This window comes from Schistocerca serialis, chromosome 2, assembly GCF_023864345.2.
Source record: "Schistocerca serialis cubense isolate TAMUIC-IGC-003099 chromosome 2, iqSchSeri2.2, whole genome shotgun sequence".
NCBI lineage: Eukaryota > Metazoa > Arthropoda > Insecta > Orthoptera > Acrididae > Schistocerca > Schistocerca serialis.
This window is the reverse complement of record NC_064639.1, coordinates 143,140,464-143,212,552: the sequence shown is the minus strand read 5'-3', so window position 1 is coordinate 143,212,552 and position 72,089 is coordinate 143,140,464. Positions and strand designations below refer to the sequence as shown.

The 72,089-nt window shown below is 41.8% G+C and overlaps 1 protein-coding gene across 1 annotated transcript; it reads right to left on the bottom strand.

The window, feature by feature from the left end:
• Positions 1-19,512: 19,512 nt before the first annotated feature.
• On the bottom strand, positions 19,513-49,326 carry LOC126455792 (trypsin-1-like). The gene is made up of 7 exons (XM_050091553.1): positions 49,278-49,326; positions 36,977-37,075; positions 32,769-32,902; positions 28,376-28,467; positions 27,204-27,316; positions 24,414-24,613; positions 19,513-19,656 (listed from the first exon to the last, which is right to left on the bottom strand). Exons 1-7 carry the CDS (start codon positions 49,324-49,326, stop codon positions 19,513-19,515), a joined length of 831 nt encoding a protein of 276 aa, XP_049947510.1.
• Positions 49,327-72,089: the final 22,763 nt, after the last annotated feature.

The window sequence follows — 72,089 nt, the reverse complement described above, 5'->3', positions numbered from 1 at the left end:
GGTTCTTTCAGTTTATCCAGGTCCCATCTCCTTAAATTCCCACCTTTTTGCAGTTTCTTCAGTTTTAATCTACAGTTCATAACCAATAGATTGTGGTCAGAGTCCATCTGCCCCTGGAAATGTCTTACAATTTAAAACCTGGTTCCTAAATCTCTGTCTTACCATTATATAATCTATCTGAAACCTTTTAGTATCTCCAGGGTTCTTCCAAGTATACAACCTTCTTTCATGATTCTTGAACCAATTGTTAGCTATGATTAAGTTATGCTATGTGCAAAATTCTACCAGGCGGCTTCCTCTTTCATTTCTTAGCACCAATCCATATTCACCTACTACGTTTCCTTCTCTCCATTTTCCTACTACCAAATTCCAGTCACCCATGACTATTAAATTTTCGTCTCCCTTCACTATCTGAATAATTAGCTTTATTTCACCATACGTTTCTTCAATTTCTTCGTCATCTGCAGAGCTAGTTGGCATATAAAGTTGTACTATTGTAGTAGGCGTCGACTTCTTGTCTATCTTGGCCACAATAATGCGTTCACTATGGTGTTTGTGGTAACTTACCCGCACTCCTATTTTTTTATTCATTATTAAACCTACTCCTGCATTACCCCTGTTTGATTTTGTATTTATAATCCTGTATTCACCTGACCAAAAGTCTTATTCCTCCTGCCACCGAACTTCACTAATTCCCACTATATACAGGGTGTTACAGAAAGGTACGGCCAAACTTTCAGGAAACATTCCTCACACACAAAGAAAGAAAAATGTTATGTGGACATGTGTCCGGAAACGCTAACTTTCCACGTTAGAGCTCATTTTATTACATCTCTTCAAATCATATTAATCGTGGAATGGAAGCACACAGCAACAAAACGTACCAGCGTGACTTCAGACACTTTGTTGCAGGAATTGTTCAAAATGTCCTCCGTTAGTGAGGATACATGCATCCACCCTCTGTCGCATATAATCCCTGATGCGCTGATGCAGACCTGGAGAATGGCGTATTGTATCACGGCCGTCCACAATACGAGCACGAAGAGTCTTTAGATTTGCTACCGGCGTTGCGTAGACAAGAGCTTTCAAATGCCCCAATAAATGAAAGTCAAGGGGGTTGAGGTCAGGAGATCGTGGAGGCCATGGGATTGGTCCGTCTCTACCAATCCATCGGTCACCTAATCTGTTGTTGAGAAGCGTACGAACACTTCGACTGAAATGTGCAGGAGCTCCATCGTGCATGAACCACATGTTGTGTCGTACTTGTAAAGGCACATGTTCTAGCAGCACAGGTAGAGTATCCCGCATGAAATCATGATAACGTGCTCCATTGAGCGTATGTGGAAGAACATGGGGCCCAATCAAGACATCACCAACAATGTCTGCCCAATCGTTCACAGAAAATCTGTGTTGATGACGTGATTGCACAATTGCGTGCGGATTCTCGTCAGCCCACACATGTTGGTTGCGAAAATTTGCAATATGATCGCGTTGGAGTACATACTGACGAAACTAAAATGAGCTCTAACATGGAAATTAAGCGTTTCCCGACACATGTCCACATAACATTTTTTCTTTATTTGTGTTTGAGGAATGTTTCCTGAAAGTTTGGCCGTACCTTTTTGTAACAGCCTGTATAACATTAACCTATCCATTTCCCTTTTTAAATTTTCTAACCTACCTGCCCGGTTAAGGGATCTGACATTCCACGCTCCGATCCGTAGAACGCCAGTTTTCTTTCTATATATATATATAGGCTATAAATATCTTGGCCACAAGGCAAGCAGCGGGGATCTCGACAGAGTCTCGTATCTCGTTTCGCCACAGTGGGCCAATGGCGTGTTCACTGTCCCAGGTGTCCTAAAGGAGAGGCGACTGTGCAGTTCATACTAATAGGATAGGCTGCATTTTCGGAGGCGCAGAAAGATATACGTAGTTAAAACAGCATGCGGCACTTGCGTGAATAAGGCGTGATATGTATATACGTATACAATTACAAATAAGGACATCGGCCTGTCGTGGACCGCTCTCTCATAGGTGGAATAGTCTGAAAATTTAGAGGCAATGGAGATTGCACCCTGTACATCATTTATTTGTGGAGGTGGATTAATGAAAGTAACGTTTTCAGAGTGGGAGAAATAGTTCCTGTACATAGCAGATTGGCTGGAAGATTCCAATTTTAGAGGGAAGCAATGTTCTTGACAGAGAGAGGAGAGGTACCTTGATATATCAATTTGCAGGCAAGAAAGAGATCTCTCTCTCTCTCTCTCTCTATCTCTCTCTCTATCTCTCTCTCCAAAACGTTGCGTTGAAACACAAGGTGATTAACGCTCCATGGAGCATAGGGAGAGATTTATTCTGTGATAACTTAGATCACAAAGAACTCTAAATAAATCAGCGTCAAATAAGCTGAGACTGTAGTATATTCTCCAAGTGGAGAGATCGAGAAATCGTCTTAGTCAATACGTTCTTGCGAGGAATGCAAGACCGTCATTGTGCATGTCACCTCGCCAAGGGGGGGGGGGGGGGGTGCTGTACACAGCCATTATATGCAGACTAGGGACAAACAGCCTTCCGCTTCACAGAAGAACTCGGTAAGAGTGTTTGACTGACTCTTTAGTCAAAGCTAAGCAGTTTTAAAGGTTGTCGGGCATCGTGAGGCAGATGGAATCGTCTGGCGCCCCACATATTCAACGATACACCGTGATGTAAAGGCAAATGACGCATCGCAATTGTACAGGGAGTACGTTACGTATGATGCTGTTACTAGCTTGCCTCTTCGTCCAGTTGAGAGTTTTGTTTGCAGTAGTAAACTACACCTTCCTTCGTGTAGCGTTCAGCCAAGCAAGATCGTAATGTTAAACGTCATTAGGAATGGCTGTCAAATTGCGTTAATTATCGTTGTTTAAGTGTAGTATACTGCAGAATCCATTTCTGCAGAGTTCATTTCTGTCCTTGCCTTTTTTTTGTTCTTACTTGTCTCTTTTAACTTGTCAGGTGACAAAGCATTGTCATCATTAACTATCTGATGCTTGTATCAAAATTCATATATCCTTGTTTAAATGTAATTATTAATAACCGTTTCTATCCTGAATCACTTCGTAAAAAAAAGAAAAAAACATTACAGTAACATGTATAACAGCAAAGGGAATGGGTTGCCTCTCCTGTAAGTAGGCTACCTACTCTCATTCAATTAAATTACTTCTTAGAGAAACTGTCTCAGGAATCCACAAATAATCGTTCTCCTCATGTTTAACCAATTCCACGATTCATGCTCCCTACATGGCAGGGCCGGAACATACACGATTCTACAGACACTCAGAGCGATCCTTGTGTACCACGTGGTCGTGTGCAGTCTGTAAGAAGCGCCGGTACGTTGGATAATGACCGCCGTGATAGAAATCTTTTTCACTCCAAGAAAAACACTTGATCTGACCCAGGAGAATAAAGTCAATGTGCGACACATCTAGATTGGATAGGAACTTTAAGTTTATAATACTCTAGTGTACTTGCTGCTTGTGTATTTCAGGTTGATTTTTAATATAATTAAAAAATTATAATTATTTATTTGGATTCTGTTCCACAAGGAGAACAACGTTGCGTAGTTACGGAAGGAGTAGTGCAATTTCTTGTAAAACTAATGTCCTCTCAAAAACGTTCCTAGATCACAGATGTCAGATGGGATCATGAATGATTCTCCTGAAAAGAGCAAAATAATATAATCACATGTTGACTAGGAGCAAAGCACATAAACATTTAAAAGGAGAAAGATCGTCAGGCCAGTTCGACATGACGAATAGTCGTAGATCTCAACAGAGTCGTGAGTTCTGTGGTTGGCCCAGATCGAGCTGGATGAGTAGGACGTTATAGGACAGGAGACTATAAACGAAATGGAGATACTAAGTAAACAAGTGTCACATCCTGAAAATGACAAACGTGGGGAAGCAGAAGTAATCAATGATGAGTCAAGTGGGGAAGAAGTGGAAATCATGAATGATGATGAGCAGGACAAGTTAGTTTACGTGGAACTGCACACAATCACGGAGGACGGAAGGTCACAAAATCGTAACGAATGTAATATCGCATGGTTGTATGTTAGTGTACTAGTGCTACGTACAGGGGGCAGAGAATCCACAATTGACAAACGCAACAGGAAAAGATTTCATATTGGTAACAGTCGTAAAATTACAGAAAGTAAAAAAAAACTCATCAAGAAATGTCAATAACCTGTCGAGAAATATCAGATAGTCAAAAACAAACCCGATAGGAGATTCATCCGAATCCAACAAGTGACTCGAATGACAAAAGAGGCGTTAAATGAACAGTTACAGCATATAAGAGACGACGCGAAGGCAGGCAGCGACGCTGCTGAAAAACTGACATCACAACAAGAACACATGAAGAAAATATCCGTGATGTACATTAAAAAAAAAACGACGAAAATTCAAGGCGTATTAAACACCTGAAGCGGCAAGACTAAAAAGAGTGTCGAGAGCGCAAACAATGACCTACATAACGCGAAAATAATCGCAACTAGGGTTTCGCCCGGGACGGGAGAAGCAGTAAAAGAAACGGTTGCACGAGACAAAGCAACATGCACCACGTTGCGGAAATTCCGAAATATAATTCTCACAACTGAATCCGAAAACAAAGAAAAATTATAACGGTTGAAATCGAAAATTTTGCAGCCGGTCGCTGTCGCCGAGCGGTTCTAGGCGCTACAGTCTGAAACCGCATGACCGCTACGGTCGCAGGTTCGAATCCTGCCACGGGCATGGATGTGTGTGCTGTCCTTAGGTTGGTTAGGTTTAAGTAGTTCTAAGTTCTAGGGGACTGATGACCTCAGATGTTAAATCCCATAGTGCTCAGAGCCATTTGAACCATTTGAATTTGAAAATATTGCAAGGTGTGGACGAACGCAGTGACAGCTGCATCGTGAGTTGAGAGTCCATAAACCCGTCTGTAACCTCATCTGATTTGACGAAAGGTCTTCTTGAAGTAAATACGAGTAAGGCGTGTAATGTCTTTACTATGGACAGTGATCAAAGACCACCACACAATACTATTGGAAAACGTGATACACGGAGTGAGCGAGAACGCGAAAACACATCTAAGGCCGAAATTGAGTGTAATGTAGGACGTTTACAATCCCCCGTTGGTATATTATACGAAAGAACCAATGATGGAACAGGAAAGAGGAAAGAGGAACAGACGATCTGCAGTCAAAATTATGTGAACTTCGAGACGTAGCATCAGGTTAAGAACAAACAGAAATGATAATGCCACAACAAAATCAGATGGGACACGCGCACGCGGTAACTCATGCATGCAGGTGACAAGCTCGATCAGTCACAGGTAAATGGAAATGAGCGTTTGGCGTCACTGGGCGTTTGACGTCACTGACCGGTAGCCCCTTTCGGGGCAGATCCATGGTATTTGACGGGTAATGAGATTCAAGGATCTGGCAGACATTTTAGACTGATTCATTGGCTGATATGTTATTGTAATTTGCTTTGTATGTTAACCTTATGTATCTGTGGTGCCTGTGAACCTTCAGCCAGTGTAAAGTGCTGTGCTCCAGAAGCAAGCTTATTTGGAAGGTTGGCGATGTCCATTAGTGTTTACATTACCTGTTCATGTCCACGTGCCTCTAATTCTTCGCATTTGTAAAGTAAATAATTGGTCCTGTAGTTTTCAGTTGGAGGTGCGGTGAAATATTTAGTATAACCAGTTACTACGGATGTTTATTAGTTCGTGTCAGAGTGTATCGACTTGCTAATTTACTGACCTGCTTATAATTTAATTTGGTTCATCTGGTTTCTTTGAAGTTAATGCCGAAGGCTTACGTTGTCAAAGAAATTGTATAGTGCGTCTGTTCTATTTAAGTGGCTCAGAAAAATTTTAGTCTGTTCCAGGATGCATTTGTTCTCTCTGAACTGCTGTGGACTAATTTGCGTCCAGAAGAGCTTTGAACGTCATGGTATGGCTGCTCAAATAGTTCGCTAAGAAAAAATTTCTGATATTGCTATCATACTACCGAAATTATTATTTTTACATATTTTAACTCATTTCTTAAACATTTTGGTTTACTTATTAAAAAGCAGTGAAGTTGTCATGGTTTTTGCTAAGAGCCCAGATTAATTAATTCCACCCTAAGAGTTATTTATTTGATGCACAACCTTGTGTTGGAATTCTGTTAACTAAAATTATTTGTGCTGCAGGGATCTGTCGTTAATAACCTCTTGTACTCAATTGCCGGTACATGTTACTTAGGAATGGGCCCCATTTACTCATGCCTCGTCAGGTTGCTTAGCCAGCTATTTGCGTTATTTGAAGTGCATCCGCTCGGCAACTCTCGCCGCTGTCAGTTTTTCGCGCTGTTTCCTCCAACCACAGCGGCATTACTTAATGTTTCTTTTCAACTTATGTTTATAGTTTGAATAATTCTGAATTTGTGTCCTTCACCTCAATCTGTTTAACTTAATTATTATTATTTTATTGGGAATTCTGTGAAACCTTCAATTGTTGTGTGTTTAGGGGCTTAAAATTAACATGCCTAGATATCGGCGTTAAATTTTTTTCATGGTTTTAAGTATGGTTTTAGTTTTCCTCATCAGTCAAGTTTAAATCTAGTTTTATTCTTACCATTTGATAACTAAGGCCCTTCTGATCTTTTCTGGTAGTGTTGTTTAGAATTACATCTGCCTTTATTACCACTTTACCCTTATCTCTTTCCGTGACTTATATAGGACTTGTCTTGTGTTAAAGAATATTAAATCATCTTGGGCCGGCCGGGGTGGCCGAGCGGTTCTAGGCGCTACAGTCTGAAACCGCGCGACCGCTACGGTCGCATGTTCGAATCCTGCCACGGGCATGGATGTGTGTGCTGTCCTTAGGTTAGTTAGGTTTAAGTACTTCTCAGTTCTAGGGAACTGATGACCTCAGAAGTTAAGTCCCATAGTGCTCAGAGCCATTTGAACCATTTTTGAATTATCTTGGGTTAAAGTTAACTTTAAATTTTCTGTTAAGTATTTAAATTGCCATTGAATTTAAATGAGTCTCATTACTTCGGCCTTTAATTAATTAAAAACGTTTAATTGGCTGCTATTTCACTGAAACCGTTTAAAATAAATTTATGTTCTACCAGTGAATGAAGTGTGTAAAATCCCCACTGATCCATTCCCAGTTTTCCTACCTGGCTGAATTAAGAGACTGTAATTATTATATTTAAGTGCTCCATATTTTTTCGAGACAACAGAATCAGTGTTATTAAAGGAATGATGACACTAATGGGATACAACAGCAGGTGGAGATAAGACCACCAAATCCGAATTGATTACACTTGGAAGTGAAAAACGAAGATGACAGTTGGTTAACCTCACCCAAAGTCAGAACCGAAAGTTGGAGAATCTTTGCACTTACTTATAGTACACAGACTGAACAAAGAAATAAACAAGAAAAACAGGTGGGCAAAAAGGTAAAATCTCGTTTTGGAACACAATACACTGGGAAACTGTTTATGAGAAGGATGAGCTCCCTCTACTGATAATAGAGCAAACTGAGGATGATGCAGGCTTAGATTGCCGAATACACATGTTTAAATTGGATGGTGAAGACAGTGTAATCCCTCAAGAGAGCACAGGCCCGTTTGAACACAGGTGGGAGAACAAGATGAACAGAACCCACAGTGTTCAGTTCAATGAGAGCGTGTTACCTGACAATAGAGAACACACGCGATTTTATACGAGACAGACAAGAGAAAAATACAGATCCATCTGACAGTGAACAAGAGATACAAATTGGCTCATGTATGAACCACAGGAATAAGTTTTAGTGAAAGAGGAGGAACCAGAGATGTCAATAGATATACATCGAATCGTTAAAATATCGATAGGTAACAAAGGCCAAACTGATTCAGATATTAGCAGTGAGCTAGCTGCCACTTCGGAATATTTACTTAATCGTTGTACTGCCGAGCAAAAACTGTCAATTTTGAAAACCTGGAAAACAAAAGTCAAGAGATGTTCAACTGAAATCACAACTCAAACTAGAATTACAGTCTCGTGTCAGGAACACTATTAGAAACCAATTTCGTGTTCATTACAAAATTCTCCATCATGATGATTATAGAAGCTGATTATGTTAATGAGCAGAGGGCAATATTAGACACAGGAAATGGATGTGTGATGTTTGCGGACATCATGATTCGCTTTGAAGACAAAATTACCAACAAATTCACTTCTGGGGAATACTGGAGTTGCAAATCGTGATACATCATCGGAAAACTGACAGAAAACATCCACACTGTATATGGTCAGAGGGACCAGTCTCTAAGGTAATGAACTTATTGAGGAAATCCATGCCAATATTGACAATAAAACAAATAACCTAGATGATCTCTCTGGTCAAGAAAGAGGAGACTTAGAACACGCTTTGCATAGCAAAGCAGAGGTATTCCTCCAAAAGACAGGTGTGATTAACAACTATCAATACAGATTCAGAGTCGAAGAACATAAACACTACATGGTACCACCCTACACCATTCCAATATGTTACAGAAAACAAGTATTTCTCAAGTTACATGAAATGATGGGGAGATACAATTAGCACAGTCTATATACAGTAGTCTGCTTTAAATTGTCGACAGTAAAGATGGAAGTACCAGCTTTCTGCTTGAATCTAGGAAGATAAATACAGTAATTATGACTGAAACGTACAGACCAGAAATGATATAAGAGTTAATACAAAAATTTGATGGCTCAAAAAGTTTACATCATTAGATTTGAGGTTCAGTTCTGGCAAACTAAGTTGGCACCAGAGTGTAGACGGTGCACAGCCTTCATTGCATTTGGTAGATGCTACCAATTTAAAAGACTTCCATTTGGACCCAGTATCTGCACAGTGGAGTTTATAAGTGGCTTGGGAACAATTCAAGATGATGCAAGGACATTAATTATTATTAATATGTTGAGGGGGATGGACCGCAACTGAAATGCTGTGCTTAGGGCAAAATAAAATAGGATTAATACTATCTTACATTATGGAAAATGGAGATTAAGAAGGAGTAGGTGAGAAACATGTTATATAATTGTGAGAAGAAGGTAACTAAATAGCAAAAAAATGCAGTGATTAGAAACACAGATATGGGAATCAGTTGAATGACTAGACCTAAGGAAGGAAAAAACATTCGGTTCTACTAAAATGAGAGGAAGAGGCGATAGTAAACAACCCTTCTAAAACAAAAATCGGACAGGTGGAGAGCTGATGGACGACAGTCAGGGCAGATGGAGAGGAATCAGTGTCATAGAGTAACTAAGAAAATATGGAGCACACATAGCTAAAAATTAAGTACAGGTAGGAAACAAATACCAACAGCATGCAAATTATAAACGTGAAATCATGCACCATGAAATCGTTTCAGTCATAAAGTATGAATTAGGAAGATAAGGAAACCTGATAGCATTAACTGCTATGCAAAATTTGAAGAATCAACCAGCCTATGTATAAAGTCTTAAGTGAAAGGCAACAGCTGTTATAGAGTTAATTTGTTTTAACAATTTTACATATAACCTGATATGAAAGTCTCTGTTTTTCAGAGAGACATGTAACTTAAAGTGAGATCATCACATAGATTAAGTATACACTTAGCACACAACATTGTAAGAAATCAGATGCAGACATAGGCAAGAGGACAACACAGCTGGAATGTCGAGCCAAGAGGGCAATGGCCGTGGGACAAGAGAGCAGAACATTGAGGAAACACTAAAGGTAAAAAGTGGAGACATCGATGACTCATAATGGGTATCAATGACATGACAGTTTATTAGCAGCAAAATACAAGCAGTGAAAGACAAAGGGGCAGCATGAAAGCAAATTAAGGCAAGAACGAGCGGCATGGAACCTTATTTCAAATAGGAATCACACTGGAGGACAACATCCTTAGGCAACTGTTGAAAAACGATACAACCATATAACAGTAGATATAGGAAGAGGAGCGACACATGATGGCATGATGTTGAGATAAGAGATAACAAGGTCACCGTGAACCCCACATAAAAAATGGCAATTTTATCCAACATTGACAAGCCACATATTATTCTAGCCCAAGAAGAATGAAAATACAAGTAAGATTGAGCAAAAGTAGCTGCAAGAAAAGAAACGAAGACCATGAGGGAAAAGAAAGACGACCTGGGCTAGAAGACTGAAGAGTCATCATCCACAATCCTCTCCTGAGATTTCAAAAGTCAAATACATCAAAATATCATGTAGAAACTCCATAACAATTCAGCCTTGTACTCAGCCAATAATATGAAGACATTGTACTTTTACTGTCTAACAGTAAAGGTCAACATAGAACTGCCGTTGATCTTCATACAATGGAATGGTGGGAAACACACCAAGAACAGGTAAGCGCCGAGTAAAGCTGTGAGGGACGGGAAAAAACGACGTGGTTCAACAACAAAGTTAGGAAACTACTGCGAAAGCAAAGAGAGCTACACTGCAAGTTTAAACGCAGCCAAAACCTCTCAGACAAACAGAAGCTAATAAATGTCAAAGATAGCGTATGAAGGGCTATGCGTTAAGCGTTCAGTGAATTCGAAAGTAAAATTCTATGTACCGACGTGACAAAAAATCCTAGGAAGTTCTGGTCTTACGTTAAATCAGTAAGTGGATCGAAACAGCATATCCAGACACTCTGGGATGATGATGGCATTAAAACAGAGGATGACTCGCGTAAAGCTGAAATAATTTGTTCATGAGACCCAGAAAATATTAGATACATGCTCCCAGGTAGATGCCATTTTCCTTGACTTTCAGAATGTGTTCGATACAGTTTCGCGCTTTCGCCTGTTAAACAAGGTAAGAGCCTACGGAATATCAGACCAGCTGTGTGGCTGGATTGAAGAGTTTTTAGCAAACAGAACACAGCATGTTGTTCTCAATGGAGAGACGTCTACAGACGTTAAAGTAACCTCTGGCGTGCCACAGTGGAGTGTTATGGGGCCATTGCTTTTCACAATATATATAAATGACCTAGTAGATAGTGTCGGAAGTTCCATGCGGCTTTTCGCGGATGATGCTGTAATATACAGAGAAGTTGCAGCATTAGAAAATTGCAGCGAAATGCATGAAGATCTGCAGCAGATAGGCACTTGGTGCAGGGAGTGGCAACTGACCTTTAACATAGACAAATGTAATGTACTGCGTATATATAGAAAAAAGGATCCTTTATTGTGTTATTATATGATAGCAGATAAAACACTGGTGGCAGTTACTTCAGTAAAATATCTGGGAGTATGCGTACAGAACGATTTGAAGTGGAATGATCATATAAAATTATTTGTTGGTAAGGCGGGTGCAGGTTGAGATTCATTGGGAGAGTCCTTAGAAAATGTAGTCCATCAACAAAGGAGGTGGCTTACAAAACACTCGTTCGACCTATACTTGAGTATTGCTCATCAGTGTGGGATCCGTACCACGTCGGGTTGACAGAGTAGATAGAGAAGATCCAAAGAAGAGCTGTGCGTTTCGTCACAGGGTTATTTGGTAACCGTGATAGCGTTACGGAGATGTTTAGCAAACTCAAGTGGCAGACTCTGCAAGAGAGACGCTCTGCATCGCTGTGTAGCTTGCTCGCCAGGTTTCGAGAGGGTGCGTTTCTGGATGAGGTATCGAATATATTGCTTCACCCTACTTATACCTCCCGAGGAGATCACGAATGTAAAATTAGAGAGATTCGAGCGCGCACGGAGGCTTTCCGGCAGTCGTTCTGCCAGCGACTGGAACAGGAAAGGGAGATAATGACAGTGGCACGTTAAGTACAGTACTACTATGGGAGTCATGGTGATATCTGTAAAAACAAATATCTAACTGATTGTCTACCATGCAACACTGCCAGAAAAGGCTATACCAAATTCTCCAGCTACAGAATACTTCGAACCACCATTATATGTCGACACTTATGTCTCTACCGCATCAAAACAAGTTCCTGCAATCTGTGACTAGTCAGGGGTCCACACAACCGCTCAGGCTACAGGAACTGTGTACTGTAGTCCACAAGTAAGTGTATGAGTACAATGGAAACTGCGTACTGCAGTCCAAATGTAAATGTGTGAGTACGACAGGAACTATATACAGCAGTCCACAAATAAGTATAGTAATACAATGGGAACTGTATACCGCAATCTACAAACAAACGTAAGAGTGAAACTGTAGTATCAGAAAGAGTGTTTTTCAAAAGCAAGTCACCCAAGGACTTATGTAGAAGGACGGGGGTAGATCACAAAACATCACAGTCACAAGGGAAGCAGTCGCTTACCTTATTCAGCACAGGGGGGGCAAACACATGTTTCTTGCCCTAGATGTACCAAGGGAGAGGCTGCTGCACAACTGGATGGGCCGCATTTTCAGAGGTGGTGAAAGAAATATATAGTTAAGAAAGCGTGTGGCACTCATGGGGACAGGGCATGAGAGAGGGAGAATTAATTCTGTATGTAGTAGTTTGGCTGCTCCCTAGAGGTTTGGTTGGGAGACTAAAATTTTGAAGGGAGGCAATGTTCTTCACACGGAGGAGAGGCAGTTGATAAATAAATTTACAGACAAGATAGAGCTCTCTCTCTCTCTCTCTCTCTCTCTCTCTCTCTCTCTTTTCAGAACGTTGAGTTGGTACGTGGAGTGCTTGATGCTCCAGGGGGCATGGAGAGAGATTTATTCTGTGGTCACTTTGATCACAATGGACTCTAAATAGACCAGTTTTAAGTGACATCAGAGTGTCGTATATTCTCCAAGTGGAAGATCGAGAAGATTCGTGTTATTTAATACATTCCTGCGAGAATTGCGAGGGCATCACTGTGCACTTTACCCCAACAAACCAGGCGTGTGTACACAGCCGTTATACACAGACTAGGGACTTTTTTAAATTTAATTGTCAGTAAACCATTTCTATCCTGAATCATTTTTACACAAAATCGTAATAAAAACAATATCATAGCATAGAGAATGGGTAGTTTGTCCTAGAAGTAGGCTACCTACTCTGATTAAATTTATTTACTTGGTACAGAAACTGTTTCAGGAAACCACAAATACTTGTTCTTCTGATGTTTAACCAGTTCTGCAATTCATGCTCCCTACCTGCCAGGACCAGATTATAAACACATTATAAACATGCCAAGTGGTGTAGAGCAGACTGTAAGAGTCGGTGGTACATTAGTCTACAGGCTATAAAAAAGTATTACATACTTCTTATAAAATTTTTGGACGTATTATGTAGTGGGCTACAATTAGGGTATGGATTTCGACAATTTTTCCCTCCTGTTATCAGGAATAATGCTCATTTACATATATGAAGAATTTGCTCTCTTTTTTTACATTTATTAAATAGTTTTGTGATGTCTAAAAGCCATGGTGGGGTTGCTGGCGTCGTCTTTCGAATTCCTAGCGCCTAGCTATTTCATAATTCGGGTAAGCTGAAACTCTAATCAAGGCCTAACTGTTTTATTACCCTGTTATTTAGATCTGATATATTAATCTGTGTGGTAATTAACTGAAGTTGTAATTGCCAAAGGACTACATGTTTCAGAGGTTTTTTTTTTCAATAAGGTAGTAACAGGAAATGACACATGATGGTCCATTTATCCACAATTGTAGGTTTCAATCCGTAAGTGCCTATTTGCATTGCATAAGTATTTTATCTTCGAAACTCTCCACACATGCAGAATATTGTTCATTAAAAGATTAATTATTTTGTTAGTTTGCGGTTTATGTTGAAATATGGGATGCCTTCGCGAACTTTTTGTATATTTTATCACTTCTATTCGTTTTTGCGACTGGCATGCCAGCTTGCCAACTTTCGTGATACAGGTGGCACCTCAGGGCAACCGATTCACCATTGAGTACCTCACCGTCGTTCTTTATGTTGAATTTCAATGAAGTCCTTCCGGTTGCAATACAATCGAGACGTCAGAGGAGATTAATGGCAAATAGACAACTTTTGTTTTTGTTATCCATTACTTCGTTTAATTTTATCAGATGGCGCACTCCGATCCGTAGAATGCTAGGTTTGTTTTTCAGATGACGATATTCTTTTTATTCTCCTCCCATAGATCCGAAATGGGGGCTATTTTATGATTGATTAAAACAAAGAAAACGAATCCGAATAAGAAGCTTTGAGAGATGGGATAGTGAAAGCGGCAGTGGATCGAATTCATAAAAAGACAAGGCTCGATAACAGTCCTTGGACAACACCCGAGATACTTCATTCAGCTGACGAAAGGAGAAAACACTAACCCGCAGAAAATTAAGCTGTCAAAAGGTATTACGGATGTCTAGAAAATGGTATTGACATAAAGTGCAAAAGAGCTAGGCAGGTTCGGCTAGAGAACAAATGCAGTGATGTAGAAGCATGCATGGCTGGGAGAAAGATGCACGCTGCCCATAGGAAAATTAAAGTGATTTTTGAAACAAAGGAGTGCGATGTGAATATCAGGAACTCAAGTGATAAAACAGTACCAAGCAAAGAGGGGAAATTTGTAAGATGAAAGGAATATACAGAAGGACTTTATAAGGGAAATTAACTTCATGGTAATATTTTAGAAAGAGACGTGGAAGGAAATGAAGGTTAGATTAAATAAATGATATGTAAGAAGAATCTGACTGTGCACTGAAAGTAAAATAAAGCCCTGTAGTAGACGAAATTCCCTCATAATTATTGAAATCCTGGGGAGAGGCAGCCATGTAAAATTATTCCAGTTAGTGTGCAGGATATATAGGGTGAAGTATCTTTAGACTTAAAGAAATACGTAATGATTCCAATTGGAAACGAATTACGTAGTGACAGGTGTGTATTATACGAAACTATAAGTTTAATAAGTACTGGTTCAAAATACTGGCAGGAATTATTTTCAGCTGAATGGAAAAAAATGTAGAAGCTGACTTCGGGGAAAATCAATTCTGGAAAATACGAAGCAGCACTGTTCTTACAACTTCTCTAGAAGAAACATTAAAGAAAGATAAACCTAAATCTATTTGTGGATTTAGAGAAAGATTTTGACAATGTCGGGTGGACTACGCTTTTCAATACTCTAACGGTAGCAGTGATAATACACAGGGAGTGAAAAATTATCTACAACTTTTACTGCATTTATAAGACACATAGCGTATGAAAGGAAAGCAGCCTATCCTGGATGCTGTTACATCTGTGCATTGAACAATCTGTAAAGAAACCAAGGAGAAGATAACTGAAGATCAAAGAGAAGGAAACAACGTTTAAGGTATACTGATAACATTCTAATTCGCCCAGAGATAGAAAAGGACTTGCAAAAGTAGGAGAACGGTACGGATAGCGTTTTGAAAATATGTTAAATATGAGCAAAAGTAAAACAAGACAAACGGATGAAACGAATTAAAATAGGCAAAAAAATACTTCTGAAAAAGAATGACTTTTCAACAGTATATATATATATATATATATATATATATATATTTAAGTGTTAATATGTCTTTTCTGAAGAGATTTGTTTGTAGTGTAGCATTGCACGGAAGAGAAACGGAGACGATAAACAGACAAGGAGTGAACAGAAGCATTTTAAGTGTATCGCCACAGAAAAATGCTGGAAATTTGTGGGTGGATTGAATAACTAATGAGGAAGTACTGAATCGAATTTAAAAAAAAAGGATTTTGTGTCCAAACCTGACTAAAAGAACGATGGATTGATAGGACACACCCTGAGGCATCAAGAAATCATCAATTTCATAAAGTTAGTGCCCTTCTTCAGAAGGTTATGCCTATACTGGTAAAGAAATTAAATTTCTTTCATGCAGTCTGTTGCTCATTATTTCATTGCGTACGACTGCAGTTGATGAAGATGGATAAAATACTAAAGCTGCAAGAACTCTACAGGGAGATCAATCCTCATATGCAGGAAGAAGGTTCAGATGTATGTATGTTATAATAGGTTGTACAGAGGTGGACAGGCTTGAATCGGATACGCTAACGTGACAGCTATCCCAAACTAGTCTTTGGACTGATGACAGCAACAACAATAGCATGTGTAGTAGTATGCAGATAATACCCATAATGCTCGAGAAAAATAATTTGATTTACGCACATGATATTATGGCAAAATTTTGCTATGTTGTTTGCATCGTGGTATTATACTAACTCTTCGATTTAACATTGCGTGGAACTATTTTTAAGCATTTAAGCAACGTGTATCGTTATGTTAAATGTGTTACAACGCTTAAGCGACAAATGAGCTTTGTCAGTTATTTCTCCCAACATCGTTCTAATCTGAATCTAAACACTTATTGATGTGACTAGTACTACGTCTGTACTTTTTTTAATATGTTTTTGCTATATGTAAAGTCAAACAATGAATAAAAATTAGGACACGATCAACGGGAGTTCGAGTAACGAGAGATAGAAACCGACAGGAACTTTGTTTATCCCTGATTGTGTGGAAATGAGGTTGACGAAAACAATAATTTGCAAATCTTTCAGCATGTAAACGTGAACATGCAAACAACCTTGGAACAAATTGCACGAAAAGGTGACTAAATTAACCTACTAATAGCAGGTTTACACAGCCGACCTTTACTTAGTGAGATACCTCTTCGTCGATAGATTATTCATTACGCAATAGTGTTTGGAAACATGTGGGAGATATGTATGTACAATTTGCTGCAAATATTGTAACCGTACCATTAAACACGAATGAAGTGTCGGAGATACATTTCGCTGTGGTAGGGTAGTTTCAGACAGAAATGGCTCTGCATTCTTTTATATCGATTCTGTTAATTTAAATACTCTTTGAGACCTCACCATACACAGTGGAAGTAGGTGCATCACAATAGTATGTCCAAATCTATGATAATAATATATCTGTAAAACTATCGTGTCTGTCTCTTTGTCTGTAAACGAATTTTAATTGGGGTTTCGCGGGTAACTAGAACACAGCTTGGGGCACTGTACAGGCTTTACTTCATCAAAGTCGGATAGCGGAAAAAACAGATATTGTGATTTGATGTTTTACTAAAACTGTCTTGTCTGTCTGTCTGAGCACGCTGATCTCCAAAGGTACGGGGCATGAGGTTTTCGCAGTTAACTTGATCGTAGCTTGGGGATCCCTTAACTTTTACTTCATCTGAATCGGATTACAGAAAAAAGATATCATGACTTAAAATTTTATCGAAAAACGTCGTATCTGTCTGTTTCTCTGTCTCAATACTGTTTTCAAGGAGTTGCCACGGATAATTTCAGCATGGCTTGGGGCACCCTATTTACTTGATTTCATCAAAATCGGATCAGGAGAAAAAAGATACCATGACTTAAAGTTTTATTTAACACTGTCGTCTCTGTCTGTTTGTTCTCTTTCGCAGGATCCTCACAGGTAACTTGAACATAGCTTGGGGCGCAACATAGCCTTATTTTCATCAAAATTGGATCACAGAAAAATATCGTAATTACAAGTTTTTTCCAAACTAATATTATAGTTGCGAAAGTAACTCTGTCCGTTGCGTTTTCTCCGCTAACACGCTGAACCTATGTCTGTGAACGTTGGTATGGAGATATCTCAAACCCCGAAGTGGAAGATAAGCTGCTGTAGAAAGCGCACAATACAAGGTAATTATAGATTTGAAGAATATTACGCGACTTAAGGAAAAATATTTACTCGTTGTACAAGTTATTTACCCTTTGACATTTGATTTTAATCATATTGAGAAAATGCTTCTTTTGATTGATACATGCTACACGATAGGATTCAAAGTAATGACTACAATGCTTACACAATCTTCAGTGTGCTCAATCCATATTTCCACACTATTTGTTGCATAGTGTGTACTCTGTATGATGTATAAGTACTTCAGTAGCCCAATGCACACTTCTGCCTATAAATCTCTGTACACAATGCTCGGCAGTGATACTGCGCGTGCCAACACATCATGTGTTGGGACAGTTTGGGCGGGGGGGGGGGGGGGAGCGGACTACTCATCATGCGCTACGCTTATCCAGTTAGGCGGACATGTGTGGGCAGCTGATGTTACTGCACGTACCACAGCTTACTTACTCACCATCACTCTTCATAACAAAACTACTTATTTGTGATTACCAGCTGCAGGTAACAGCTAGTATGAGATATTTGACTTTACTAGTCTCCATAAACTGCATTACGTTGAAGAGATCTGTGCGATTTTTCATTCCATTGACAAGTTGGTACGTTTGGTAAAAGTGTTCAAACCATCAGCATCATATGATGTTACTCTGCCTCCAGGCTCACTCATGCACAGTGTTACATCTGAAACCTTATGGCGATTGATAGTGGTGAAGATTTGGGAATTGTTGTGAGTTTATTTGAGGTTCAAATGGTTCAAATGGCTCTGAGCACTATGCGACTTAACTTCTGAGGTCATGAGTCGCCTAGAACTTAGAACTAATTAAACTTAACTAACCTAAGGACATCACACACATCCATGCCCGAGGCAGGATTCGAACCTGCCACCGTAGCGGTCGCGCGGTTCCAGACTGAAGCGCCTAGAACCGCTCGGCCACACCGGCCGGCACATTTTCGTTATGAGAAATAGGTAAAGGCAATAACGGGGAAGTTGAACAATTCGTCAGTCGAAGAGCTATAAAACTGACCGATGGAAGGGCCATAAGCAGCAGCATATACGGTATATAGCGGAGAATAATAAGTTAAGAGAATAGCTTGCAGCTTTGTTTGCCCTAAACTATTTTTCACAGAAGTCTCTTTATTTAATCGCCATTTCTCGCAGTAAAATGAGCATATCTTTTTTCATTGATTAATTTCGTGTTTGCTTGTACACGACCAGGAGAGAAGTGTCAATTTCTCACAACTTAAACACCAGTGCAAATAAAAACCTTCTGCATAGTATGGTGCAGAAAGAATTATTAAAGAAAATAGGAGTACGGGTAACGAATAGCGGTAACATGTGCTGGGGTACTTCCTCTCAAGCTTTTCTTCATGTAGGCTCTCCTGCGGCCTTCATGCAATTCTGTTTCATCTGTGATTTTTATTGCCGAAGTAACTCGAATTGATAATAGAGTAAGCTAGTGGACTACGAGATGATCCAGCTAACTACCTCCTGCGTTCTGTTGCCTCTGTTCGACGAGTTCACTCATAATAATCTGTGATGGGAAGCTATAGCTGGATAGAAAGTTACCTTGCAGTGGTCAAAACGTCCATGTTATCTGTTTCTTTTCTAATTGGAGATAGATGCGGCACAACTCATCTTGAAAAAGAAGGAGGTGGAAACGATTTACATGTACCGTTCAGGGCTCAAGTGTGCCTCTTTTCGTAATTCCCATCCATATCGTTAATAATATCGTATGGAGCCCAACCGTGCATCATATCAGTAGACTTTAACTCGTTTGCAAGAAACTATGTTGACGAGCACTGGCTGAGGAAGGCTGAAGCTGTGACGTTCCAGTATCACATAAACAAGGCAAAAGACGTGTCACATTCTCATACGTTTATTGTCACATGCAAAGTGCAGTTACAGATACTGGTTGATGAAGTCGTTGAAAGCAGAGACCCTGGTGAATCCAGATGGAGATCCCACCGAACCGCAAGGAGTGATCGCCCATGACGTCACACCGATGAGTTCTCCGTTCTGCACCAATGGGCCGCCGGAGTCCCCCTGTGTGGGAAAAAAATAAAATAAGTTGCAAGCAAATAATATCATCCTGTGCATGGCTTAAATTGGGAGTTCGAAATTAACAGTCTTTTGTAGCTAGTGGAAACGAGAAACTTGCGAGACATCACGTTGTGCCGATGATACAACGAATTTCAGGTGGCGTATCAGTAGCATTGTTAAATAAGAAACTATATCGAGGATTCAGCTAACGGTGGCCTGCTGCATGATTTGATAAGCACAGTGCGGAAGTTTGTGAAACACTTATGCTTTTATTCAAGCTAATACTTAAAGTGTAGCGAGTCCTGTCTCTTTGCTAGACATGTATCACTACACGTTAACCTATATTCAAGCCTCAATTGGCTGGTGATACTAATGAGGTTTACCCGAATTTTAGCAAACACATCGTGTAGGTCATTATCTGCATGATTCTAGTGAAATCAAACTTTCTTACCTATTACTAATTTAGCAAGGACACTTCGATGATTAACGACTAAATACTCTCATTTATTTTTCTTCCTCACTCATGCAGTCATTTATTCTGACACCTTGTTCCGTCAGTCCCATCATGAAGCTGAGCCTTCAACATTGTGAAACGAGTCACGTTATTCATTAACATGCAGAATTAATCATAGCTCGCAATTTATGTAAAGTATACTAACAACAAATTATGACTAGTGCTGATCTACATAAACTGATAATTGTTGTAATTACTATTACCTTACTCATATGTAAGTCATCAGATAAACAGCCACTTTGAGCAATGCCAGTTCCCTTCCTCCTGTACAAGTCAGCTGCTGTTATTATCCAATAATTAAAACAAAAGTATTTTAACCTTATACAGACCACTATTAGCTGTCCGCGCAGAAGCAAAATCAGCATCTATGTCTGGACTAGGTGGAGTGGCTAATGACGTATACTACTTAGTGTTTAAGTGTTCAAGAATTTGCAAATTTCTACTTAATGTTCACTGGCAACCTGCCAGAGATTATTGCCGCAGAATATAAAACTCAGGGCTGAGCCCTAGAGAGGGTTCTACGGTCTATACAAACAATATTTTCACTTCTAATACTGTGGTTGTGAACTGCTGAGTTCATGCTAAATTTACTCTTGTTGCTGACCAGACATACCTGTACAGAGTTCTGCATACAGAGTGGTTCTGTGATGATATTAAAAACTTTCAGGGATGATGGAGAAGCGCAAATGCATCAGTCTGACGAAAAGTGCCCTGGTCCAGAAACCATCGACTCGAAATTTATAATCGAAAATGGTTTTGATACATCTGACAGTGGATAACATGTACTGACACTGTTATTACTCAGATTGTAGACTGTCGGTGTAGGTGGTAGTATGGACCAAAGCAAGAAAAATTAGTCTAGTATATATGGGCTATAAAATTCATACCTTAAGAACTATGTGCACTTAAAGTATGAGATTTTCACTCTGCGGCAAAGTGTGCGCTGTCTCGGTTCGGCACATAGTGTTAATCTGCCAGAAAAGTTTCCTGAGCACTTGTTCATCTTCGCTGCTGTGAAAGACATCTCTTCTAGAGGACAAGTGGTCATACATCCACCACTTACTTATTCCATTGTCTTTATTAGCTAAATACAAGCCCTCATTGATGGCAGTAGTGCTTAATGCTCTTGTGTACAAGCACGTGAGTATAAGAATCTCTACGTCCCCGAGGAAGTTTGTGCAAGAATACATTGCTCATGGTTTTTATTCTACATCTAAGCAGCTACTAGGTTCGAACCCAGGACGTTTTGATTACTAGTCAAAGGCGCTATTCGTAGACTACAGGTCCAATCATGGCCATATCAAACGTTTAATTACAATTAAATTAACGAATTATTTTTGGTGAGTCTGTAGCCATGTAGTTCAAAAAAATGGTTCAAATAGCTCTGAGCACTATGGGACTTAGCATCTATGGTCATCAGTGCCCTAGAACTTAGAACTAATTAAACCTAACTAACCGAAGGACAGCACACAACACCCAGTAGCCACGTAGTTCCCAGCTGAAAATTGTTCATGTCTTGAATAGATAACTGCCAATACTGCTGGTTCACTCCTCATTCATTTTAGACAAACATTTTCAGTGGATTCACAATACGAGTATATTAAGCTCCCGAGGGCGATCACAAGGACCTGTACTCTCCTCAGATACCTGCACATCGATACGTTGGTTTATTGGCCCCGAGAAATGAGAGAGACTGACGTCGCTTACAAGGGCCAACAATCACTGTGGCCTGCACACAAAAACAGTATTAAGGAGAGATAAAGAGAGACCGATATGTAGGTGCAATTACCTGGCAAGCAGAGAGAGATACACTCCTGGAAATTGAAATAAGAACACCGTGAATTCATTGTCCCAGGAAGGGGAAACTTTATTGACACATTCCTGGGGTCAGATACATCACATGATCACACTGACAGAACCACAGGCACATAGACACAGGCAACAGAGCATGCACAATGTCGGCACTAGTACAGTGTATATCCACCTTTCGCAGCAATGCAGGCTGCTATTCTCCCATGCAGACGATCGTAGAGATGCTGGATGTAGTCCTGTGGAACGGCTTGCCATGCCATTTCCACCTGGCGCCTCAGTTGGACCAGCGTTCGTGCTGGACGTGCAGACCGCGTGAGACGACGCTTCATCCAGTCCCAAACATGCTCAATGGGGGACAGATCCGGAGATCTTGCTGGCCAGGGTAGTTGACTTACACCTTCTAGAGCACGTTGGGTGGCACGGGATACATGCGGACGTGCATTGTCCTGTTGGAACAGCAAGTTCCCTTGCCGGTCTAGGAATGGTAGAACGATGGGTTCGATGACGGTTTGGATGTACCGTGCACTATTCAGTGTCCCCTCGACGATCACCAGTGGTGTACGGCCAGTGTAGGAGATCGCTCCCCACACCATGATGCCGGGTGTTGGCCCTGTGTGCCTCGGTCGTATGCAGTCCTGACTGTGGCGCTCACCTGCACGGCGCCAAACACGCATACGACCATCATTGGCACCAAGGCAGAAGCGACTCTCATCGCTGAAGACGACACGTCTCCATTCGTCCCTCCATTCACGCCTGTCGCGACACCACTGGAGGCGGGCTGCACGATGTTGGGGCGTGAGCGGAAGACGGCCTAACGGTGTGCGGGACCGTAGCCCAGCTTCATGGAGACGGTTGCGAATGGTCCTCGCCGATACCCCAGGAGCAACAATGTCCCTAATTTGCTGGGAAGTGGCGGTGCGGTCCCCTACGGCACTGCATAGGATCCTACGGTCTTGGCGTGCATCCGTGCGTCGCTGCGGTCCGGTCCCAGGTCGACAGGCACGTGCACCTTCCGCCGACCACTGGCGACAACATCGATGTACTGTGGAGACCTCACGCCCCACGTGTTGAGCAATTCGGCGGTACGTCCACCCGGCCTCCCGCATGCCCACTATACGCCCTCGCTCAAAGTCCGTCAACTGCACATACGGTTCACGTCCACGCTGTCGCGGCATGCTACCAGTGTTAAAGACTGCGATGGAGCTCCGTATGCCACGGCAAACTGGCTGACACTGACGGCGGCGGTGCACAAATGCTGCGCAGCTAGCGCCATTCGACGGCCAACACCGCGGTTCCTGGTGTGTCCGCTGTGCCGTGCGTGTGATCATTGCTTGTACAGCCCTCTCGCAGTGTCCGGGGCAAGTATGGTGGGTCTGACACACCGGTGTCAATGTGTTCTTTTTTCCATTTCGAGGAGTGTATATACATGTAACTGACGACAAAGTGACGTTCATATGTGCAAGAAAAACAACGCACCGACGATGGGACCTTGGAGAACACCACATGTATTACTTCCCAGACGAATGATGCATGATTAAGTCATAAATCTTTTGTATTTATGGACTAGTTTTATTATAATAAGATACGGCTAAAGCTATGAGGGTTGAAACTTAAATAGTAGCAACTATTTATTCGCAACCGATACAAAAGAGTTACATGTTTGTACCTGTTACTGTCCTTCATAGTAGTCACCAGCGTTGTGTAGAGCCCGTTGTCAGCGATGTGGAAGGCGTAGTATACTGTTAGCAGAGCCTGTTCTGTTGATAGTGCGAATGGAGCGGTATAAAGTGATTCTCGTGTACGACTGTGATGGTGTTATCCTAGCGAATTACGTTCCTCCACGGCAGACTGTCAATGCACAGTATTACTGTCCGTTTTTGGAGCATCACATGCGACCTGCTTTGCGCAAGAAGCGGCGACACTTTCTGCGCAACCCACCCATAATTTTGCACGACAATGCGCGGGCGCATACAGCCCAAGCTGTGGCTGCTCTGTTCGGTCGATGGGACTGGGAAGTACTGTACCATCCACCATACTCCCCGGACGTGAGTCAATGTGACTTTGATTTGATTCCGAAGATGAAGGAACCACTTCGTGGCATTCGCTTCAGAACTGTTGCAGAGATTCGACAGGCAGTTGACTGCTCCATTCGCACCATAAACAGAACAGGCTCTGCTAACGGTATACTACGACTTCAACATCGCTCGGAACGGTTTATACACAACGCTAGTGACTACTTTGATGAACAGTAACAGGTGCACACATGTAACTCTTTTGCACCGGTTGTGAATAAATAGTTGCCACTCTTTAACTTCCGTCCCTCACATTTGCGACATTTTCTGTGACATTATGTACTCTGCACTCAGATACTGAGACATGCGCTGTCACATCCCTTTGACAAATCGAGCGGGTTGTAGTAATGTTGGCTACTCACGCTGCAGAGACTGATGCCTCCCGTGACTGGGCCTGTGCAGATCATGGTGTCCACGACAGGGTTGTCCTCGATGCCCGCGTCATCGAGCAGCTGTCTGCAGCTCTCCCAGTCTATGATGGTGGCGTCCAGCCACTGGAGTATGTTGGGTGTGGTGGCGGTAGGCGTGGAGCCCCAGCCAGAGGCGATCGCGTTTGAACCGGCTGAAAAAAAAAAATTGAAAATAAACATAGGTTGTGTTCAGCAGGCGCAGACAAACATAGCTTTAGCCGCTCTGAGGATCGCATCAAAAGTCGAGGAGCAGCACACAGAGGGTATATAATCTTTTACGAGCTGTTAATATCTACTAGAAATAAGATACCGTACGAGACGCGTAATATTCACACTGCTATTAAGGGGGGTAGGACTTCAAACGGACCGACTTGGAGAAGGAGAGGCATCACAGAACATTTTAATTGCCAGTGTCTATACATTAACAAATATATTCATAAAACTTTGTCTGCATCACCAGGAAGGATTCAGGATTCACACTCATTGCAGTGGACGTTCGAAAACATAACAAAATAATTTTTTTACGTGTGAAATTTCATCATTTTTACACTTACTAATGGCTGCATTTCTTGCTATAGGTACACTTTTCTTCATAAGTTAGAGAGATTCTTCGATGAATTTTGCACAGCATACATACCACACTTACAGGTGTATGAAACTCTAGAATTTATTTCATTTATGAAAAAACGAATGATCTGTTGTATTTTAAACTTCATGTTTAGAGAAAACACAAATCTGGTAGTTAATTACCTCAATTTTTACCACAGTTTTTAATAGATTTGTAAAATTTTAGAGTTTCATGCACCTTTAAATATGGTTTGTATGCTGTGCAAAATTCATCGAACCATGTCTCTTACTTATGAAGAAAAGTGTACCTATAGCAACGTGAAGAAAATGATGAAATTTCACATGTAAAAAAAATTACTTCGTTATGTTTTCGAACTTCCACTGCTACGAGTGTGAATTCTGAATCCTTCCTGGTCACGCTGACAAAGTTTTATGAATTATATTGTAAAAGTATAGACAGTGGAAATTAAAATGTTCTGTGGTGCCTCTCCTGCTCCAAGTCGGCCCGTTTGACGTCCTATCCGCCTTAACTATAGTAAGAAAGTAAGTACCACAATTTATAACTTCCTTCTACAGAGGGTGATTTTTTTCCACCGTGTAAAAACTCCAGGGACTGATCGATCAGAGTACACGGAACAAAAAAGGTCTAATGAACTTACGTCAGGAAATGGATGGTTCCCATGCTACAGACCATTTATTCAATCATACATTGTTACAGAGACTGCGGCGCTATACCATGCAGCTACAGTTACAGTATGTGTTGAAAATGGCTCCTCATGCCTCAACGCATGTGTGTACGCGCTGTAGCATGTTCTGTCTCACACGTTCACATCTGCCAGGCTGCACCCGAACAGTGTCAAAGGCGGCTCCAGTGTCTCCACATCTGGAATGGGCTCTGCATAAACGACACTTTTGAGATGGGTCCACAACCAGAAATCGCACTGGTTGAGATCCGATGAAAGAGCAGGCCATGCAACTGGACACTGTCCTCCGATCCATCGACAAAGGAAGACACTATTGAGAAGCGTCCGGACGTTAACGACGAAGTGAGCTGGAGCACCCTCATGCAGCACCCACATAAGCCTTCGAATCATCAATGACACTTCTTCCAGCAGGGGAGGTAAAGTCACCCGCAAGAAACACCGATAGTCCCGGGCTGTTAGGCGACGTAGAAGAAAAAAATGCTCCCAAAATACGGTCGCCAATTATCCCGGCCCACACATTCCGGCTGCACCGATGCAGATGGTGCGCTGTCAACATACCTACCATAGGGTTTCTGTATACTGTCCCACAGATGACTGTTATGAAAACTGAATATACCACTCCGCGTGAAGTTGGCCTAATCTGTGAATAGAATGGTTGAAACAAATCCCGGAATCGTGGTTTCCTGGTGAAGAAACCAGTGACAAAACTGCTCCCGATGTGGAAAGTCTGTCGCTGGTAAGCCCTCCACATGTTGTAAGTGATAAGGGTAGTAACAACTGTCATGGAAAATATTCCACACGGTCGTCTGCCTTACCCTGCACTAGCGGGCCAACTGCCTGGTACTGACACAGCGGTCGCCTTCCACAGTGATAATCACAATTTCGTCCAAGTCTGGTATCCGAATATTTCGGATACGTCCTTCTTGATTTCCTGCTTCCTGGAACGAGACCCTCTTTCGGAGAAACACTGTTGCGAACATTGAATGTCGGCGGCGATAGTTCACCTGACACATTCTCGCTGCCCGCCACCTGTTGCCATTTGCATTTATGTAAGTAAACACCACATCGCCAAGCACTCGATTCGAATGCGGAACCATTGTGTACAATGCTGTGTCACATCCAATAAAAGATGAGTCAGCAAGACAGGAGACTGGGAGACAACATTATCACTACTATGGCAGGAGAGGGCACTAGGCATGACGTACGAGGAACAATACGACCCTCTAACAGGAAACCATCCACACTGTACTGTGACAGCATGGTACAGTGCGTATTACACCGCAGTGTCTGTAACAGAGTATGACTGAATAAATGGTCTCTCCTATGCGTTTCCTGACAAAAGTTCATTAGACCTTCTTGTTACGTATCCTCTCACCGATAAATCCCTAGAATTTGTACTCTGTGGAATAAATCACTCTTTGTAACTGGTATAAGTGGTATATGTACAGCGTGATGACGTAAAGGTACTTACATGCTGGAATGGACCCTGCACTGGCCAGTGGTATGGTCTGCACGTAGGTGCCGAGGGTGAACGCAGAACGCAACGTGAAGACGGCAATGTCATTGGCCGTCACAGCGAGACCTCTGTTGGGTAAACATTTGTTGTTTGATCTATGCACAGGAAATTTCGCTTTCTTTGATAGCAAATAGACAGATTAGAAGCTAATATAAGCTGGCAGCATACATTCCAGTTTCAAAGTAGTATGTGCAAATGTTCATTAGACACTGAACAGCTCCACTGTCCACGAAATGAGAGACATAGCGTGCGTGCAGAATAAATCGACTTGCAGGTGACTTACTGGTTGGTCTGCTTTAAGAATGTAAAATTATTCAGTAAGTTGGTTGTTATACTTGGTAACGCAAGAATGTAGTGCAGCACCAAACACAGACGTCTGAGATACTCTGCAAGTGCATTTTTTTCCACAAATTACAGATTCGATGAACTTATTTTCTAAGAAGAAAACAAATGTTATCTGTTGTTCTTGCACTATGAGACTATAAATTCTGGTGGTGAAATTTATGCCTTACAGCTTTCTTTTGCACGCTGTTAAACACGAAAGCGTTTTTCCTGTTACTGCAGAAGCAAGGAAGGGACAATCATTTTGTGATTAAATATGAAAACGCCTCATAATTTCAGCTCTCATATGCTGCACCAACACACTGTTTACTGCACACGGATAGTTCATTGGTGATGGTAACCACAAAGTGTGGCTGCATCATTTTCGCACTCCAGGCCCAGTATATTGTTGCACGAGAAATTGAGTATAGTCTTGCAAAATCAAGCAAATTGGAAACGTAAGGTATTGAAGCATTCCACTCTCCACGTATAGTACTGCTTTAGCTTGGAAAGGAAAGGACATTAACACGCTTTTAGCTTGCATCGTGCTACTGGTGAAAGGCAATTTTGTATGTAGCCAACTGAAAATAACAAACCACGAATGACGATCAAAATGTGATGTTTGGTTTTATGGCGGTGTAATGTCTTACATTCAGTCCTATTAGTCTGGATGTTTGCTAAAACTAGCCTAGATATTCAAAAGCTTTGAAGGCGCTCAAATACCTAAAGTTGGCAGTGTGCAGCCTTCGAAACGATTCCACTGTTCTTTTTCAAGATATAAACGGCAGTTTAATGTGGAAACTCACCCAGGGTAGTCAGGGTGCATGATCTGTTCAGAAACCCTTGACTCCTGTTCAGTTCCTTCGTCGACTCTGAGGTTCAGTTCTCCAGCCACCGCCTGAAAAGAAAAGAAAAAAAATGTCAGAACAACTACTACTGTGATTCAGACAGTTTGGAGATATGACAACAGAGTCACCTGTGACATGATAAGTAATTTATTTAGAATGTCCAGTCACGTTACTGAGAACACATGTCAAGGGCCTGAGTAATCGCCTTTCGTACAGCGCACCGCTGCGAAACTTGCAGAAAGACAGTGGATAAAGTTCTGGGAGGTACCTACAAGGGTGCTGAACCATTTCGACTCCAGAGCCTTGGACAGCTGCGTTAAAGTTCTCAGTTGAGGAACAATGGCGCGTACAGCTTGATCGAGGTCGTCCCAAAAATTATCAACTGGGTTGAAATTCGGGGAGTTTGTTAGCCGGGGGAGTAGGCCAAACTCATCGTGGTGCTTTTCGAACCACGTATGTGCACAGCGAGCTGCGTGGCACATGGCATTGTACTGCTGGTACATGCCATTGTGTCTAGGAAGAACAAAATACACGTAGGGGTGGACTCGAACACTTCAGGTACTTGGCCGTTTCGGGAGTGCTTGGTCTGAAAGCCAATGATCATAATGGTCGTCAGTTCCGAAAGGCATGAAATTTTCACCATTTAACAGCCGTTATGAGATGAACAGCACCGTATAATTCCAGAAATAACGCACTGGTGCTCCATGGTGGCACACTATCTATTTCCATCAGTAGTGGAAAAAACAGTCGGGTTTCATTTCATCCGAACTTTCTAAGTTCTCCCTACCTTCTTACGCCCAAATTGCAGATTCAACAACGTACTGCTACTAACTACAGAATGTACTACATGAAAGCTAGACAAAATACTAAGAAACAAAGTCCGATCTGCTTCAAGTGCTTTGTGTGTGAAAGGGCCTCCTACGGCCTTAAAATATTGATACAGTGCATGACACAGACGTTGGACATCTCAATATCTCAACAGTACAGCACATCCAGGACGAATCTCTCACCATGCAGCAGAGCGTTCGCCACTTCAAAACAAAAAATGGTTCAAATGGCTCTGAGCGCTATGGGACTCAACTGCTGAGGTCATTAGTCCCCTAGAACTTAGAACTAGTTAAACCTAACTAACCTAAGGACATCACAAACATCCATGCCCGAGGCAGGATTCGAACCTGCGACCGTGGTGGTCTTGCGGTTCCAGACTGCAGCGCCTTTAACCGCACGGCCACTTCGGCCGGCTACTTCAAAACAGTCGCAGGTTCGAATCCCGCCTCGGGCATGGATATGTGTGCTGTCCTTAGGTTAGTTAGGTTTAAGTAGTTCTAAGTCTAGGCGACTGATGACCTCAGATGTTAAGTTCCATAGTGCTCAGAGCCATTTGAACCACTTCAAATCTTTCTTGGATAGCGTCGTTCGCCAAGATACGGTTCCGGTTTCGAATACCGATCCAGTACACAGTTTTAATACACGTAAGGCGTACGATTGCTTTCTGCACCATCACGGATACTTCATTTATTCACTTAGATGAAAAAAGGTACTGCCACATGAGTTTAAATACCTGAAGACCGACTACGGATACTATTCATCACGGACGCAAGATACATGAAAAAGTCATATCTCTATCCCATAATTTGCCCAATTCAGGGCAGCTGAGTCAGTTTTGTTGCAGGCAACCCTATCATTCGTCACAGCGCGAATAGTGTCACGTCGCAATTCTGCTGGCAGGGGAGCGTGGGTCATTGAAGAAGAGCTGCCCATTGTGAAACTTTCGATGTATAAGGTAAGTCGAGTGTAATTTTCAATATCATTGATTATTACAGAGTCTGTATTTATAGAGTGTCTGCATTTTACAATAAAGTGCCATTCAAACATCCTTGCATCTCACTGTTTCGACAGCTAAAGCTGTTGTAAATATTATGAAATTTCGGTCCTTGCAGCGTACTAGAAAAGAAAGGAAATTTCTACTCTTAAGAAACTTCATACTGAATCACTTTTCTCAGCGAAAATTGTTCCCACATTAATTAAGTCCATTTACGATTCTATGTGGTCTTAAATTGGGTTCTTTACATTGTACGTAATTAGTGTTCCTAGTTTCTATTAAATTTTATAAAATAAAATTTGGCGTTTTATATTTTTCCAAGAAAACAAGTTCAACTCGTTATTCATTCTTTATTCTAACTTAGTAACAATTTTAGCAGATGGAGGTTCGAATGTCGTATTATATTACAGCACGTAATTGCCTGTGTTAGTCTGAATTATGATGCAAAATTCCTTTGGAAATGCTAGCGGTAAGCGGGAAATCTGGGTTCGTGTCCCGGTCCGGCACAAATTTTCATTGTCTTCATTCCATTCTACAGCTAATGGTTGTCTACATTTGCAACTGCGATTACATTTAATATAAGAGATTGGGGTGGGAATGTGGTAAAAATGTTACATGAGGATTCATAACGAAACAAAAAAGTTTTTCAAAAAGCAAGAAAAGTGACACTACCCACATAAATCATCGATAATTACCTTGTTGTTGTTGTGGTCTTCAGTCCAGACACTGGTTTGATGCAGCTCTCCATGCTACTCTATCCTGTGCAAGAGTCTTCATCTCCCAGTACCTACTGCATCCTACAGCCTTCTGAATCTGTTTAGTGTATTCATCTCTTGGTCTCCCTCTACGATTTTTACCCTCCACGGTGCCCTCCAATACTAAATTGGGGATCCCTTGATGCCTCAGAATATGTCCTACCAAACGATCCCTTCTTCTAGTCAAGTTATGCCACAAATTTCTCTTCTGCCCAGTTCTATTCAATACCTCCTCATTAGTTATGTGATCTACCCATCTAATCTTCAGCATTCTTCTGTAGCACCACATTTCGAAAGCTTCGATTCTCTTCTTGTCTAAACTATTTGTCGTCCACGTTTCACTTCAATACATGGCTACACTCCATACAAATACCTTCAGAAACGACTTCCTGACACTTAAATCTATACTCGATGTTAACAAAGTTCTCTTCTTCAGAAACGCTTTCCTTGCCGTTGCCAGTCTACATTTTATACTCTCTCTACTTCGACATCATCAGTTATTTTGCTCCCCAAATTGAAAAACTCATTTACTACTTTAAGCGTCTCATTTCCTAATCTAGTTCCTTCAGTATCACCCGATGTAATTTGATACATTCCATTATCATCTTTTTGCTTTTGTTGATGTCCAAGGATATAAGATGAAAATGATCATCAACAATAAATACCTTATAACAACCGATATTCCACGAGAGCAGAACTACATTTCCATCGTCTGTTGTACGGAATATAATGGGATTTACTGCCAAAAATACTGTAATATAATGGAAATTTATATAGGGTGTTTCCGTAAGAGCGCACAAAAACTTACCAGGACACAGCGGACGTTGCACTGAGAATGCGAGGTTGGGAAACTGGCATCAGAGAAGCTACTTTAAGGAGATAATATGAATAAAATCACATTACGGTGTACTTTTTTATTTACATTAGTTACAGTTAACTGCAGATACCATCATTGACACAGTGGAGGTACCATTTGTACTGCACCTTACAAAATGTGCTGAAACTGACGGCCATTAACCTCAATGCCAGGATGACATCGGTGAACAGAATTCTCACCCACCCTGACAAACATCCCTGGTATGTTTTGAATCATATCACAGGCAGCTACAATTCTGACCACTAATTCTATCTCCGTATCCATTGGAGTGTCATAAACAAATAACTTCAGATATCTACATAGGAAATAATCGGGGGATTCAGGTCAGGTGACCTCGCAGACCATAGAATAGGGCCTCCCAGTCCAGACACCAGGAAATACAGCATTGAAATGGTTGCGGACAACAGCACTGAAGTGATGCGACGCACGGTCATGTTGTATGCACAGCCTCTCACGAACAGCACGTTCTGCCATGAGATAATGTAAATACGATGAACAGAGCCACCTTATGGACAAGTAAGCAAACAAAACCGGTCCCACGACTTTGTAGTGATCAGCTCATCTCCTTTGTTTCTTTGCAGGAAATAAGGAGTGTACACGTAAATAAACAGTTCAGCGACAACAGTAATGTTAGACAACACGTTAGACATTACTTTCATATCTCCTTAAGCTGGCTTCTGCGACCCTAGGTTCCCTGACTCAATCAATTCAGCTGAGCATGCTCTAAGTCCTGTTACATTTTTGCACTCTCTTACGGAAACAGTCTGTATATTTCAATGTAAGTTTTATAGAAGTCATTACGACGATTTTTTTTTTCAAGTTTTGCATTTTTCAGTTGTGTCACTGTTGTTGCCGGGTTGCGATATGGCATGCAGGCTCGCTCTGCCGAGTACTCACGTAGTAGGTGCCGAGGTTCATGACGCAGTGTCCGGCGGTGACGACGGCGGTGGTGGAGACGATGGAGCCGCCGCAGTTGTGCGACCGAATGAACAGCAGCGACAGCTGCAGCGAAACCTGGTACGGGAACTGTCCTGTAAGACACGGATCACACCACGTAGGAACAGCACGTGATAGCTGGAGAGGGGAAACGTTAGTGACAACTGCACTCGTAAAAGACAGGTTGATCTGATGAAGGGTCTGAGTACGTTCGTTAGTGGAAGGGTACCGATAACTACGCTAAAAAGGTAGGGCATTGGGCTCCAATGAAATACGCTTCAATAATTCAGTGGTCGCAAAGTTCTGCATAGTCACACGTTTCTCTACTTCACAGTACGTCAAGCCTTCATAAACTAGCAAGGTGTTTACGTTCTTGTTGAAAAATAAGTGAACGGCTGTTACAAGCAACACAGTAATACCAAAATGTTAATGAAAGGTAATGCCTCCCTCTTTGAAAATTCGTAATGGTATCTTTCCCCTGGAAGCTGCTCCAGTTTGACCAGACTCCGCTTCAAGGTATCGCTTGTATCTCGTCGTCACCCCCATATCACCAGCAATCACTGATTCTTGTAACATTTGTTGTTCATTCACAGGATAGTTCAAAGATAACTACTTCCTGCATTCCACTGCAATGTTGGTACGATCAAACTATACACACTCTTGCTTCAGAATGATGCTCCGACATTTTGGAAGTATTAGAATTTTCTATTTGTTAGAAATCATCAGTTTATATTCTGGGGAATTCTAAAACTACGCAATGATTACATCGTCATGATTTTGCTATTGTCACCTAATGCGGTTGCGCCTGTCTCAGTAACACAAAAAATTCCATAATCTCAATAAAGTGGATGGATTGAGTAAGCATGAAGAAGGCCTGTACTAAACACTGATATCTATATACCGGGTGATCAAAAAGTCAGTATAAATTTGAAAACATAATAAACCACGGAATAATGTAGATAGAGAGGAAAAAATTGACACACATACTTGGAATGACGTGGGATTTCATTGGAACAAAAAAAAAATAAAGTTCACAAAATTTCCGACAGATGCTGCTGGACAGCAAAACGTCAGTGACTGCGCATGACAATCGTGTTTAAAAGGAGCTGTAACGAGAGAGAGAAGCACATGCGCCAGCAGTCGCAGCATGTTGACGTTACCTGAAAAGGCACTTTTAGTGAAGCTGTATTATCAGAATGGGGAATATGCTAGTTCAGCGTTACGATCCTATCTCCATAGGAAGGGGATTCGAACGGGTAAAGGTCCGTTGACAAATGCAGCTGTGGTGAGAATGATTTCGAAGTTCGAAGCCACGGGGTGTTTAGACGATAGACCCCGTAGTGGCCGACCGAGCACAAGGTGTAATGTTGTTGAGATAGTGCAGGAAGAAATGGAAACTGTAGCGCGTTCGTCTATGCATGGGGAAGTCAGCGCTCGTACAGTAGAACGTCGCACCGGCATTCCATACACTACTGTTTGGTTGGCACTGATGCATACCCCTCCGATGCAATCCATACGAAATCCATCGGCATCATGAACTGTTACCTGGCGATTTAGTGAAGCGGAAGGCATTTGCGGTGTGAGCGTTTGAAAAGATGGCGGAAGATGACGATTGTTTGAGTAACAAGTTGTTGACCGACGAAGCTCATTTCACGCTCCGAGGGTCTGTCAATGCCCACAACTGCAGAATTTGGGTTACCGAAAATGCTAGAAGTGTAGTGGAAACTCCATTGCATGACGAGAAAGTCACGGTATGGGTTGGATTTACCACATCTACCGTTGTCGGTCCTTTTTTCTTCGAGGAAATGCGTGATTCTGGTTTTGTAACTGCTACCGTGACGGGTGAGAGGTACGCCGATATGTTACAGAATCGCATCATCCCCAGCCTGGCTGATAAACACCTGCTGGAACGTACGATGTTTATGCAGGATGGCGCTCCACCCAATATTTCCAGACGCGTGAAAGATCTCTTGCGCGCGTCGTTTGGTGATGATTGTGTGCTCAGCCGCCACTTTCGTCATGCTTGGCCTCCCAGGTCCCCAGACCTCAGTCCATGAGATTACTGGCTTTGGGGTTACCTGAAGTGGAAAGTGTATCGTAATCGACCGACATCTCTAGGGATGCTGAAAGACAACATCCGACGCCAATGCCTCACCATAACTCCGAACATGGTTTGCAGTGCTGTTCACAACGTTATTCCTCGACTACAGCCGTTGTTGAGGAATGATGATGGACATATTGAGCATTTCCTGTAATGAACATCATCTTTGCTTTGTCTTACTTTGTTATGCTAATTATTGCTATTCTGATCAGATGAAGCGCCACTGTCGGGCATTTTTTTAACTTTTGCATTTTTTTGGTTCTAATAAAACTCAATGTCATTTCAAGCATGTGTGTCAATTTGTACCTCTCTATCTACGTTATTCCGTGATTTATTAAGTTTTCATATTATAATGACTTTTTGATCACCCGGCCTTAATCGAAACCAACCTCTCAGTTGTCCATACTGGATGTACCAGATTATTTTCCTTGTGTTCCACTTCCACTCCACCGCATCAAGATGGCCATGTCACGAAAACGACGGAGGACGATGCAGTAATGGATCTAATAACCCACAGCTAAGAGCAGTCCACCTACCTTTCACCTTCACCGCTGTTGCCAGCTGCCAGAGAAAAAGACGGCTGTCTTGTAAAGCGCCACGACCGTTAACGTTACGTCTTTTCTGAACAGCAGCAGACATCAAGGACAGAAAATGGTGACCAGGTGATAGTCAAAATGTTACAAAGGTTAAGAAATATCATTTCATGGACCTCCAAAGTGCATCACCAATTATTCTTACACGACCATTTTGGTTCCTGGAATGAAATTTTGGATTTTTATTTTATGTATTTATTTATGGTTTTCCAAAATCTTCAGACTGGTCTGACGCGGCCTGCCACGAATTTCTTTCCTGTGTCAATCTATTAATTTCACTGTAAGACTTTCACCCCCGTCCTCAATTATTTCCTGGATGTATCCCAGTCTCTGCCTTCCCCTACAGACTTTACCGTCTATAGCCGCTCTAGAACGTTAGAAGTTACTTCCTGATGTCGTGACACATGTCCAATCATCCTACCCCTTCTCCGTGTTTTCTGTACATTTCTTTCGCCGCCGTTACTGCAGAGATGCTCCTCATTACTTGCTTTATTAGTCCGACCAAATTTTCGACACAATATCTCAAACGATTCGATTCTCTCCCGTTCTTGTTACGGCACAGTCCATGTTTCACTAACATAGAATACTGTGCTCCAAACGTACAGTCTCAGATATTTCCTCCTCAAATTAGGGCGTATGTTTGATACTAGTAAACTTCCTTAGGCCAGAAATGCATCTTTGATAGTGCTTTCTTGTTTCGTCTGCATTGGGTTATTTTGCTTCGAAGACAGCACAATTTCTTAGCTTCGTCCTTTTTTTGATCATCAATTTTAAAGTTTCTCCCTGCTCTCATTTTTGGTGCTTCTTATTACTTTCGTCGTTTGTTTACTCTCAATCCGTACCCTGTACCCATGAGACTGTCCATTCCATTCTACAAATTATGTAATAGTTCTTCTTTTTCACTGAGAACAGCAATGTCACTATATAATCTTATTACTGATTTCCTCGCGCACTGAATTTTAATCCCAGTCTTCAGTCTATTATAGGCAACGGCCTTGCCGCAGTGGATACACCGGTTCCCGTGAGATCACCGAAGTCAAGCGCTGTCGGGCGTGGCCGGCACTTGGATGGGTGACCATCCAGCCGCCATGCGCTGTTGCCATTTTTCGGGGTGCACTCCACCTCCCGATGCCAATTCAGTAGCTACTCGACCGAATAGTAGCGGCTCCGGTCAAAGAAAACCATCATAACGGCCGGGAGAGCGGTGTGCCGACCACACGCCCCTCCTATCCGCATCCTCAACTGAGGATGACACGGCGATCGGATGGTCTCTATGGGCCACTTGTGGCCTTAAGACGGAGTGCTTTCAGTCTATTGAAGATATTAATACTCATTTCATTTCTGACTGGAACCTCTAATAAGTTTCTAATGTTAGTATCCCCCTTTGGAACAATACAGCTGCCGCCACTACCACTCACTACACTGGTTGCTAAGTTACGTGTGTACAGTGGGCGCGGTCTCGGCGTGTTACTCACCGCTGTAGGCATCCTCTCCGCCGTAGATGCGTCCAGCAGCAGGGCCCAGGGCCCTCGCTGGGCCAGTGTGCACCACCCGCCGCAGCGGCAGCCTCACACCTGAAACACAGACTCCAGTCAGCAACGACGCACTCTACACATACCCACACAACAGGTTAGAAGAAATACCCGAGAGACGGGCTCACTTAAATCTGGAGGTACGTCCTAGGAGCCTAGAGAAAGTGGATGGCAGGGAGGGGTCCGTAAGTACTGCCACTTGTGATACAAAGTGATTGCGGAGAGCTATACCCCACATGGCACCGACAATGTGATTCGAGCCACCGTACTTTGAACAATTACCTGTGCGTTAGTCTGAATCGAAATGATCACGTTGCTTCAGTTCAGAAATGGAAATATCAGGTTACGACTTATTGGTTGGAACCTAGGAAGCAGAATGACTACCGAAGGGGTATTTCGAACAGTTCTGTTTCCTATCCTGGACTACTGCTGAAGAGTGCATTATGCGTGTAGTGGAGAGCCGGTAAAGTGGCCATGGATGCTTCAATGTATCCTCCCTGGTGGGCTCAGTTACACACCGAAATCTAACCTATTGTGCCTATTCTCAGATATGTAGTAATTTTTGTGGATTTTACTTATGCTAATGCAAGATAAGAGGTCGGCAGGAGTCGATTCTGTGCCCAATTTTTAAGAAGGGCGACAAAATGGATTGTAGTAATTATAGAGAGATATCGCTATTACCAGTATGTTTCAAAATTTTCTCGAATATTCTGCTAAGCAGGCTTACACCATAAGCAGATGAAATTGGGGGGGGGGGGGGGGGGGGGTTACCAACCTGGCTTTCGCAGGAACACATCAACTATAGACCAAATATTCAACCTGCGTCAAATTTTGAAAAAGAAATGGAAATACAATAAACCAGTTCATAATCTTTTCATAGATTTTACAAAAGCATATGATTCAGTATTGAAATCAAAATTGTACGGAATTATTTTGGAACTTGGAATGCCAAAGAAGTATGTTAGACTTATAGAAGCGAGTTTGAAAAACACAAAAGGTAGAGTACGCGTGGGGAAATTGGAGTCAAAAAAATTTGTAATAAAGAACGGACTTCAGCAGGGAGATGCCCTGTCTCCGCTACTTTTTAATTTAGTCCTAGAGTATATTGTACGAATGGCAGCAGGTAATTCAGAGGGTGTGGAGTTGAATGGAAATATTAAGATTTTAGGGTATGCAGATCATTTAAACATCATTAGCGATAGGAAAGAATCTTTAACAGCAAATGTGAATCCCTTAATCAAGGCTAGTGAAGATGTAGGTCTAAGGATAAGTGCAGACAAAACTAAATACCTGGTTACTACTAGAATGCCAACAGCAGTAGATCAGAAAATACTAAGAGTTGCAGACATACAGCTTGAAAAAGTTAACACATTTAAGTATTTAGGCGTAGACATCGCTTCGAGAAATGAAATTGAATCCGAATTGAAAAAGAGATTACGGGCGGGAAATGCGTGCTACTTCTCACTGAATAGATTACTTTTATCACCGATATTGTCTAGGAATTTATAGATTAGAATATACAAAACTGTTATTCTACCAGTTACGCTGTATGAGCGTGAGACTTGGTCTCTCATTGTGCAAAATGAAAAGCCGTTTCGAGTATTTGAAAACAAAATTTTGAGGAAAATTTTCGGAGCAAAAAGGGATGACATTACCGGATAGTGGCGAAAATTGCATAACGAAGAGGTTCATGAACTCTATTCAAGCCCTGACATAATCAGTGTTTTTAAATCACATAGGCTGCGATGGGCGGGTCACGTAGCTCGAATGGATGAGGGCAGGGCAGCGCGCAGAGTACTGGTAGGGCACCTAGAAGGAAAACGTCCTGTGGGGAGACCGAGGCGTAGATGGGAGGACAATGTGAAGGCTGATTTGAGGAGCCTAGGTATTGAAGGTGAATGGAAGGAAATAGCCCAAGACAGGGACAGATGGCGAAAATACGTTGCTGCGGTAATGGAATCTCGAGTCCGGTATGAACAGTGAGTGAGTGTGAGTGTGAAGACAAGAGGTCAGTTGTGTATTCCTGTGGAGAAGGAATGTGGCCTGTGTCTTTTTAATGAAACTGCATTTAAAGTGTCATACCTTGACTCCATAATTGTTATTTAGATATTGCCATTTCGGTTACGCTGTTAGAGCCTTATACTGAATTTGTGTAATGGCGTCAATGTGGGCAGAGTGGTCACCTCAGCGGTGGCTTTTTGTAGGAGGAAAACGTAAAAGCAGCTGCCGAAAGGAGGACTCCGTGGTGATTCTCACAGTAAATCATAACGTGACATCGAGGCAGCAGATGAAGAGACAGAAAAAAAAAGGAAGTACAAAAGTGGAAAAACGGAAGGAAGCCGAAGAGAAGACTGGCAGTAAAAACTAATCGTGTGTTACAACTAAATATATTTAGTTCTTTCTTAAAACAGCTTTATCTCTTACTTCTTAGTTTAAAACTAAGTGACCACTTTATCTACTCATGTTGCGCAAAGTGGTCATTAAGCCACTTTGTAAAAGTTGAATTGTTTCAAGTACTTAATTTTATCCTGAGGTAATTACACTAAATGAGATTATACTTGAACAGTTGCAGGTTATAATCACTGATTTCTGTGCACTTCCAAATACTGTTACTCAGCTTAAAAAATATGAATACGTTGGCTTGGCCACTTTGCCACGCTCTCCCCTATAGACTGCATAAAAACTACGTATACAAAAACGTTGGCATACTCTGACGATATAAACAGGAACACTCCTTTAAATGAAAGAAATAGTTGGAATATCGTTGTAAGTTGCATTAGCAAGTCTCCTATATTTATTTATGGCGACTAGTTACAGACTTGTGTCCATTCTCAAACCGTCCGTTTTCGAAGTGATCGAATATAGTTATTCATGTGACCATGACACAATCATAGCAAATAATACAAATAGTAATATAGACACTGTACCACACAACAGACGAGTTACAGGGTGACAATTATTCAACTATATGAGAAAAAAAAACGTAAATTAGTTACGAACTACGGCGTGCACACACTTTATATAGCATGTAAACATCGCTACAGATATTCGGATTTAGGTTATGTATGACATGTTCGACATGCCTGCCATCATTGGCGATGATATGGCGCAAACGAATAACGAAATTCTGCATGACGCACTGAAGTGACGCATGATCGATGCTGTCGATGACCTCCTGAAAGGCTGTTTTCAGCTCTGCAATAGTTTTGGGGTTATTGCCGGACACCTTGTCTTTAATATAGTCCCCCAAAAAAGGAGTCACATGTGTTCAAATTGGGAGAACATGGCAGCCAATCGAAGCCTACGCCAGTGACATCTGGGTACCCCAGAGACAGAATGCGGTCCCCAAACTACTCCTCCAGGACATGAAGCACCCTTTTGCTTCGATGGGGTTGAGCTTCATCTTGCGTATCTTGTTGAAATCAGCGTCACTTTGAATAATGGGGATGAAATCGTCTTCCGAAATCACCACGTACTGTCCGGTAGTCACAGCGGCGTCAAAGAATATCGCTCTATTCCATGACTGGTCATTGCACACCACACAGTCACCCGTTGAGAGTGAAGAGACATCTAGATGGCGAATGCAGATTCTCAGTCTCCCACATGCGACAATTTTGCTTATTGACGAATACATAGAAATGAAAGTGGGTTTCGTCGCTAAACCAAACCACACTAATTCACATCATGCCTAGCGGCCAACCGTGCAGTTTGAACGTCCTAACGCAAACTTTTAGATGTTATGACGATTTTATTTCATATAGTTCAATAATTATACATTGAGCAGTGTGAAAAGAGCTTTTTTATGTGACAAGTCCATAAAATGTTTTTACGCTAGTTATGTTCAGAGACTGACATCACACTTCCATGTGATGGATATTGCTTCACAGATGTTGCTGAAAACTTCTTCCGTTTACATTACTGGACAACTGCGGTACCTGCGTTTTATTCGAATCTTTAACACGCTCGAAACAACCAGGTGTCTCTTGAATAATGGCAGCAGCTTCAGCGAACCGGGCAACTACTTCTTTTGAATTGTCTGTTGTGTCTTGTGCATCAAACGATTCATCTCCCGGCCAAAAAAGAAATTCGTAAGTGAGGTCCGAAGGGTGTGGAGGCGCTTGTGATGGCCCACCCATGCCAATCCAGTAACTGAGAGAAACATAGGCTAAATGACATTAAGAGCAAACAAAATGACGTGAAAGTTGTCACGCTCGGATAATAATCGTTGCCTGGCTGCCAGCGGGACATTCTCCACATTCGGTAGTACTTTACGAAGAAATATGCGATGAGTTCCTCCGTCGTGCGCGTCAGGCAGAAGATATGGCCCAATCAGAGTATTTTACAACTCACAGACACGTCTATTCTTGCTGCTGAATATTTGTTCCTTAGAACCGGCAGCCTCGAGAGTAAACGAAACGTACAATATTTGTTCCTTAGAACCGGCAGCCTCGAGAGTAAACGAAACATACGTTTCAAGTCAGTGATGTTTACATTTTGGTGCAGATACCAATGTCAGAATACCACTCGGTGTGGAAAGTCGTCAGATGATACGCTTGTACCTTCTGATAATTGAATAAGTGCTCGCCCATCTCGTGCAGGACGCTCCACACATCGGCTTTGGAGGTACTTTTTTCCGTGGCTATGAGCCATGTGCTAGTGCTGAGTTTATGCTCATATCGCTGTAGCGCAGCTCCCTAAAACTCAACAAGTGGCACGCTTCGAGCTCTACCAGTTACCCAGCTGTTTGATCTAAGGAATCCTGTTTCACGTACACGGGCACCAAATCTTTGAAACGTGACATAATTTAGTGAACTCCTCCCTGAAGCTATTCTGTATATAAGCACACTGATGCATGACTGTTGCTTCGTGTCTGCCCATAAATGAGATATATGTCAGCCAACTCGATTAGAGTGTAATCAGGAATCTACTACCTGTCATTTTAAGACAACATAAAAGAAACAATAATAATATAATTGTTCATCAAGGGACGTCTAATTTGCTAGCAGTAGTGACAATTTACCCTTCGTAGCAGTAAGTTGATGTAATTGTGTTGCGAATGAGATTCTAGTGTCAAAGTGTTTCATACGAAGAAGTCGACCAAACTGTGAAGTCCTGAGTCGAACACTTCAAGGTGAAACAGCAAAAATGTGACATTTGTATCTCATAACAAAAGTGTTTCTTTTATCTCCTCTAATACCTCTACAAATATGTACACACAGTTTTTTTTTACACTTAAAGGTAAACGATGAGCCTGTGTAAGGTAAAGCTAACGAGAATGTTCACAGCCTACCTTATTTTGCGAAAGAGTGGAACACAAATTTTCAGTGGCCACGAACTCGAAAAAAGACGCCTAATATCTCACGAAAACAAGCTTAGAAAATTTGTTCAATCTCTGTTCAGGACCATTTGCTTCCGCACTTAAATGTCTCTCAGAGGGAGGCGTACCATTATTTTCCCATATTTTTCACAGACTCTAGCTTTGAATGGAATGAAAAGATGCCGAAATCCATGTTGCAGTGAAAAGTAATCTCTCCTGTTCCAGAAAGACAAGCCAGAACCTAGGCAGTTCGTGACACTTCTCGTCACACGACGGAAGGAGCCATAAATGAAAGCAAATAAGAATGGTGTGAAGCACCTAGTTTCGTACACCTGATCTTACAACTTTTTTGTGTAGTTTAGACGTAGATATTACTGTGAGAAATCACTGTTCGTGTAAGGCATTATACATTACTGCGATTAAAAGAAAGATAAGCAACAAAGATATCTGCTGGTATTCGACGATAGCGCTAAACTTCTCGACTCAATCACGACGATAAGATATCAAGGGCGGGACTCGAGATAGCGAAGGAAAAAAACCCGACACGCGGATGCTCTTTGTTGAAACACCTTGAAGGACACACACTGCTATCACATCTGGCAGTCAAACGAATTCATAAAGAGCCACCTGACTAGAAAAGACGTACAGACTAACGTGGAATCATTACCACAACGTACAAGAGGAAAACGTTGATCTACAGTATACGTCTTTCACATAAACAAAGTGAAAGCTGATAATAGTCCTCAGAGTGGCACACAATTCTACAGTCTTCACAGGAGCTAACTGAATGGAAATTAAATAAACTGTAGTATACGGTACAATGAAAAATATCCTCCACCTATTCATTGTATCCATTTGTCATTATAAATTTTGAGACTGTGGAAATCAAGAACGGAAAAATGTCAAGTAAAATTAAAATTCCACACACTAAAACTGAATCAGTAGCAGAACAATAGACTTCTACATTATAACAGACAGATTTAGTGATACCATTAGAGAAAGGAGTTGGCATCTGTACGGACAAATATAGACAACGGACTGCAGACGCTTTGCAAAACTACTGATGATGAACAGTGTAAACTATATCAAGGTTTCACAAAATTCATAACAGATAGTTGTATTGGGTTCCTTTATTGCTCTACCATTTTCAGTTACATACCGTCATCCGGTTCCTGTATCATTGTTATTTGAACATGAGTGACAAATATAACTTCAATCACAAAAATAAAATATAAATGACATGAACAATACACTGAAGTCCTTACGAAACTCTAAGAAATACCCCTTACGTGCTATGGAAACGGAATCATAGGAATGCAATAATAGTCAACTGTTTTCAGCTTATTTGAGTCCATCATCCCAGATCATTTGGTCATAAATGTGAGGGATATGATACAAAAACTAGGGATGTTGGAAAAGTACATACACATTAGTGGTCACACTAGTTGAGCAGACAATAAATAACAGTAGGCATAAAGTGGCTACAGAAAATTCACAACGTGAGATGAAGTGGACAACACTATCATAAGCTACAGCTTACCTCAATCTGTTAAAAATAACCTAGAAGATAATAGTTTAAAGATAATAATACCTAACTGTTCAGTAGTATCTGTAGTATTTATTATCGTTATAGTATTTGACTACAGATTATTTTTAACAGATTGATAAAAGTTTCAGCTTAAGATAATGTTCTCCATTTCAGTTTGTGAATTTTTTCTATTCTCTTCACGTCTGCTGTTATTTACTGAGTATTGAAATTGTATAACCACTGAAATGTATGTACTTTACCATCGTCTTTATTTCTGTTCCACATCCCTCGAATTTATGACCAAATAATCTGCTATGACGGACTCATCTAAGTTGACAACAGGAACTATTATTTTTTTTGGGAGGACTTTTTGGTAGTTTCGTAATTATGTTGATATAGAAGACGTATGCAGTAGCATGTTAATTCATTTTTCTGATAACCTGTTACGTTACCTTTCAGCTTGAGCCTGATTGACGTATTATTGTCAATGAATGTGTCAATAGCTGTATTCCTATGGATCCATCTTGTAAATACTAAACTGCATTGTTCCTGTCGTTTACATTTTATTTTTATGATTGTAGTTATGTTGTGACTCATATTCCAATTACGATCATACATGATGTTTTGTTACTGAAACCAGCAGGACAATAAAAAATAACTAACACACTTTGTGTTACGGATTTTGTGGAACATATTTACGCTGTTGACAATGGCCTGAAGAAACCGTTGGTCAGTGTTAACTGACTGAAAGAAGAAGGACCTATATTAAATAAAATCACAGAAGAAATCACCGTAATGGATAAACATTAGATGACTGCACAGGTTCACAGAAAGACATAAAAATCTTCCGAAAAAGCTCTGCATCCCTGAAGGTATTTCCAAGAATAAAAAAATTTAAAATAGTAAGTGTATTAAATTTCGTTTGCGTGCAGAAAGACGGAAATAAGAAATTAGGAGCACAAGTGACAGGTTTGTGGTCCAGGGACATTACAGATGTGCCACCACGAGCCCACGATATTATGGGATCTAGTGCCAATGTGTTACACGATACTAACAATCACACAACTGCCCAGAAGAATCTGTCTGCGTTGTAGACACACAGACTGGACACAACTGTCCGGTTTAAGCACTACCGGCTCAGGATATTTTCGGGTCACCACCGCGTTTTCCTTCGCATATTGCTCAGTCTTAAAAGAATATCTAAGTTTTAATATCACGTTCTTGTTATGGGTGACACAATTTTAATAGCATGTTACGAAATGGGTCAGTAAATAATAATCACTCGAGGATAATTATTGAATTTCTTATAACCACAAATTTCATTTTTGCTTCTGTGCCCTTTGTAGAAACTTGTCCTTGAATTCCAAGGGTTAAATTTCATTATAAGTGCAGTAAGGTGACGCTGGGGTTCTTGTTGAGACTGTATTCTTATAGAGCACATCTCTCTGTAGCCTTTGGGGTCTGAAAATATGGCAGAAACTTTCAGAAGAAATTCTGATGTGGAATGTTGTTTGCAACCTCTTCAGATACACCTGTTGTTTTCCTAAACTCGAACGTATTTTCACGAACGATCATTTAAATAAAACCAAACTTCTGGGCAATTTTGACGGTTGTGTAATTTGATTGAATCACGGTAAGTTTCTGCCTGCTGCCATCTACCATGCTGGAAGCGAGTACTGATGCAATGTAGTTAGTGAAATCTCTAATTTACTATTTTCCAAATTAGAATTTCTGCTTCACTTCGCAAGATATGGTCTAGCCTCAACGTCATTAATTTTGAATATCTCAAGCACTGTTTCGATTCTTGTGCTATGTGATCTAGCGTCCCCTTGAACTCAACAGGGGACTTAAAAGTACCTTGGTACTGAAGAAAATAATGAAACTCAAAGATACTGTAAGAAGGTGAAACATGCTCAGAATCCAATTCAAATTCGAGAAATAAAATTTTGGCGAAAAGTTATGCTATCTGAGACGACAGACCCTAGCTCACGAATCATTATTTTATATTCCATATTTCATCTCAATGTTCAGATCTTTCCGATTTCTACTGAGTCGCCTTGTCATTAAAGTTCCCGTACACGGGGATCAGAAATAGATTAAGGGGCACGAACGTTTTTTCTGACTGACGCAGAAAGACGTCTGGCTTATTGGTTGCTATTGTTCGCTCTTTGTGTATTTGTCAATTGTACTGGAAGTGTTAAGACCTACGAGCACACCTACTTGTGCCTTTTGAGATATTCATTCTTCGCCAAAATAGGGTAGTCTGTTATTAAACGGTTCGTTGTCTCAAAATGTTCTCCACAAAGTCGCCATCTGTCATACTGAGTAGTTTTCATTACTGCTTTTTATAGTTCTAAGCCCGCAAGGTCTGACCTTGTGTAGCTACTATCAGACGTTCTGAATCTGTTTTCATTCTTTCTCAAGCCGAAGATGCTTCAGATCTCTGAAAATTTTTATGCGACGTGATTTCTGACTATGCGTAGAGTTCTGTCTCCATGATAGTTTTGACTTAATTCTGAGTCGGTTTTGTTGTTACGTTGCTCACGTGAGTGAGTACCGTCATTTTCTGCGTTCTATGAGATCAGTCTTGCAACCATCTTAGCCAGTGCAATAATTACTGTATTTTCATTTGTCATCTCAGATCGCATTACTTCTAGCCAAAATTTTATTTCACGGATTTGAATTGAATTCCTAGCATCAGTTTCATCTTGTTATAGTTTCCTTGACTTTCATTATTTTCTTCAGCACCAAAGTACTTGTAAATCCCCTCAAGTTCCAGATTTTTAATAGTGGCATCTTCGGGGAAGGGTATGTGCTCTGGCTTCACAAGTTTCCCTTTTACCGTGCTTGGTTAGCTTAATGTCTTTACATTTCTTGCGAATAGCTTCAAATCATCCATGTAAGAACGATGTTCAGTTACTTTATGAATGTCTTGGAGCTCATAGCTGAAAGAGTTTCCACTTGGTTGTCTGAAAACTGTAATCACACAAATGCAAAGCAAGAATGGAGTCAAAGAATCACCTACAAATATTTCCCTTCTTCCTGACTAATCCGTAACTGTATATGTTGTTGTACCATGTTTATGGATAGCCTGGTGCTCCATCGCTCCAAGCTGTATACTTACGCACATTACGTAACTAGGGTAAATGACGCCCGCTGCAAACCTTGATTTTCTCCTCGTGTCGACGTCTTGTAATTTTTTGTTTAATTCAGATCGCTGGTTAGCCTGTTTAATTAGATCAAGACGAGTTTACAACGAAGTAAGACACAAATTTCAGTAATTCCCTTTTGAACAAAACAGTTCATGACGTGGAACAACATACAGTCCAAAGGCGCTCTGCTTCCAACATTACAGTGGTTCCGTTTCTCATTGTTTCATTGTCGATCAATAAAAACCAGCAAGAAACCATACAAGCAATCCAAATGTAGCCTTACTTAAGTTACGTTGCTTAACTTGCCGTAACGACAGTCGTTCCATCTATCTACCGGAAGTAAGGTACGAGATTCTCTTCGTATTCTTCTTTTTCGACTTCGTCCTCTCGCTCTTTCTGTTCCGCCCTTTCCTTTTGCCCTTGTCATTTTGTTTACCTGTTATGACAACTGTGCCCTCACTGAACACGCGCCCATGCTACACGGTAGGGATGTGAAAAACCGACCGGGTAAAACGCAGACCGATATTTTAGATCTGAATAACCGGCATTTTTCGACGTTTGTTGGGTTTCGCATATAAGTTCTTTTAAAATTTTTTCTAACAACCGGGTAAAGAGACCGAAGTATCAGTTAGCCACTAGCAGTAACGGTGAAATTTTTGGTTTTTAAATAAACCTTTTTTAATAAACGAGTAATTTGTGTTGGTTGGATTTCGATTCCTTTGAGACAAGAAATGAGAAAAGCTATCAGCCCCGTTTGAGTAACGATACAGACAGAAACGATCAACAAACACGTGGCTTAAGGATTGGTACAGCGTTGCTGAGAAAATAATGTATCTGCTACTATTTGGCGTGGCCTATTCGATCGTATGCGATTATAAGCAGTGAATGAGACTTGCTTATCCTGTCTACATGGTATCTTCTTTCTGTTCGCGTTGGAGTTAGTTGTATTACAAAATGGCACCGAACTTAGTCTGGAAATATTATTACAACGTGACGTAGCAATGAAGTACAACCGTGCGTTTGCTTTAAAAGATTAAGGACGCTATGAGCCGCAACAAAACTGCCACATCATATAAGGAGAAAACTTAAAACTTAGCAATTCCTTCATAGTTTACAATAAAAGTGAAAAGTAGCTGCCCGCATCTCGTGGTCGTGCGGTAGCGTTCTCGCTTCCCGCGCCCGGGTTCCTGGGTTCGATTCCCGGCGGGGTCAGGAATTTTTTCTGCCTCGAGATGGCTGGGTGTCGTGTGCTGTCCTTAGGTTAGGTTAGGTTTAAGTAGATCTAAGTTCTAAGGGACTGATGACCATAGATGTTAAGTCCCATAGTGCTCAGAGACAACCATTTTTTTTTTTTTTTTTTGAAAAGTAGCTAATTTGTTGTCTGTGTATACATAATATGCATTTATCTGCCTGTAACTCTTTCAGAAGATTTTAATCAATAGGAGAATACTGGTGGTTTTATTATTATGGAAACAATTATTACTTTTCGAGAAAAGTTGCGATGCTTGGCGGACTAAGTTTTCTTTTATTTGCGTATTTCATTTAACATTTTGATTCTCTGTATCTTGAAACTGAAGCAGTCAATATTTTTCAATCTTTATTGGATTTCTACTTTTATTACACGAAATAGTAGGAATAAGACACCAGAAACCGGTTATTTCAGAAACCGGTTTTCTTGGCGGTTTTAAGATGCAGGTTAAAATGGCTTTGGAAAAAAAGAAGATATAACAGAAAAGCCGTCGTTTCGGCGGCAACAGCCGTCCCTAGTACGCGGCCTGGTTGTTTTATCCTTGTTACGCCACTGGTTACGGAATAATATCATTATTGGGTACAATTTGTAGAGTTGAACAGATTACAATAGACATACGGAATTACCAGACGCCTGACTATTTTATCCGTGGGACACTAAAGGCTTCACCTGCTTTGTTGAGATCCTTTATGGCTATATTATTGAGATTAAAACTATTGTTGTTATTATTATTATTATTATTATTATTATTATTTACTGGAAATCCCAAAAATCATAATATAATTATATGAATTATCGAGTGAATTTTGAATTAGGATAATTATAAAACTCGGAAGTCGTGTGAAATTTCGACATGGGCAATTAAAATTACACCAGACTGGCTTTCACACAGAATGAATAAACTGACAGTACTGAGCTCTCCAGTGATTACCAAATGAGAGATACACTGCGATCGAATCACTGACTCCGTATACAGTGGAAAAAGTGCAGACTCTTACCCAGCACGCAGCCGGCGAGGGCGAACAGCAGAATGCCTTGTCTCAACATGTCGGCGGCGGCTGGCAGGCGCCGCCCATCGCCGCCCTTATATACCGTACTGGCCACGGGACCTCGAGAGGCTGTGACCTTGGCAGGTCAAAGAGTAGTCCACTGCGCACAAGAGCTGCCGACTACTTTATCTTTGACGAGAAATCCCAGCTTTGCACGATATCATGAACTGCTCTTCGCTGATGAGATAACCTTAGAAATTCATCCATATGTTCGTACTAAAACTGATTACATTTAAGTACACTCAACAGCCTCAGAGCGAGGACTGAATCTCATTCTACTAAGTTATCGGACTTAAAAATTAAAAGACAACCTTGAGTGCTTGTTAACAAACATTTCATTAATGTGCTTGATACTAATTGTTAAAGTTTACGTTCTTCATTATTCCTGGAGAGTTTCAGTACTAACACGTAACACGTTATATCGTCTTTTAAAAAGAAGAACTAATTTAAAAAAGCAAGTATATGAATATTAGGTCCATTACCCACTTACACATGTAGTCTACAACGGTGAAATATCAATACTTTTCAAGTGCCGCTGATTCAAATAATGTTTACGAAGTGATGATTAGACTTTGACTTCAAAGTTTTCTTACAATATCTTTGCTATCGACACTTCTTTAGTTTGTATTTTGAATACACAGTACACAGTAAAAAGGAAAACAAAAGGGAATTAAAACGAACAACAAAATTGATGATCTATTAGATAAAGATCTTCCGTCTTCAGGGGAGGTAAATGCATCTGAGAAGTAGTTCTGACATTCCGCAGGACGGAGGACGCTAAGAACTTAATAACAATCTAAATACAAGGCTAAAGAGATTCTCGGGCTAGAAAAAGCCTTCGAAAACATACCATGGTACAAGATGTTGGAAATTCTGAGGAAGCATTACGGAACCTATTGAGTGGGATGAGCAGAATATAGATTGAGAATAAAACAAATAAAGGCGAAAGTATCAGCATGTAATAGAAATTACATTATCGATAAGCTTGCCATCAAAATTACGGATAATGCAGTGGGGGAAGTGAGGTAATTCTGCTACTTTGGGCCGGCCGCGGTGGCCGAGCGGTTCTAGGCGCTTCAGTCCGGAACCGCGCGACTGCTACGATCGCAGGTTCGAATCCTGCCTCGGGCATGGATGCGTGTGATGTCCTTAGGTTAGTTAGGTTTAAGTAGTTCTAAGTTCTAGGGGACTGATGACCTAAGATGTTAAGTCCCATAGTGCTCAGAGCCATTTGAACCATGTGCTACTTTGGAACGAAGAAACTAACACGTGACCGGCGATGAGGATATGAGAAGCAGATTGCCATAGCGACTGAGAGCACTTCTTGATGTGGTAGGTAAGGAGTGTGTATGTTTCTGTTACAAAGAAACAATTAACAATGTAACAAGAACATTTATTTTGCCGTCAACACAACGTTCATAATACACAACCTGTCAAGTACATAAAACATTTGACTAAACTTCAGTCAGCACTTTCAGGCATATGAAAATCTTAAAAAATAACAAAACAGTTCAAAAGTTTCCTTGCTACACCTTTTTTTTTTTTTTTTGGTTTTGATTGAACAGGATTATACTCTCCGCTGAAGAAGAAATTCAAAGCTTACAGATTATGTGTCTCAAGCACGTAAGTACAGTAATGACAGAAAACTGACTTCACATGGGAGCTTAATTGCTCAAGCAACATGAAGGAGGAGCAACGGCTTGCCAATATTACAAAAAATTTAAGAGCGGCCTAACGCCACGATATACAGCTTCTGTCTCTCACAACACTGCGATATTACTCCAAATCTTTTTCCCAAAAAAATCCATATAATTACACTCTATATAATCGTCATTATACGCATTAAAACACATTGTCTCAGTCACCATCATTGAGACAGACAATGTCAGTCCATAGTACAACCAAGGAATTAACTAACTATAGGTATTCACCATTGCGTCAAACCAATATAACTTAGTCTACGGTAGGCCAACTGACGGATAAATAGCAGCTCAGTTTTTAATAATTTAAAAAAATTTTTTTTAGCTTAAACAGGAATGTTGAATTATACCATTGTAACACCATCTAAGAATGCAGTACAACTGTCAATTCCGACTGGTCACAAATTCTGGAATTTCATCAGCACGAGTTCAGAGGTCGAATTACGTTTATTCCCATCACATCCACGCCTACAGTCCTCGAACATGTAATGAGCTCCCTCCAAAAATGTCTTCCAGCTCCATTGGTCGGACACTAATAACATACGGACTATGAACTTACTGTCTCATGCGTAGGCTGCCATTGACACCACAGACGGCTGCATCTGGAGTGGAACCGTGACGAGCAAGCATGGACTGCTGATGAGCGTCGTCGCTTGGAGTTAGCGATGAATCGGTGGTCTGCACTACCTCGGATGACAATAATCTGTATACTTAATTGTTCAAGCAAAGAAGGGAAAGCAGAAAGATGGAGGGAGCATATAGAGGGCCTATACAAGGGCAATGTACTTGAGGACAATATTATGGAAATGGAAGAGAATGTAGATGAAGATGAAATGGGAGATAAGATACTGCGTGAAGAGTTTGACAGAGCACTGAAAGACCTGAGTCGAAACAAGGTCCCGGGCGTAGATAACATTCCATTAGAACTACTGACGGCCTTGGGAGAGCCAGTCCTGACAAAACTCTACCATCTGGTGAGCAAGATGTATGAGACAGGCGAAATACCCTCAGAATTCAAGAAGAATATAATAATCCCGATCCCAAAGAAAGCAGGTACTGACAGATGTGAAAATTACCGAACAATCAGTTTAACAAGTCACGGATGCAAAACACTAACGCGTATTCTCTACAGACGAATAGAGAAACTGGTAGAAGCTGACCTCGGGGAAGATCAGTTTGGATTCCGTAGAAATGTTGGAACACGTGAGGCAATACTGACCCTACGACTTATCTTAGAAGCTAGATTAAGGAAAGGTAAACCTACGTATCTAGCATTTGTAGACTTGGAGAAAGCTTTTGACAAAGTTGACTGGAATACTCTCTTTCAAATTCTAAAGGTGGCAGGGGTAAAATACAGGGAGTGAAACGCTATTTACAATTTGTACAGAAATCAGATGGCAGTTATAAGAGTCGAGGGACATGAAAGGGAAGCAGTGGTTGGGAAGGGAGTGAGACACGGTTGTAGCCTCTCCCCGATGTTATTCAATCTGTATATTGAGCAATCAGTGAAGGAAACAAAAGAAAAATTCGGAGCAGGTATTAAAATCCATGGAGAAGCAATAAAAACTTTGAGGTTCGGCGATGACATTGTAATTCTGTCAGAGACAGCAAAGGACTTGGAAGAGCAGTTGAGCGGAATGGACAGTGTCATGAAAGGAAGGTATAAGATGTACATCAACAAAAGCAAAACGAGGATAATGGAATATAGTCGAATTAAGTCAGGTGATGCTGAGGGAATTAGATTAGGAAATGAGACACTTAAAGTAGTAAAGGAGTTTTGCTATTTGGGGAGCAAAATAACTGATGATGATCGAAGTAGAGAGGATATAAAATATAGACTGGCAATGGCAAGGAAAGCGTTTCTGAAGAAGAGAAATTTGTTAACATCGAGTATTGATTTAAGTGTCAGGAAGTCGTTTCTGAAAGTATTTGTATGGAGCGTAGCCATGTATGGAAGTGAAACATGAACGGTAACTAGTTTGGACAAGAAGAGAATAGAAGCTTTCGAAATGTGATGCTACAGAAGAATGCTGAAAATTAGATGGGTAGATCATATAACTAATGAGGAGGTATTGAATAGGGTTGGGGAGAAGAGAAGTTTGTGGCACAACTCAACTAGAAGAAGGGATCGGTTGGTAGGACATGTTCTGAGGCATCAAGGGATCACCAATTTAGTATTGGAGGACAGCGTGGAGGGTAAAAATTGTAGAGGGAAACCAAGTGATGAATACACTAAACAGATTCAGAAGGAAGTAGGCTGCAGTAGGTACTGGGAGATGAAGAAGCTTGCACAGGATAGAGTAACATGGAGAGCTGCATGAAACCAGCCTCAGGACTGAAGATCACAACAACAACAATTGTTCAATTTCATTATCTCCATTGCTTTCCTTAAGCCGTATTGTATTTTTGAAATTCGTGGAGTTTCTATGCCAGTACCTACGAGTATGTTAATTCACTATCTTCCCTTAGATTTAATATTATTCTCTTTATTTACAGGGTATTCTGTGGTCAGTACATGAACTGAAAATGTGTAATCTTGAATATTTTTGTTCACCAATCGCACCCTTAAATTTCTAATGAACTGCAATTTTTGTCTTAATAACCAAGGGTTGAGCAGTTTAAATGACATCAGAAGCAAATACAGCATGTTGAATGACAGTGACAAATTGACCAGTAGAGCCGCGCATGCGTAGTGTGCAGAATTTGGTAAGGGGCTGCGAAGGGATAAATCACTGCCAAGAGTCCTCACGTGTTCGCACAACTGCCACAAATCCATATTTTGCAGCAGATGCTACATACGAAGAAAAGAAGTGTTCCTAGCAGGGCGGTGACATTTCTCGTCGTAGAAGAGACGAAACTAAAGAAACTCAATAAAAAGAGGGGTGAAGTAAAACAGCTTTGACATGATAGTTGAAGTGACGCTTAGAGAGTATATCTTGAAGAAAGCCACCACGAAGATGTTATAATTTAGATCTAACGCCTACATGACGAAGATTAAACCTGAAAAATCATAAGGAATTTCGCAATATTGATCTGGTGACAGGTGCAGATCGACAAACACGAAATGTGAAAAAGTTGTTAAAAGGACGTAATCGTCTTCAGACATGTTTTTCACACAAGATTAGAATCAAGCACTTATGTCTTATCGATGATGTGCTAATTACCGCCTTCAAGATGTTATCTCATCGGTTGCAATTTGTGACACCTGTCGTATCTTCTATAGCTAAATATGTCTATTTAACGCGTTTGATACGTTCCTGCTCTTTCAGTAAAAGCAGCGCTGCGCTTCTTTTGAGAGTTCCGTCTCGTCGATAATACTGTATGGCGACTCCTGACATAGAGATCTCTTTGACTTATTTTTACGCGAATTTAGATTCGTTGACTTCCCAAAACCCAAAGTACAGTGATTCAGTTGAAGCCAACGATTTCATTCCTGATTTCTCCCTTTACCGTCTGTATATTCTCAGCCTCCTTCCGGGTACATAATTTTCTATTACTCACCAGCCAAGAACTATCATAACTTTGCAAAATTATTTGACGTGTGTTTTTTCTGTCCTTGCTGCTGATGGAATCAGAAGTGTTAGTGCTTCCAAACATGTCTCTGGAGGCGACTAGAACACTCTTTCATTCCGTTCTATGCGTCACTACGTTTGGATTACATACTTTTTGGTTCATAGAAGATATTATCAGTTAAGCAGTTATAACAGTGAGAAATTAAGCAAAGGAGTTGTAAAACTCGCTTTCTTCCTGATGATGGTGGTTATACGACTACACTGTGGAATATAACCCACGAGACAACAATAGAGTTGCTAGGATATGCTGATTCACGACGAATCAAAACGTATGTGTAGAGACCTTCAACATACTCTATGTGATCAAAAGTATTCGGACACTTGGCTGAAAATGACTTACAAGTCCGTGGCGCCTCCCATCGATAATGCTGGAATTCAGTATGGTGTTGGCCCACCATCAGCCTTGATGACAGTTTTCACTCTCGCAGGCATACGTTCAGTCAGCTGCTGGAAAGTTTCTTGGGGAATGGCAGCCCATTCTTCACGGAGTGCTGCACTGAGAAGAGATATCGATGACGGTCGGTGAGGCCTGACACGAAGTTGGCGTTCCAAAATATCCCAAAGGTGTTGAAAGATGCAATCGCCATCCCCGAATTGCTCTTCAACAGTGGGAAGCAAGAAGGGGCTTAAAACATCAATGTAGGCCTGTGCTGTGATAGTGCCACGCAAAACAACAAGGGGTGCTAGCCCCCTCCATGAAACACACGACGACACCATAACACCATCGCCTCCGAATTTTACTGTTGGCACTACACACGCTGGCAGATGACGTTAACTGGACATTCGCCATACCCACACCCTGCCATCGAATCGCTACATTCTGTACCGTGATTCGTCACTCCATACAAAGTTTTTCCATTGCTCAATCGTCCAACGTTTACGCTCCTTACACCAAGCGAGGCGTCGTTTGGCATTTACCGACGTGATGTGTAGCTTATGAGCAGCCGCTCGACCGGGAAATCCAAGTTTTCTCACCTACCGCCTGTTATAGCGGATCGTGATGCAGTTTGGAATTCCTGTGTATTGATCTGGATAGATGTCTGCCTATTACACATTTCGACCTTCTTCAACTGTCACCTGTCTCTGTCAGTAACAGACGAGGTGGGCCTGTCCACATTTGTGCTGTACGTGCCCCTTCACGTTTCCACTTCACGGTCACATCGGAAACAGTGGACCAAGGGATGTTCAGGAGTGTGGAAAACTCGCGTACAGAGTGTGACACAAGTGACACCCAATCACCTGACCACGTTCGGAGACCGTGAGTTCTGTGGAGCTCCCCTTTCTGTTCTCTCACGAGGTCTAATGACTACTGAGAGCGCTGACATGGAGTACCTGGCAGCAGGTGGGAGCACAATGCACCTAATATGAAAAACGTATGTTTTTGTGGGTGTTCAAAAAATGGTTCAAATGGCTCTGAGCACTATGGGCCTTAACTTCTGAGGCCATCAGTCCCCTAGAACTTAGAACTACTTAAACCTAACTAACCTAAGGACATCACACACATCCATGCCCGAGGCAGGATTCGATCCTTCGACCGTAGCGATCTCGCAGTTCCACTCCGGCCGGCTTTGTGGGTGCCCCGATACTTTTGAGCTCATAGTGTATCTTTAAAACTTTTTTGTAACTTCTCAGAGGACACGATTATTCTCTATCATTGACGTATCTCTAGCCAATTGGAACGTCTGCAACTATACAATGTCTGGAGAAGGTCACAGCGTCAAAGAGCAGGGTACGCCCTTCATCCGTTGGCACTTGAAACGTCCACTGCCTTCACGATCTCAGATATCAGGTGTACCCTGCATCAGACATCCGCAATCTTATCTCAGTCAAATGAACTGATATATCCTGTACGTAATGTCGTCTGATGACATGCTAGCCACATGTCACGCCGAACTTTTCCCTGCGACGTGGCGACACAAACTCCCTCTCGACTAACGGTAAGCGGATAACTCTCATTCAGCTGGTCACAATTGTAATCCTAGCGTGTAGCAAGCAGAACAACATGTGAATACATGTGTCTTACTGTGTTTGAAGTGCTCTGTGCGGGTAGCTCCACATAAGAAAAAGAAGTGGATAGACATAACTTTAATGTCAGGTCCAATGAAATACGGAGAACATGTGTGACCACGTTATCAATGTAGAGACGATTTTGGCAGCTGCACTGTTGGATGGAACTCGTAAGTATCAAATGAAAAAAGATTTATATGATGTGTCAGACAGATGAAGGATTACAAGAGACAAACAATGGTGTATATTATTTGAGCATAGCTTTGTTCACTCTCAAGTTATGATTTATCTTTCTTTCTTGTAGGTAACATGGATGCTAATGACGTGAACACAAGCAGACCGCACTGCGATCTCGTCATTTTAGGAGTGTTTTCGCAAACGATTTCAATCACTGCGAGCCATTCTCACGAAACAGACAAACTAAAACTGGGTAATCGAAAACGGCTACGTATGAACAAAGATCAACAGCTGTTCTGAAATCGTTCAGTAGGCGTCCAGAGCGTCCTACTCACCGCATCTACCAGGAACTCAGGTCAACCGTAGATCAATACGAGTTTTTTGACCACACGTAAACGACTTCCTTAAAAAATGAAAATCTTAAAACATCTTACCCAGGATGATCTGGATCCTGGTGGACTGGCTAAGCAGCAATCTGCTAGAGTTTGTTGATGGCTCTACACTGTGTGAGAAAGTTTTGTCCTTGAGTTACTGTAGGAGGATGCAGAAAGACTTAGGCCGAATTTGTATTTGGTGTGGTGAACGGAAGCTTTCTCTAAAGCAAGAAGAATGCAGGGAGAGTCTTCTAAATCGATTTCATTTATTATAGCCTAAAGAGTAAGTTGCAAAATCATTTAAACAATGCCAGCCTCAACAGCAGGATGTTGTTATTAGTATGTGATTTACAGACTGGAAATGCTGAAAAAAATAAACACTCTACATTCAATTTTCATAACTTCTGAAAGTGGTACAAATTATGTATCTGGTTTTCTAATTCACATTCTTCACTTAATTTTCTAAACGTCTGAATGTTGTACAAATTATGAATCTGGTTTCTTAATTTGTTTTTAAATTAGTAATCTGCTTTCGTAATTTGTTCCAGTGGGCACATAAATTGCACCATCCTTTTAAGTAATGTCTCTCAGATTAGAAGTATGTAGTAGCTTAATTCAAGGAAATGTTCCATATTTTAGTTCTTACGTCACTATTTACAGGCATCATAACGTAACTTTCATCCTTCTTGCTCCACCCCAGAATAATTTGCATGAATCCACAATTTGCATATAATGCAGGGTATCATTTCTTCCATTTAGTCTTCCACGCACAACTTGCTACACCACTCCTCTGTTTTACGGATGACTTTCTATGGTGGATTTTACACAGACTCCCCAAAAACGAATTTTCTGTCAATTTTCGTAATTTTACAGACTTCACGTCACTTCTGCTCATGTGATCATGATCTCACTTTTGGCCACGTATTCTGAAATTGCTTGTAGACGTGGTACCGTTGTCACACATAGCGAAATTGCGCAATTTTTCTGTCTCTCCCTCACTGCGTGTGTGTGTGTGTGTGTGTGTGTGTGTGTGTGTGTGTGTGTGTGTTTGTATGTGTGTGTGTGAGAAAGATAGATAGAGAGAGAGAGAGAGAGAGAGATAGTATACGTATAAAGTGAGTGAAAATACGCCAAAATTCGAGAAATTTGAGGGAGAATGAGGGGGTACCTACATATCTGCTTAGTGCAGGAAAACTCTTCTACATGAGAACTAGCGTGTGACAGCAAAAGGAATAAGAGCAAAAGTCGACATAGGATCATTGGGAACCACGGAAGCTGTAATTTTTCGTGGACAGCGATAAGACGGGTGGACTGGAATGTTTAACGTGGATGACCACCAAATATAGAATAATAAATCTATAGACGTCGGATCACAGGCCTAGGTATGACGCTAAAGTCATCGGTTACCACCTTATAGAGATAAGAGTCTGGACATGTGATGACTATAAACTTTACATACTCTTTAGCTAAAGATCATTGCATTACCAGGTTGGGGACTGCAATATACAGCCACGGAATGGATCCTTTGTTGACGCTTGCAAAACTGTTTAAGTTTTTTTAACTCTAACACACAGAACTTACATTATGCTTCTCTGTACTCTTTTTCAATCACAACCATGCGGCGTCAGCTAACAAACATCATACGGGACATTGCTCCATGGTTTTCAACAACATTCTGCTGTATGTCTGCTGAGGTAATAGGAATACATGCAGGTTGACTACTGTCTTGGTTGCTTTCCTAGAAAAATGAGCCATCTGCCACCTGCATTAAAGGATGATAAAAAGTACATGAAGTAATAGAGTGAGATGGGTTTTAACGAGGTAGAATTAATCGTAGACGTGACGTATTCTGGAAAGAGGAAGATGTTACGACAGGTAATATATCGCACATTTGACCATTTTTTCCGTTTTTATCTCGGACTATATCAGCTGTGTGGTATAACATGCGTTTGATTCTTATATAGCTGCACGTTCTACATGTGACTTAGAGCTCTATTTACCTGCAACCATTAACAGCAGACGTCCCCATACAACAGTCAGTGGAGGCTTTTCAATACGTGTGTGGTGAATCATGTCTACAAAACCAATGGAAAACCTATTTGAGCACACTCCTCTGGACGAACGAAGTTGTATGATGTACTCTGTTTCAGTATTACCCTGATATTTACAAGTCTCCTATGCTACCCTTTGACTTCCTACACAGACTTCATAGGTGGTGAGGCGATTGAGTACCTTAAGAGAGCTCAAAAGTGAGGAAGTGTCCTGTAACAGAGGCAGAGCATGTTCTCAGCACTCTGTAGCAGCACAGCACAGACTGTCTTTCCCCACCAATTTACAAGTGGGGAGGGAAGGGAATTGGGGAGGACAACGATTTGGTCTCTGTGTTTAAGGTGTAGTTGTTACAACAGGAAGTAACCACTTGAGAGAGAGCGGAGGTGGTTTCCCGAGTGTCGAATATCAAAGGACTCCGACTTCCGGTCCGCAGTCGCCAGACTGTGAGATCAAACGGAACCAAAAATGGCTCTGAGCACTATGGGACTTAACATCTCAGGTCATCAGTCCCCTAGAACACAGAACTACTTAAACCTAACTAACCTAAGGACATCACACACATCCATGCCCGAGGCAGGACTCGAACCTGCGACCGTAGCGGTCGCGCATTTCCAGACTGAACCGCGTAGAACCGCTCGGCCACACCGGCCGGCCAAAGGGAACCGCCACCCTGCTTATCTTCTCAAATGTCGGTGCATGCAAGACCTTGGATATGTCTGTTCTATTTGTGGCGGAAATAACTACTTGCTATGAAAGATGTATATGTGATTCCTATGTGTAAGTATGTGTATCTCAATGTGTAATTAGAGCAGCGACGTATTTTCCTTCAGTTGTGGTAGTGTGTATTGAACCATGATATGTGTGGTAGTAGGAGAGTTTCGAGCAGTATTGTGGACTAGAGACACACGGCAATTCCTCACAACAAAATTTGTCGCAGTAGTGAGTCAGCGAGAAACTTACAGCGTGTATGTTAGATGCTGTAGAATAAAGTCCTCAGACCGGTACAGGAGAAAAGGTACACGGAACATATGGAAGTTGGATGCGCAAATGGTGGTGTGGTCGAAGCGTGTGCGGATCTCTCAGGACCGGTGAGCACGCAATGACTCGATGTCCCGACCGGCGCAGTTCTTGGCGAAACTGTAGTCGGTGGATGGCGCCATAGGAAAGCTTTTCTTTCGCCTGATATGTGATGCAGTGAGTGTTTTAAGCGAGCTTTATCCCTCAAATTGCAATATTCCGCACAGTAAATCAATTTCATGAGATAGTTCCCGTCAAATATGTAAATGGACTGTAGCCATCAATCAAAAGTGTATCAGTATTTCCAGGAAACTGATGGGTTGTGGGATCGATACAGTAGGGGCTTTGACCTAACTGCACCGTTATCCACCAATAGGATGTGAGGCGATGTCATAAAAGTGGAGGTTCGCACGTGAGCTACTTCCGACCAGAGAGGAGTCCTGTCTCCTACAAACTGATTAAATAAAGTACACAAACTGAACTGAACAACGTATTATTAGCATTAATTTGGATGTCACGTCGTGAGATCCTTCCTCTCCATCACAGACTGAGTCTTTTTCTTTTTTTCCCGCCGATTTCCAGATGGTGGAGCGAATGGTGGACTAGGGGACGGGAAGGAATGACTGGGGGATTTCCCAGGGTGACAAAAGAGGCTCAGAATGGAAAAAATGTGTCCCTTTTCCCAGAAGTGCGGGGAGGAGGAACGGGTGGGTGATGGTTGGTGGGTTTCTCAGAAGGACATATTATCATAAATCAAGAACAGAAGGTCGTAAATCAAATAACATTTGATTAAGAAAAGAGATAGGGGAGGGTGGCTTAATTGATCAGTTTAATTAATCAGTATATCAATTTTATGTCAAAAGTACACCAGAACGATCTTTGTCTCAGTACCGTTGACGACTTGGATCCATGGCTTTGTGGCATCTGGCCACACTTGTACCCCTACCATCAGTCCTCATCACCTGAAATTGAGACTCATCTGACCAGGCCACAGTTTTCCAGTCGTCTAGAGTCCAACCAACATGGTCACGAGCACAGGAAAGACGCTGCAACTGATGTCGTGCAGTTAGCAAAGGCACTCCTGTCGGTCGTCTGCTATCATAGCCCAATAACGTTCCACGTTCATTCTTGCGGTTATTTCACCCATTGATGCTTGTCTGTTAGCTCTGACAACTCTATGCAGACGGTGCTGCTCTTGGTCGTTAACTCAAGCCATCGGCAACTGCGTTCCCATGATGAGAGGCAATGCTTGCAATTTTGCATTCTCGGCACACTCCTCACACTATATATCTCAGAATATTGAGTTCCCTTACGGTGTTTTCGCTTGCGTATTCTGACATGCAGCGCCATCTATTGATCAATTTTCACACTACTTTTTTTCTGCTGCCATACGTTTCCCCCCTTCTCCGATAATTTTCCGTTGCAATTTTATGTCATTCTGACCAGAGATGTTATTTCTACAGCGGTTTGAATGTTTAACTTTAATTATAATCACCCTGTATATTAGATCGGTTACTGCTGCAACAATGGTAGGTTATCAAGATTTAAGTGTGTTTGAACATGGTGTTACAGTCGACGCACGAGCAATGGAGCACAGCACCTCCGGGGCAGCGATGAAGTGGGGATCTTCCCGTACGACCATGTCACGAGTGTACCATGAATATCTAGAATCCGGTAAAACAACAAATCTCCGATATCGCTGCGGCCAGAAAAGGATCCTGCAAGAATGGGACCAAAGACTCCTCAAGAGAATTGTTCACCGTGACATAAATCCAGACCTTCCTCAAATTCTTGCAGATTTCAATGCTGGGCCATCAACAAGTGTCAGAGTTGGAAAGATTCAACGAGACATCATCGATATAGGCTTTCGGAGGAGGAGGAGGCTCGTTTCAAATTGTGTCGAACGGATGGATGAATACGTATATGGAAACAACCTCATGAATCCATGGACCCTGCATCTCAGCAGCGAACTGTTCAAGTTGGTGAAGGCTCTGTAAAGGTGCGGGGCGAGTGCAGTTTGAGTGAGATGGGACCCCTGATACTTCTAGATACGACTCTGACATGTGACACTTGCCGGCCGAAGTGGCCGTGCGGTTAAAGGCGCTGCAGTCTGGAACCGCGAGACCGCTACGGTCGCAGGTTCGAATCCTGCCTCGGGCATGGATGTTTGTGATGTCCTTAGGTTAGTTAGGTTTAACTAGTTCTAAGTTCTAGGGGACTAATGACCTCAGCACTTGAGTCCCATAGTGCTCAGAGCCATTTGAACCAATTTTTGTGACACTTACGGAAGCATCCAGTCTGATTACCTGCATCCGTTTATTTCCATTATGCATGCAGACTGGCTTGGGCAATTCCAGCAGGACAATGCTATACCCAACACGTACAGAATTGCTACAGGGTGACTCCAGGAACAGTCTTCTGAGTTTAAACATTTCCGCTGGCCACTAACCCTCCCCCTCCCCCCCTCCCAGACATGAACGCTATTGAGCATATCTGTGATGCCTTGCAACGTGCTGTTCAGAAGAGATCTCCACCCTCTCGTACTCTTTCGGATTTATGGACAGCCCTGAAGGATTCATAGTGTTAATTCCCTCCAGCACTACTTCAGACATTAGTCGAGTCCATGCCACCTCGTGCTGCGGCACTTCTGCGTGCTCGCGGAGGCCCTACACCATATTAGGCAGGTGCCAGTTTCTTTGGCTCTTCGGTGTATATTTTTATGCAGTCTCTTGTTTGAGGTGTCTAGTTGGATGTAAGAGCGAGAGAGAGAGAGAGAGAGAGAGAGAGAGAGAGCGCGAAGGTTTCGGTTCGCCCGTGTTGTTAATATTAACTGCGCTGCACTTGAGTCAGCTCTGAGCTTCCTTCACAGACTTCGAATAGAAATTCCTGGACTTGCCTGACTGACCTTTTCGTTTAGTGAAACGAAACTGTTCGTCTCATTTTGAAGATGGTCAGTCTGTCGCATCGATTTCACCTCTGGTGGTGTCCCATTTATCGTGACCACCCTAAATAACTGTTTGTCCAGATGCAAATTACAAAACGTTTCAAACAAATGTTCTTTAGTCGTCAGGAGGAAATCGATCAGGATGTTTGTCTTCGTTGTAGCTTTGTTTTTTACAAAGATATGAAAAGCAGTATGACATTTTTAAATGGCAACCTGTATTTTTTATTCGGTAATTCATTTCCTCTCCTAAAGACCTATTCAAAAATATATCACAGTGTACCATTCACTGAAACACAACGTTATTAATTACGCAACACAACACTGACTTTGAGCCCGGGATCACAAACTCATCCATTGGCGGGAGTTGTCAGAAAACAAATGAAAACCAACTAAAAACATTACACAAAATCGACTTTAACTCTGCACCATTCACCAGGACTAGAACATTGAACGGTGAACAGAGTGGTGACCCTGGACACCGATACACGGGTGCATTTGTTGAATGAAAGAATTATTTACTGCTTCCAGTGTTGCCTGCTGAAGTCAATTACAAGCAAGCACCATCGGTTCCTGCGTGTCCTCTGGAATTGTTGGAATATCGCGATAGACAATGTCCTTAATGCATCCTCATAGAAAAAAGTCCAGAGGGTTTAAATCAGGAGACCTAGCAGGCCAAGTAACTGTTCCTCCTCGACCAATCCATCTGGCAGGATACCTTCAGTTCAGAACACGAGCTGCACGCAAGTCATTATATGCTGGACATCCATCGTGTTGATACCACATAAGCATTCTGGTCCTTAGCGGCACTTGATCCAGAAGAGGAGGAAGAATTCGTACGAGGAAGTTGGCATACTCTATGCCGTTTAGACTACCATTGATAAAATAAGTCCAATAATTGTAGTACCAAGCATCCCACACCAAACGTTAACTCTCCACTGATGATGATGTTCTAACTGTCTAAGCCATAGTGGGTTGTCACTGGACCAATAATGCGTGTTCCTTGTATTTACTTGTCTTTTGTTTGAGAAGGATCATTCATCGATAAAAAGAACATTGGAGAGGAAGTTGGGGTTGGCGAGGATCTGCTGCTGTGCCCACTGACAGAACTGTACACGATTCTGGAAAACATTCCCATGCAATTCTTGATGTAGGTGTACATGGTAAGGATGGAACCGGTGACGCGTAAGAATACAATGTACACTGGTTTTAGACACGCCAATCTCGTGTTCAAGCTGTCGTGTGCTCACGTGTGGATTCATAGCAACGGAAACGAGAACAGTAACTTCGGCAGCTTCGTCTGTGCGAGTGCTACGACGATTGCGTTGTCGTGGGTTGAAACTTCCCGTTTCCTGAAGCGTCGCAACAAGACGAGAAAACATCCGTCGGGAAGGTGGGTTCTTGTCGGAATATCGCTCTCTGAACTGTTCCGCTGCCTGCGTAGCATTTAGCCTATCTTCAACAACAACAACAACAACAGTTTGTAGAAAGGATAGCCTTTACTGCATGCCTGCTCTACACAACAGTATTTAAAAGGGCTAAACTACTGTACTAAATGTACCCATACATAAGAAAACAGTATCGCAATTACTGTTCTGCAAACTTACACTCCCCATAGATGAGTATCATTTCTACCTTCTCTTCGTTGGTGTACATTCTGCTCACACAACCCTTCCAGTGACGATCGTTGACGGAATGATGGGTGTGCATTCTACTTATGTTTACCTTCCTCACGCTGGTTGACGGAATGATGGATGTGCATTCTATTTATGTTTACATTTGTCCTCTGTCAATGTCAGCACGTGGTTGTGTTCCATTACCCAAGCACCTGCACTAAGAATTGGGAGCGTCAACGTCAAAGTTATGTTATGTAATTAATAACGTTGTGTTTCAGTGAATGGTACACTGCGATACATTTTTGAATAGGTCTTTAGGAGAGGAATTGAATTACCGAACAACACAATACACGGTGCCATTTAAAAAAGTCATACCGATGATTATATCTTTGTAAAAACCAAAGCTACAACGAAAGCAATCATGCTGATTGATGTCCCCTTTACGGCTAAAGAACATTTTCTTGAAACATTTTGTAATTTGCATCTGGACAAACAGTTATTTAGGGTTTATCTGATGGGTTGAAAGCTTACTATTTGCACGATTTTGAGGGGAAGGCAGGCAAGGGGGAATTTAACTAGGAACGGAAAATTATGATCGACGGGACAAAGCATCGCAATAAGCATTAGATCTTAAGTTACCAATGACTCGCAACCGCATCTCGGCACGAAACAGCGGTCGCAATGAGGTCCTAGTACCGGCCTCCGTCCAGAACCGCGCCCGCTTCCTCCCATCGTCAAGTCGGCCGGCTGGTGAGGCACACCGGAACAACTTGTTGTCCGTTCGGAGAACCAGGAGCTGAGTCAGTATACAATATGGCTAACTAGCCCAGCCTGCAAAACTGACAACCTGATATTAGTGCTACATCAACTCAGCCAGTAACAACGCAAAACACGAGAATATCACCACTTGAACATTCTGCAAATTTATTTCCTTTTTAAAAAGTTTACAAATACTTCAATAATATTAAAACGCTTAATCCCAAAAAATCGAGGATAATGCTTTAAACTATTATTTGTCCCCAACAAACTGAAGGTATATACATGTCGTAACAATCATTTAAACACAAGATTAATCCAAGGTAATTACAAGTTGCCTCCACAAATGCAGTACTCGGACAGCGTTAAGACTGACTGCTCATTCAAAAATTTAACTAGATACAAACAATGCATCTTCCCAATATAAAGCAGTCCACAGTGTCCACTACACGACAACCATCTCCCTGTGCAGCTTGGGCTGACGGATGGCTAATGAAGTTCTACAACAAAATTTAAAAAATGAGTTTAACTGTTGGTGCAATAATATCCCTGTTTTCCCAGAAAAACTCTATTACACTCATGCCCATAAATTAAGGATAATGGCAGAATGTGGTGCCACACAACGTGGCACTACACAAAACTGGCGCTAATAGCATAGGCACATAGGGAACAAACACGACACAGATCTGTAAGTCAACTGTATTGGTAATAAGTTGAGAAAACCGTCCCGAAACACATGTGTTACAAAACACCACTGTTTCCTGCGCTTGTACCCCGACATCAATATGGGTTATGTTCACCATGCACACCTACACAGGCCGCACAACGGGTTGGCATACTCTGGATCAGGTGGTCGAGCAGCTGCTGGAGTATAGCCTCCCATTCTTGCACCAGTGCTTGTCGGAGTTCCTGAAGTGTCGTAGCGGTTTGAAGATGTGCAGCGATACGTCGACCGAGACCATTCCACGCGTGCTCGATGGGGTTTAGGTCTGGAGAACAGGCAGGCCACTCCATTCGCCTGATATCTTCTGTTTCAAGGTTCTCCTCCACGATGGCAGCTCGTTGGGGCCGTGCCTTATCATCCATCAGGAGGAAGGTGGGACCCACTGCACCCCTGAAAAGGCGGACATACTGGTGCAAAATGACGTCCCGATACACCTGGCCTGTTACAGTTCCTCTGTCAAAGACATATAGGGGTTTATGTGCACCAGTCACAATCCCACCACACAGAATCAAACCACGACCTCCATACAGGTCCCTTTCAAGGCCATTAAGGGGTTGGTATCTGGTTCCTGGATCAAGCCAGGTCAAAACCTGCCGAGAATCACTGTTCAGACTATACCTGGACTCGTCCGTGAACATAACCTGGGACCACTGTTCCAATGACCATGTACTGTGTTCTTGACAACAGGCTTTACGTGCTCTCCTGTGACCAGCGCTCAGTGGAATGTACCTTACACGTCTCTGGGCGAATAAACCATGTCTGTTCAGTCGTCTGTAGACTGTGTGTCTGGAGAAAACCCAGTGGCTGCGGTAAAGTCCCGAGCAAGGCTACCTGCAGTACTCCGTAGTCGTCTGCGGGCACTGATGGTGAGATATCGGTGTTCTTATGGTGTTTTACACTGTGAATGTACTGTACTGTAGCGCCAGGACACGTTTCCTGTCTGTTGGAATCGTTGCCATAATCTTGAGATCACACTTTGTGGCACGCGGAGGGCCCTTGCTACGACCTGCTGTGTTTGACCAGCCTCCAGTCGCCCTAGTATTCTACCCCTTATAACGTCATCAATATGTGCGCTTTGAGCCATTTTGAAAACACAGTCACCATCAACACGTCTGAAAACATCTGCACACCTACTCGCTGCACCGTACTCTGATATGCACCAACACACCTCTGCGTATGTGGACTGCTGCCAGCGCCACCGTGCGACGACAGCATGTCAAAGGCAGCGCATAGTTATACCCCGAGATGATTTAAACCCGCAAACCGCCCATCAGAGCTTTGTTTCACCACGTTTCACCTTAGTTTATGAGCATGAGTGTAGTTGGACCCCTTCACAGATACAACAAAAACAACCAATACTGCAAGCAACTCAAACAATATCAAGACCAGTCACGGTAATCTGTGGCTCAGAGAACCTAGAAGCCGAGAAGTGACCAAAAGAGCCAATACACATCGATCGCTGAGACGACCGACCGACCAACCAACGGTGGTTCCCGATGAAATCACAGGCAAGGGAAAAGGTTGAAAGGGGATCGCCAACTGACAGGTTGTTGCCAAGAGGTCACTTTCCTATACCAGCACAATGGGCGGCGGCGACGATAAACTTTCGACGGAAAACGAATAGCAATCAGCGTCTTGCGGAACCGAGCCTTTGGTCACTTCCCGCACAATCGGCCAACCGTCTTCCTGACCCCTTCGGCTCAGAGCCCCAACTTCCCCCCAGCGCTGTCCAAACGAGACACGCCCGCCGCGAAAATTCCGCCCACCGGCCGCGGTGCGGCGACAGCGCCACCAGACGACCAGAAGAGGAACCAAGACGAGGAAGTTGCGCGGAAGAGAAACCGATACGAGCCGACGCGGCTCAGTCGTGACAGACGGTTGTTGAAGAGGACTGCGACGAAAAGATAACTGGACGACAGATGCTAAAGTCGCACAAAACCTTGACTATGGAGCATTGGAAGACGGTCATTTGCTTAGATGAGTTTTTTATCCACTATTTCCAAATTCTGGCCGGGTTTTTGAACCACGAGTCGAAAACACCGGGCGTTCGTTGTTGAATTGGGCAGTCATATCGTACTATTGCATGGCTCGTAAGAGTAGTTTGCAAAGCTGCATTACTGTCAAGGATTATGTGTCCGTTTTGGCTGATCAGGGGCATCCCATGGTACAACGTTCGTTCTCCAATGGTGATTATGTGTTCCTAGACGACGGTTGCCTTGTCCATGCAGATTGCATCGTCCAAGACTTGTTTTTCGATCACGAAGATGAATAATTGTCCCATCAGCCCTGGCCACCAAAGCCACCAGCTCTCTACATTGAGTCTTTGTGGTCTACTTAGGAAGGTCTGTGATAGCTATCCACCTCCATCATCATTAACTGAACTTGCCACTATTTTGCAGTAAGGGTGCTTTAAGATTTTCTTTAAAATCATACAGGGTTTTTGTTACGTCTTTCCCCAGAGGACAGGAAGCTATTCTGAATGTCAACGATGTCCCTAGACCGTATGTACCTAGGTATTGTGTTGTGTTTTTGATGTTTCCAAATTTTTGCCCACCCGCGTCTGTAAAAGTGGGTATTTAAAATTTCTGAGCAAACACCCGAATGATTTGTGTTATTAATCATTAATAGGTAAAGGGTGTAACTTCATGTCTAAAATGTGTGTGAATAATATATCGCCGGCCGGTGTGGCCGGGTGGTTCTAGGCGCGACCACAACGGTCGCAGGTTCGAATCCTGCCTCGGGCATGGATGTGTGTCATGTCCTTAGGTTAGTTAGGTTTAAGTAGTTCTTAAGTTCTAGGGGACTGCTGACCTCAGATGTTAAGTCCCATAGTGCTCAGAGCCAATAATATATCACCAACACATGGTTCATGTCAAGTCTCACAATGTTATTCTCACGCGTGAAGTATGTAAAGAATGAAACATACAGTTTTCCATATAGAAATGAATATGTGACTGTACAGAACACATCTTCTCTGTCAAAATAACATGGTAAGAAGGCAGCTGACATTCCATCTTAGGCATAATGGAACAAAACTAACCAAGCAATAACTCAAAAACAAAGACACAGTGTATGTTTACAGTCACAGTGTTGTATTCATGTTCAAACTGTACATCAGAATACATAAAGAGTAAAAATAAGGAGTATTCTACTGTCAGACATATGCAGGTATACACACACACACACACACACGCACACACACACACACACACACACACACACAATATTTATGTCAACGGTTACAATGATATATTCACATCTAAAATATCTGTCAAAGTATGTAAAGAGTGTTGGCACTTCGATCTGAGGCTCTGTTGTTTGTGATACATAGAACCAACTTTTATCACCTTTATCACCTAACATTTTTGTTAACATTGCATGATGTGTCACTTCCAAGTAATATAACTCTATGATACTAAGATCATACACAAAAAAAGCTGCTATACTATAGTGCAGGAGGTACCTGAAGGAAAAACGCAATGACGGAAACAAAAATAATACTTTTAATCAAAGACATTTACTTTGCAGTGAAACATTACGAGGGAGTTTCTTTCATCCTCAAGTTTTGTACACCTGCCTGCATTTGATCTAGGCCTAATCAAGGTTATGTACACAAATGAACTTACGAGAAAGGCTATGACATATGCCGATTGAAACTATGGTGGCTAGTCTCTAGAATACGTTTACAAATTGAAAATTAGAAATTTTTGGTAGGGTCTTATGGGACCAAACTGCTGAGGTCATCAGTCCCTAAGCTTACGCACTACTTAATCTAACTTAAGCTAAGTTACGCTAAGGACAACACACACACTCATACCCGAGGAGGACTCGAACGTCCGACGGAACGAGCCGCGTGGACCATCACAAGACGCCTAAGACCGCGCGGCTACCGCATGCGGCTCTACAGATTGTATTTCCTTGCCTTTCCATAATCAACTACTAAATAATACCAGAATCTAATGGTAACGCTCAAAAATATGAGATGTAAGGACACAACATAACCAAAGACAAACGAACTGACGAAGCGTCTTTTGAGGGAGAGGAGGAAGAAGATCTTTTGACTGGAGCTTTAAATTCGTTGTATCTCTTACATTGCACATACACAGTATCTCTTAGATTGCACATGCACAGATACACAGACATAACGACATAATGCTGCAAATGCAAGATACGATCATACAACATGGCCAATGAAAATTCCACACACAGAGAGAAAATTCTGTATCTAAAAAATAGAATCGGTGCACAAAAAAAAATGTATTACATTAGTATGTGTTGACTATCAAAACACAGGTTTCTTATCGTAATATACAATCATAGTTGCAGATCTCTAATTCTCAGTAAAAATTCGATCTTGGGCCAGAATATATTTTTTTCTCCAAAGATGTAAGATTTCGAGTACCAAACACATGTGGCACTACTTGCAAAACTTAGTTGCTCTGTAACATTAAAAAAAGAGACTTGTGATAAAACTTACAGGTTAATATTGACTTACCAATAACTAAAGTACGATATCTCTAGTACATCTTGCCAAGGCACAACAACCCTCATATTAAATATTTCCACATCCAGATTTTCAACATTACAGCTTGCTTATTGGATCTAATAGTATAACGTACGGATAGTTCATGAGCTTAGTTCAGTCTCTCTAGGGTAAGGCCCCTAAATATGGCCTGACCTCATGGTTGGTGAAATTAGGTTCAAAAATGGTTCAAATGGCTCTGGGCACTATGGGACTCAACTGCTGAGGTCATTAGTCCCCTAGAACTTAGAATTAGTTAAACCTAACTAACCTAAGGACATCACAAACATCCATGCCCGAGGCAGGATTCGAACCTGCGACCGTAGCGGTCTTGCGGTTCCAGACTGCAGCGCCTTTAATCGCACGGCCAGTGAAATCAGGTTTTAAACTATATGAATATTAGTAGAAACTATCCTTCTTTGGTTTCCATAGGCCAAATTACTTCTAAAGCTGTGCTGCTTTGAGTTATTTTGGAAACTGTAGAAAGCGGTGAAAGGATATTGTCTGAGATTGGGTTCCTAATACCACCTATCCCTGTTCCTATTATCGCCCACCCAGCGAAATTAAGAGCACCTGTTCAAAAATGGAACAGCCCATATTTGTTTAGCTTTAGGAAGTGGATTTGAACATGGTGCTCTGAAAAAACATTTAAGTTAAAAGTAATTGCCAAATCAAATTGTTTGCAATTGCCCGCATCTCGTGGTCGTGCGGTAGCGTTCTCGCTTCCCACGCCCGGGTTCCCGGGTTCGATTCCCGGCGGGGTCAGGGATTTTCTCTCTGCCTCGTGATGGCTGGGTGTTGTGTGCTGTCCTTAGGTTAGTTAGGTTTAAGTAGTTCTAAGTTCTAGGGGACTGATGACCATAGATGTTAAGTCCCATAGTTCTCAGAGCCATTTGAACCATTTTGTTTGCAATTTATTGGAAAACTATAACGCAGTTGCACAGTTACATGGGATTATTTACATCAGAATTACGTAAAACAAATTTAAGAGTTAGCTATGTAGACAGAAAGAAAATATGTATTTTTTCCGCTCGTCACTACCTGCACCACAAAACATGTGATTCCAGATGAAACACGAAGAGCACATAAGCCACTGTCCTCCACTAAAATCGTCGGAAAACTTCTTATTATAAAATGCACAGGTGGCATCTGTAGAATCATCATCAACATCCAGATCTTGATCGTCATCGGTGTCTACCAGTGAAGGTTCACTAGCAGCCTCACTGTCAGAAGAACTTGAGATTTTTTACTTCCTTTTAACTTTCCTCTTGGTGGTAGGATTTCTCTTTCGTGTTGCTCCGCT

Excerpts from the sequence above, each read along its gene's own strand:
- LOC126455792 (XM_050091553.1), bottom strand. The coding sequence starts at position 49,326 with ATGTTGAGACAAGGCATTCTGCTGTTCGCCCTCGCCGGCTGCGTGCTG. Across the intron at positions 32,903-36,976 it reads CGGAGAGGATGCCTACAGCG|GACAGTTCCCGTACCAGGTT; the intron begins GTGAGTAACACG and ends CGTGTCTTACAG. Across the intron at positions 24,614-27,203 it reads TGCAGGGTCCATTCCAGCAT|CCGGTTCAAACGCGATCGCC; the intron begins GTAAGTACCTTT and ends TTTTTTTTTCAG.